Below are 72,089 nucleotides of genomic sequence, written 5' to 3'. Positions count from 1 at the left end.
GCCGTTAGCTCGCCTTCGCTCCTCCGTCCATCAATCCATCCGGTCTCTTCATAAACACCGAAGCATCAAAACAACGTCCTAATCCTTCACAGTTCCTCCCAGCTGTCTTTGAGTCCATTTCCTCCTCTCTTTCGGCTTAATCCATCGCATCACAGAGAGCCTCTGATATGATGAGAAAGACAAATAAAGTGAACTAGAGCAGGGGAGGTGACTTCTAGAGACACTTTGAAAGAGGATGGTAAGTGTTTAAGGGGGAAACCCCTCCAGATTGAAGAGCGAAGCTGGTTTCCCAGGTTATTGGGCGCGAGTGCCCCAGCAGCCTGACCCTCCAGCCATGGAAACTGCAGTGAGGTGGAACATTTCCCCGTCACGCCTCCCTCCTCATGCGCTCGCTGCTCCTCTCTCCACGGGCAAGAGCCTTCAAGACTATAAAGCATTGAGAAAAATTCAGAGGCCACGAAATGCATTTAAAAATGTCATTGCATTGCATAAAAAAATTCACACACACATGCATACACACACATACATATAAAAGAATGTCATTGCATTAGATAATTTATTTATTTTTTTAATTATTTTTTACTTTTACTGAGATAAATACAATTGAAGAAAAACATTAAAACATTTGTATGCACACACACACACAAAAGATAAAAGTCGTGTATATATAAATATATACATTTTATATATATTTACTTAGTATAGTAAAATAAATATGAATTTAATATATTATTACAGAAATTATAGAATATTCATGAAAAACTATTTTGGCCAGATTCTAATTGGGATGCAGATTTAATTGGGGCTCAGCTACATGCAATCACACAAAATAAAAATGGTACATAAATGAAAGCTGCTGTCAGTGATTTTTCTGGAAGCACATACAAACTCCCTGACAGTCATCAGTGTAACAGGTGACATCACACCTGTCGATGGCACACCTGCAGAACAAATGCTAGTGCAGCATAGCATCATCTATCCTCTGCAATTTCATTGCTTGACGACTTCAATCAAACACCTGCAAACATAACATATACATCATCTCCTGAGCGGCAAACAATGCACCACACTGATGATGAATTCTGGGATGTCAGGTATGAATATATGCCTCATCTGACTTTGAATGGAGCTCAGCATTAGTCTGTCAGATGTTAGCAGAACAGATGACATTGCTTACAGCTGCATTCAAGTCAACATGAAACTAAAACTGACCCTATTTATTGTCTTAATTCTATTTCTTGTCCTTGTTGTGCACAATTCATTAATTAAAATTTTGAATTGTCCTTTTCAGCTGACATCATGAAACCCTCTTATTTTTCACTCACTTCCCTCAAACATTATGGTATGAAATGATAAACAATATCTTTAAATATAATAAAAAATTTGCACTTACTCTCAAATCATGTTTACATGTATTAATTTATCAGATGCTTTTATACAAAACAACTTAATAACGAGGAACTTCTTGACTTAAGGAAAAATAACAAGAAAACACTAGGGGAAGTAATTGAAAAAAATTTATATTGACAATTTATGTTTATAAATGAAGGTAAAATTAATTTTGTGCTCATTTTCCAGTACAAATATCTAAAAACTCCTAAATCAAGATACATTTTTATTAAGTCTTACGGATATTACATTAATATTATGTATTTTCTTCCTGAAAAAATTATCTAAATTATGTGTATTTTTTAATTAATTAATTTATTGATTAAAATGAGAAAACTATCAGTCAATTGGGTAAGAAAAATAAACTTAATTCAAAGCAAAAACAAGATTATTTTTCAAAACACTTCCAGATTTTTTAATTTTGAAAACAAATTGCATAATATTTTTATCTAGTAAAAATATCTAAACACTGAAATCAAGATACATTTACTTGAGAAGCAAAATTAAGATATCAAGTCTTGATTTCTGAAAAATGTATCAACAGAGTTTATGATTAAAACATTAAAAAATATATCTAATAGACCTAACAGTCATTTTGCTTGATTAAGAATTTATAAACATTTGTAACAAAAAACAAGTCCGTGTTAGAAAATGATTTTTGCAGTGCAATGGTGAGCTAAAAAGTTTCTCATATGCGGTTTATTGTACACGTCCTTTGAATCAGTTCGTCAAACACACTTGCTCATGAATGCTCTCTCTCTGTCTTTCTCTGGGAGCTCGCAGGGGTTCTTGTGCTTTCCTCCTGCACATAATGAACACAATTTCACACCACAGAGGCCAATTAGAGACATGACAGCCACCTGCCGGCACGCCTCCCAGAGAGAGACGGACAGATCGGGACCAGGAGCCAATTTACAAGCAATGTCCCTCGTCTTTGATTTGATTCAGTCGTTCAAGCGGCTTTTAACCAGACCTCTTCTCTTTATCCAATCAGGAACCGAACTACTGAGCACAAACAGGGAAGACGATGCAAGTTCAGCTTTCCATTGCATGCAGCTTTGGCCAAAATAAATAGCATCTCCCTCCACACACACACACACACACACACACGCTCAAGTACCAGATTTTATGTTGTGACCTCTTGACCTGTATAGGTAATGTCATCAGTCCGGGGTCGATCTGCTTCTCGAGGGACGAGTGCGTATCACTAATGATGCAGAACAACCTCAGACTCCAGCGGTGAACTCAAGTATGGCAGAGATAAATGGTATTAAATGGGACGAACACACACACATGCATAGATGCACACAGTCGGAGTGCTGTGATGAAATCACATGTTGACAGACAGATAAAAACGAGCGTTTCTGAGATTTTGATTACTCTGAGCTGCTTTAAACCATCAATTCAGCTTCAACAACATGAAAAACGTGTTAGACTACCAGTGTTGGGGGTAAAGCATTTCAAGTAACGTAATCAGATTACCTTTTTTTTTTTTTTAAAGTAACTAGTATTCTACTTTTGTTGTGAAAGGGCCTTTACAGTTGCCAAAAATATAACTTTTGGGTTACATATAGCCCAAAAATATAACTTTTATTGTTATTAAAAATAAATAAGCAAGCCCAGCCCAGGTGACAAAAAGTAACGTAAAAGTAACGAAATGCATTACTTTCCATAAAAACTGTAAACGTATCCAAATAATACTAAAATAACAAAACAGAATGCAGACTTGAATGTAAGGTTGCAAAATTAAAATGAAGTGAAATTCATGCACCACACACTTTTATTCACCAATGACACATTAAATTGATCAAAAGTGACAGCAAAGACAATAATGTTACAAAATATTTCTATTTCAAATAAATGCTGTTCTTTTTATCCTGAAAAAAGTATTAGTTTCCACAAAAATATTAAGAATCAAAAATGATGATTTCTGAAGGATCATGTGACACTGAAAACTGGAGTAATGAGGCTGAAAATTCAGTTTTGATCACAGAAATATATTACATTTTACAATATATTTACATTAAAAACACTAATTTTACCTTGTAATATTATATCACAATTTTCTAGTTTTTACTGTATTTTTGATCAAATAAATGCAGCTTTGGTGAGCAGAAGAGACTTCTATCAAAAACACTCATTTCAGATTAAAAATAAATAAGCAAGCCCAGCCCAGGAGACAAAAAGTAACGTAAAATTAATGAAATGCATTACTTTCAATGGTTGCACTACATGAAAAGCAACTCTCACTGTGCACTTGCTGACAATACAGAAATAGCATCCGCCTATGAAAAGACTAAATCTACTGGAAAAAGGCATCCAAAGGTCCAGTAAGTGCTCTCTTGCTCTCATTACCGCTGCACAACGGAGAGCCGCTGACCAATTAGACCGTTCCACAACTTCTGCCGCTCCGGGGAGCTGGTCAGCTGCTCTTAATAGATTTGCAAGCAATTTACCTTTTCAACATGTTGGCAATCTGATGCAATTTGTGTGCAATTTGTCTGCTTTTAGACCCACGTGGAGCTGACTTCAGCACAGACCAAATGACACAGAGTTGAAAATATCAGTCCATGCTAGATACACGGCCCTCAAATGTCACAGGGAAAAAGTCAACAGACAGACAGCGAGAGAGAAAGAGAAAGCAGAAAGAAAGCCTCTGGATCTGTGCAAATGGATGCATGTATGGATATGGACCGCTGAAATTACCCAGAATACTTTTGGGACTGAATGTATGGCAATTGCTCTGACATTTTCCAGAGTTTGTAGTTTTGACGTCACTCAAAAAAGCGAAATGACCATGATCAGAAGTTCCCCTGTCCCTCAACTTTTTCTCCCTTTCTTCTGCTTTAACCCTTTAGTGGCCCAATACATGTTCAAATTGTGCATTACAATAAAAATAAGATATTAAACAGTTTACTTTAATAGTAAAATGTAATTTTTTTAAAATAGATTTTTTAAAATAGAAAAATTGAATTTTCTCATGCACTATTTACCAAGTTTTCTGATTTAAATGTAAAGTAATAGTTCACCCAAAATGAAGATTTGCTGTTAATTTACTCAACTACATCTTGGAAGGCCTGAGGGTGTGTTTGTCTCTTCACATTTTTAGTTGAAACTGTAGTCCTTAGCGATTCATAAAATGCAAGTCAAAAAAGCATATGCAGGCAACAGAAAATGAATACCCATGGCTCCGGAATATATATATTGAGATCTTATGAAGGGAAACGATTGGTCTGTTCAAGAAACTGAACATTATTTAGAGCATTATTTCCTGTAATCCAGAGTCTCAGGCAAACAGAGAAATCTGATTCTTTTCCACAAACTGATTCTTTCGGACAGTTCATTTCAATGAACTGATTCAAATAACTGATTCACCTGTTTGTTTACATAATCACACGTTTACACAATTATATTATTAACACACCCAATTATGGTGTGAAATGTGGATGTTTTACATGTCTAAAGCAAATAAAGTGAATAGTCATCAGCTCACCTTTTTAAATAAACAATGAGAAACCATAAAAACTTTTTGTCTCATTCTCAGTCTTTTAAAGTGAGTTTTGATTGAGTAACTTGAGTAAGTAAGATCTGAGCTGCTCGAGCCGTGAACTTTTTCAGATGTTTAAGTTCGATTTGATAAACTGGTTAATCCAGTTCACAATAAAGAGTCAGTTCAAAAGAATGATTCTGTGAGTAAATTAACAGCAAATTTTTGGGTGAACTATACCTTTAGTTTGTCACTGAATTTCTCTCCCTTTGCATAGGTCTCAAAACTCATCTGCATATATGCGCATATTGAAATCTAAAAAGTCAGATGTGGCACTTTAAATATGCAAATGAGATTTGAAAGCAATGGGGGCTTATAATAAGCAATGCACTTTTCACACTTACTTTGGTAATTTTAGGTTAATTTTTCCGCTCATTGTTCATATACTTAAGAATGAAACATGTCTTATCCCAGGGTTAAAAGTAGCTTTAACATGGGATTAATTTTTTTTAACCCATGCCACAATTACAGTGTGAAAAGACTGTAATTACTTGCTAATCATAACAGAGGTCATTTGCATGTAAATCGTATACATTAAGGTCAGTGATAGGGTGAAAATATAAATTACGGCTGTGTCCGACAAACCTTTGGTAGGTCATATCTGATCAGCCGGATGGAAGCGAGCGAGTGTTAATCAAGCCGGACCAGATGTTTTTGTGAGTTCAATCCACACGCTGTTAAAATAAAAAAGTGTGCCAGAGAGATTATACGGCCAATTTCACCATCTGAAAGCGCTGGAATACTTAACGCGTTATAAGGTTCCCACAGCTGTTTTTCCTGAAAACACACACACACACACACACAGTCATTCAGCATCTCTTTTACCCTCTTGACATTTTTCTGCATGTTCTTAAAATGACATGTTTTATGTGATTCTAGCAGAGTGTTTCTAATGCAATAATCACTGTGTGGAATCTGTCATGAATCTGCCAAAGTGCTTTTCTCCCGGAGAGGAACTCAAAGTGCTTCTTTTGCTGTTTATCACTACACTTCTGCTGAAAAATTTCTTCAAGTGTCAATACTTTTTCAACCTTCAACACAGTATAGAACATAAAACTCATGTGAAATATAAAACTGAAATCCTGAAAAAACTGAGATTTCCAAACATTTATTTTGCCATTAATTTTAATAATCCAGTGAGATTTTTGTCTGACAACAGACAGTGCTCCACACAGAGATCTGCTTTGATCTGATCGGATCATCATCCAGTCTGTCTGAATGACATGAAGAAACAGAACAAACAGAGACAGACTAAATCCAGAAGAACTGTGGCAACATCTCCAAGATGCTTCAAGAAAGCTAGCAGTTTAAAATGTTATGTTGCACAACAATCCCAACCAAGTCTGTGATAATCAAGTTAGGTCAAAAGTAATAAAAAATCAGATTACATCATGTGCAATTTTGTCAGATGATTTGCAATCAGTACCAGACCACAATATTCATTAATTTTAACTTGTACTAACATAACTAAAACGGAAACAAAAATGAATAACAACTACACAAGTATATTTAAAAATGATAAAATTGACTCAAACTTGAAATAAAATGTAACTAAAATTGAATTGACTGCAATAGTATCTTAGTTATACTAAAGTAACACTGGTATACAAATTAAATTAGACTTGATTATATTCAAAAAGAAGGCAAAATGCGATATTGTATTTTTGTGTTGTAAACAATAAAATTCAACTGACTATCAGTTTGGTAAGGCATCTTTCTAAAATCATCATATTTTAATATCATTATAGCAAACGGTGTAATGGTTTTAGCATGGCTGAAAGGCTTAAGTGTGATCCGTCACATCCTATCTGTTTTTTCCCCCTGTGTTTTTCTCTTCACGCTTTGATGCACACGTTCAACCGCCAAATAGCACATAATAACAGTTTAGACACCTTTCAATTTTAGCATTCCTGCTTGAAAAGTTGAGTGTTTCTCCAGGTGCCATGACAACCGCGCAGCCCAGCATCAGCACTGCGAGATTCCGCTGCCATGGCGATGGAGCAGCTGTCACTCTCACAGGGACACTTGACATGCACACAGATTCCCAACAGCACCGTAAATCACGGGTAAATACAGTGGTTCGATGCTATCTATTTTACAACACTACTAAAAATATGAGAGTGGAGCGGAGAGTACGATTGCTCTGCCAGATTGGACGGCATCGTTTCATCTTTCGCTCTGTGATGGCTGATGTCTAAATATCGCTCTTTTTCTCCTCCATCAGAGAAGCAAGCGCGGTTTTCATCTGATTTCTAATCTTTCGGAGAGTTTCTTTCCAAACAGAACACCCACAATAAGACGGAGCGACAGAGATGGAGCAGAAAGTTGATGAAATCGGGGCAGTTATCACCTTAACCATTACCTGTCAGCTTTCTCTGGCTGCGCTCTGATGGGGCAACAATTTTCTGAAGTGGAAGTCAAGGGCGCCAGTGTGGCACAGCACGAGTAAATGTTAACAAAAGCGCTGCTGTCCACTTCTTTATTTATGAAAGGCATTGGTGAGCGGAGAGAGTCTCCATCATACTCACACAATCACTGCTAGAACAACTCCTGACCCAGATTTACATTAACACTCTAATCCTCCTCAATCCAGACACTCAGTGTTTGCACTTTCTCTCTCATCGCTGTTTTTCTATCTCTCCATCAGCCTGGGAGACACACAAATGCAAACGCCTAGAAAAACAGTTCAAACACAAACAAACAAACACAATAAATCAGGGTTGGGCAAGTAAGTTTGGCATCGGGACAAAAAAGAAATTTCACCACTAGATAGTCGAAGGATAATTTAAGATATTAATTTATGAAAAATGCAACCAGAATTGCCTGTGACTGACTGTTACAATGTATTTTGTAACTGGTAGTGAGCTGTTACTCTGTGTAAAATCCTGCGACAGTCATTAACAAAAAGCCACATTTGTGTGTCAGTGTCCGATCAGAGTATGTGAGCGCCGAGCATTTAATAATCACTCCGTGCCCACTGTTATCAGAAACACCACTCCACGTCTAAAGTATTTCAGTATGTTTGAAATATCCCAGTTCTATGGAAGCCCGTTTCCGCCACTGAATAAAAAATTGAAAAAGCCTATTGCGACATTTAATCTCGCAATTCTGATTATTAATATTATTTTTTTCACAGAATTGTGAGATATAAACTCGCAATTGCGAGTTAAACTCCAGTTTTGAGGGGGAAAAGACTCGTATGTTCTCAGAAGTTTATATCTCAGAATTATGACTTTTTAGCTCGCAATTGCGAGTTTATATCATGCAATTCTGAGAAAAAATAAGTCAGCTGAAAATATTCAGAAGGAACAAATGAATTCCTTGAGAAATATAACTTCCCTCTCATGTCCACTGCAGTCATCATAGTCTTCACAATCTTTCTGATTTGAGTGATCCTTTTCTATCTAGCTAGCTAAATATGTTTAACATGTGAATTCTTGCTAAATTGGAGCGAGTGAAATCCTCTCGCTCCACTCTGCTCACATAGGCTACTCTGATTGTGAGTAACTGTTGCTGTCATGACAGATCTATTTCAGAACCAGCCGCTATCAAAATAATCTGGCACAGCGGGACAGATATTATTGCTGGCGGGCCACTTTTGGCCCACGGGCCGCCTGTTGCCGACCACTGCAATAAATTATCATTCAGTGCATGTTAACGAAACAGATTTCTAGGCGTTTGCATTTGTGTGTCTCCCAGGCTGATGGAGAGATAGAAAAACAGAGATGAGATACAGAGATGAGAGATAAAGTGTAAATAGAACGATAGTTAGATAATGATAGAATGACAGAACGATAGATAAATAGATGATAGTTAGATAATGATAGAATGACAGAACGATAGATAAATAGATGATAGATAGATAATGATTGAATGACAGAACGATAGATAAATAGATGATAGATAGATAATGATAGAATGATAGAACGACAGATAGAAAATGATAGATAAATAGATCATGATAGAATGATAGATAGAATGATAGAACAATAGACAGACAGACAGACAGGCAGACAGACAGACAGGCAGACAGGCAGGCAGGCAGGCAGGCAGACAGACAGACAGACAGGCAGACAGGCAGACAGGCAGACAGGCAGGCAGACAGGCAGACAGACAGACAGACAGACAGACAGGCAGACAGGCAGGCAGGCAGACAGACAGACAGGCAGACAGGCAGACAGGCAGGCAGGCAGGCAGACAGGCAGACAGACAGACAGACAGACAGGCAGACAGGCAGACAGGCAGACAGACAGGCAGACAGGCAGACAGGCAGGCAGGCAGACAGGCAGACAGGCAGACAGACAGACAGGCAGACAGGCAGGCAGACAGGCAGACAGACAGGCAGACAGGCAGGCAGACAGGCAGACAGGCAGACAGACAGACAGACAGACAGACAGGCAGACAGGCAGTCAGGCAGACAGGCAGGCAGACAGGCAGACAGACAGACAGACAGACAGACAGGCAGGCAGGCAGGCAGACAGACAGGCAGACAGGCAGGCAGACAGGCAGACAGGCAGACAGACAGGCAGACAGGCAGACAGGCAGGCAGGCAGGCAGACAGGCAGACAGGCAGACAGGCAGGCAGACAGGCAGACAGGCAGACAGACAGGCAGACAGGCAGACAGGCAGGCAGGCAGGCAGACAGGCAGACAGGCAGACAGACAGGCAGACAGGCAGGCAGGCAGGCAGACAGGCAGGCAGGCAGGCAGACAGGCAGACAGGCAGACAGGCAGACAGACAGATAGATAGATAGATAGATAGACGGATAGACTCATCACGTAACACATCCAGTATGCAGGGATGACCTGAATGACCTGTTTGTCTTAAATGCAAATATTGAAAACTCAAAGTTGAGTCGTTTAGTTACATAATACAAATGCACCTAGTTTGCTATCCTCAATTCAAATTCTGGAACTTAATTGTAATTTAAAATGAATTCTCAATTCAGTGCTGAATGGCGCACAACTCTGGTGACATAATACTGTTGGAAGTATTTATTGTTGCACACTGCACACAGATTCAAATTCTATTTTTAAAAATTAGGCGTGCAGAATACAGTAGAGGCCTATATTTTGCAGTATGCAGTACACTAGTATTCTATGCAGACATAGCCACTGTAAAAATAACAGTACCTTAAAATTTCCAAAAACAATAAAAGTTCAAAAGTTTAAAGTGCTTGTTGCAATTAGGAAAAAATGGGAAATAAGTGCAGAAGGATCGAAAAAGGGAAAAAACTGAATTTACATGCATCGACTAACCAACAAAATGAATTCAGAAGAAATGCACTGAGAAACAATGATGTCAACCTGTGCCAGAACATTCACCTGAGAAGCTTGTCCGTTCCTCTCACACACACTTAGAGAGGATTAACCACAAAAGCAGCTAATATCAGGGTTTCAGATGGCGCATTCTCTTCTTTAGTGTGAGAATCGCTTCTATTCATAAGCATTTCCTTTCACCGGCGTGAGTTGAATGAGGCTAACACCGAGCCCTTCACAAGCCACGCCGACAAAGAACATATGTGAAAAACCAAAGCCTTTCACAGATTAACCCATTTATGCCATTTAACCCCTTTTGATAAACACAGCCGGGTGGGATAAACACTCGCCAGTGGAAAGACGCTAAAACCCTTGTGAAACCGCCAGGCAGTGGTTGTCTTCTTCATTTGGGTCTTTAATCAGAGACCTTAACCTCTCGGGGTTCATCTCTAAACACACCGCTGGGACAAAAGCCGCTAATTGCCCCCCTCCTTCATTCTGCTGATAGATAATATTGTTTTATTACCCAGAGGTCACTGGGGCAGAGGAGGAGAGGAGAGGCTGTATTAATGGGTGAAAGGATCCCATAGGGACCATCGTCCACTTACTGTCCACTACTGTCCTAAACACCGTCCTAACCAGACCGCACATCCCTGAGGACAAATAAAGACACATAAAAGGCTCCGGCTAATTTAGACGTGGTTAAGCGACCTCGTCTGCTGACCTCAGGTGGAGTTTATTGGTTGAGGAGCGTGACAGCAGGACCCTAGACGTGTCTAGCTATGCATGAACTGCCCAGCATTGACGTTACTGTAAAATGAGGTGATTAATGTGACGGGAAGAACTGTTTCAATCAGCCTATTAATCCATCCTTCCATCGATCACACTCCATCGATCGAACGAGAATAAATAAAGTGCAAGTCTCATAAGGTGACTCTGAGACACTGAAGAAACCTTGTATCAAATCAATGAGATTCAATTCAACTCATCCTCTCAATAACTTTTAATTAAGAGTGTGAGAAAACAAAAAGGCCTCCGCCATGAATCTGAAAGTGTTTTTGAGGTGTCAATGAGATAACAGTTTATTGAGATGTAAATAACACTGACAACAGAGAAGCTGAGATCTGTTTGGCACTGAGAGCCATGATGCATTTTAATGCATCAGCATTACATACATAGATAGTAAATTCAGGCTGATCAGGGTTTTTTCCAGTCATTTCAATGTCAAAAAATGGCCCAATCCACCTGAATTCACCCCTAACTGTTCTAAGATCAGCGGAGTAAATGTGTGATTGATTCGTGTTGGGGAAAGTTACTTTTAAAAGTAATGCATTGCATTATTGCCTTGCTTACTCCCTAAAAAGTAACTAATTACATTACTTAGTTACTTTTTATGAAAAGTAATGCATTGTGTTACTTTTGTTACTTTTTAAATCTGGGCAGGTCTTGCCTGTTTGTTTTTAATACTAAAAAAAAATCTATTTTGGAAAATGTAATGGCTCTTTCACACAAAAATTGACATGAATAAGCTTCAAGTTGAAGGAATTGTGAAATCTGTACAAACAAACAAACAAACAAAGCTTTTAGCTGTGCTGCTATTCTGGATTGCATTAGAGAATAGGACGCAGGAGAAGGAAGTTCAACACTCTTCAGCAATTAAAAAAAATGAAACTCAGTCATGATGTTTAACTAAAGTTATTGCTTATTATTATGGTTGAACTGGATAACGGAAAGTCAGCAGCAAAATACACTGGTTAATAAAAAGGGATTAAAAATACATAAAGGATATTTGTGTTATTTAACATTTAATTATTGCAGGTTTGCGTCATATTTTGAATTTTGAGGAATACTGAATCTGTTTTTGTGCAGGTGAGATGAGTAAATGCATGTTGACATATAGTCTAGATCTACAGTAACATCATGTTCACACAGCGCACACCTCTGCACTTACTCCCAATTTCTCTCAACATGTAGACAAGAGCCGTCAGTCAGTCAGTAAATGGCAAAATAATGTCCCGGCGTTACTTATTACTTTTTTTTTTTACTTATCATTATTTGAAAAAGTAACTTTACCAGTTACTTCAAAACATTTAAGTAACTTGTTAATGCATTACCCCCGCACTGATTCTGACATCCTGATTAATTTATAAGTGTTCTCATTAACTTCTAAATTTTGTCCTACTTTGATGTGAATAGGTTGTTTATTCTTAATAAATAATGAACATCACTTAACTGTAGCATATAGGTTCAATTAACCATTGTAGTTGACTTAATCCACAATTGATATCTGTACCATCAGGAAATATGGAAGACAAAACTGTGATTCCTGTATCTTGTCAAAACAACAGCTTATCTGATTGAGCTTTATCTTAGTTATGTATCTCAGGTGTTTTAAGAGCTGGTAATGTTAGCGAGTCTGTCTGCGTGCTATAGGCTAAGATGCTAACGTGCGGTCACGTTGAATTTTTCGTTGTCAAAACGGTGTATTATCTAAATAGCGTAACGATGTAAGAAGCATCCCACACAGAGTCATTTGAAAACCAAGCAGCTTTCTGTTGGTCAATGTGGCAAATTTCGAGGGGAAATCTTCCGTACTCGATCGCGCGGATTACGATCATGACTGGATTTCGCCCCCGTGAAAATTCAGCGAACGACGGTAAGAAGTCAGAACAAAAGCGCAGAGGTTTCTTAAAAACCTTTAAACTTACATATTACATACGAAACATATTCCAACAGCATATTCAATCGTTAGAATTTACGAAGGTTAGATTATTAGAGAGGGCGCACAGCCAAAGAAACACCCATGAGAAGAAATCGCATTTGCAATGTATGCCGGTATAGCAACAGCACAGCGCTCAAGAGACAAAAGTACTTTTAACTCTTACCGTTATATAGGCTATTACATGTCTCAGTTAGGCTATATGGAAAATCTTATGTTTTGTTTTAAATATAGTGAAGATGTTTGTGGAACTGTAGCTATAGGCGCGAAAACGCGACGAAACTCAAAAAATGACCTGTAAACATTAAAGACATTTAATGTTAACTCAACTTTGATTCTCATTTCTAAACTTACTGTAAACTTAGTTCTGGAGCAGCTGTTAAATTATTCTTTATACAGGATAACCTACAATCTACAATAACCTACAATTGGGTGCCTAGGCCTATCCTTAATTTCTAATTATGACATAATTTGGTTTCCTTAATTATTAAAACCACAACTGACTCATTCACTTATTGCAGATTTATTGCAGACTGTTTGCCAAAGCAGCCAGCAATTTAATTATGTTTTTGCATAATCCTGTTACATAATAGGCTACTGACTACTATTTATCCAATGACACAACAAATCTGAAATTTCTTACACACAACACACACACACACACACACACACTACATGTGCGATACCACAGATGTGATGCGTGCTTAAAATATGCCTGTGATGAACGACTTAATGGTGCTCGTGTTGATCAGGGTTCACATTTATCAGAGGCTAGAGGTAGATTCACTTTCTCTGTCTCTATCTATCGCCTTTACCCCTCTCTCTTGCTCTCTACACATCTATCCATCTTTCTCTTTTGCTCGGTTCACAAAGAAAATCTGACATACTGCAATTTAATTTAACCTTGGACAGCAACTGCTTACAACATCCACAGAATAACTGCCAATAAGAGAGCTTTGATTAAACCAGAGCGACACACACACTTACAGTATGATACACTACAGCCTCAAATCACACACAAACCTATAATAATAAACTTTCACAAGCCACATACTTTAGCGTCATGGAAGGATGCAGGCAGTCATTGACTCAAAGTGGTATCAGGGCTCCTGATTTAGATGATCATGTTATGATGGGGGATGTGATTGTCGCCACTGACCCATAATTCAGCCTGTCGTCTTTACGATTCCCTGGAGATCCATCTTTCTCTCTCTTAGATTCACTCAGGATTCAACAGGCCTTACAACAGAGCACTATTTAGAGACTTAAGCGTTATACACACACACACACACAACATTGAACCCCATTGACTTTTAAAGCCATCCGTAATCATTGTGTAAGTGTACATATGCTTAAATGTACAAAAATAAACTTTTGAAATTATAGTCTAGACCTCTCCGGCACACTAATTACATTACCCAGAATTCACTCAGGAAGACACACGATGATGATGCCTGACCTCTGTGACCTCGAGGACTCCGGAATGCTTGCAAAATCCGTCTCTGTCTTTTCTGTCGATCAGCATAAATTATCACGTCTGCTGATGGACAACAAGTTGATTAAAAACAATGCAGAGTGTGTTTAGCGTACGACAAATCAACCTAATAGAGAGAGAGACGGACTCCTCTGGGAAATCTGCAGGTCTGAGCGCTAATGAAGCGTCTGTGGCTCTCTAGTGGATCTTCAGAGTCAGACACAGCAGAAAAACAGGCAACCCTTTTCATCTGATCTAATGACAGTGCCACTTACCAGGGTTATTATAGTTAACTAAAACTAGAAATATTCATTTGTTTTTTAAATAAAATAAACTTGAACTGAAATAAAACATTTAAGAACTTAAACTTCAAGCTGTTGCCAAAGCAGCGTTTCTCATTTCCATTTAGTTTAACTAAAACTGAAATAAAGTTAATAAGAACTATAGACATATTTAAGTAAAAAAGACAAACATAATTACCATAACTTTAACAAAAATGTTAAAGAAAAACTGATTTAAAATAGTGATAAAAGCTAAAGTATCTACAAATATAACACTGGACTGTAATAAAAGTCTTAATTTAGACAAAAATGAAAATTCTGTCATCATTTACTCAAGTACAAGAAAATACAAGAAAAGTTGATGCTATCAAGCTCCAAAAGCGCCATAAACATATCATAAAACTCTCCTAAAGTAATAAAATGGATTTGTGTGTGGAACAGGCTAATTTTGAGACATTATACTCTAAGAAATCTGCATGTGTCTTTTATATTTATCAAATCGAAATGAGCAGCGTAAATATTCAGTCTCCTTTTTGACACAAAGTCATTTACATTATGAATGCAATCAGTTTGATGTTACTGTAACACGTTTCTGTAATCTCACAAACTTCACACACACACACACACACACACACACACACACACACACACACACACACACACACACACACACACACACACACACACACTCTCATGATGACAGACAGTGAATAACTTCCACCAGCTCAACATGTAGTTGACACTACCTCTCAAGAGGATAATAAGAGAAGAGGAAGCTGTCAATCCTGCTCAGAGACTGCACACACACACACACACACACACACACACACACACACACACACAAATATACAAAAAACACATTTACTCAGCTTCTAAATGAAGACATACCTGCAACTGTTTTTGTGAATTATAAACACTAGATGCAAACCCTCCCCCTAAAAGACCTTATTAAAATCAAATTTAAAATTATTTAAAGGTATTTATTTCACAAAAAAAAAAAACATGTCAATCCAAGGCACTTGAAAATATTGTGAAAAAGTAAAAAGCCTTTATTCACATGGCTTTAACATTAAAAACAACACACTCAATCCAAGGTACAGTGTTGTTTTTAATGTTAAAGCCATGTGAATAAAGGCTTTTTACTTTTTCACAATATTTTCAAGTGCCTTGGATTGACATGTTTTTTTGATGACATAAAAGAATAGAGTTCACACCCCTGCAGGATTTTTTTGCATATTTTTGGAGGTATTTATTTCTCCTTTTGTCCAAATGAGGACATCATCAAACTCAAAGAGAGATTTAAGATTTGGCTCACTTCTGGAGTTACATTTGTATGGCTACAGAATTCAAAATTATGCCTGAAATGCAAAAAATTACACAGCTGTCAAACCTGTTTAACAATCCACACACACACACACACACACACACACACTTCATGTCACACACCCTGACTGACAGACAGGCCTATTCAGGCAATGTGTCATAAAAGTGGGTCCAAAATGTGTATGACCACAACAGTGTCAACAATGGGGAGGATGAAAATACTTTTACGAGCTCTTGAAACTGAGCCTATGTATGTGTGTATACAATATATAGCCTATATATAAATATATAGCCATATGTGAATTTACTATACAGAATTATTTCAATTTACTAGAATTAAATCAAGTTTATAAGAAAAATGCTGCTTGAAAATAAAATATACTGAAAGCAACATTCAGAATCTGAAGAAGAGCTTGATGAAAACGAGGCTGTGAGGGATAAATGTACAGTGTTTATAATGGCGCACAGTTTAGCTATAAATGTCCTAGATCGTGTAATCTTCAGAATTCCCAACTTTGTGGAGTTTGTGTCTAATTCATCTCCTGAGCAATTGGAATTGTTAAACTACAGTAAAGTCCAATAAACCCTGTAGGCCTATAAGGCTCTCAAAGCCTCTGTCAACAATTAGGCTACATATGGCGCTATAAAACCTGATATTTAGTATACATTTTTGTATTTAAGTGTGATTAATGAATCTTTTTGTTTTTACAAATGGAGTAGCCTACTGCTGATCACAAACCGCAATATGGACATTTTTTTCTTTGGTTTCCACTCAACATGATTGGCTTTAATTGCAGGATATTAAACGGGTTCTCTGTGCATTTCAGGAGAGACATTTTACCAACAAGCAAACAATTAAAGCCCCCCCCCCCCCCTCTCCCCCCCCCCTCTCTCTCGGTCGGTGCGTTTTGTCGGTGCTCGATGGTCCGTGTTAACGCGCTTATTATGAGAACAGGTTCTGCACATATACGTGTGGGAAAGAATGAGAGAGAGAGAGAGAGAGAGAGAGAGAGAGAGACATCTGTTCAACACACACATATGTGCAGGTCTACTGTATCGTGACCTCTGAACTCAGACTTTATTTTATTTAAAAAATGCACTCGGTTTCAAAGGCTGATAGTCTATAACTATTTCTGACGGATATTTTTTCTGTATTTTGTAGGCTATATAAGGAGAAAAGGAGAAAAAAAAGTTCCACCTGAAAAACAGGAAATATAAGCTTTATTTATGTATTTATTTTACTTGAGAAGGCTGTTTATCCAATGTTTCCAATTAATACATATGTATACAGAAAGCCTATAACTATTTCGATATTTCACTATATTTCATATTTCGGATTTCTTTATATTAAAAGATGTCGGGAAAAAATAAAGAGAAATTAAATGCGAACAATGCTCACCAAAATGAGAGAAAAATAGGCTACTTAGCAAATATAATGCGTGATTTAATTAGCTATATAAAATCAAACGAGTCCGTGATGCTTCGATCGAGTCTTGTATTCTGGTTCATTTTCTATAGCCTAATTACGATGAACGGAAAACTGCTCTGATCCCGCGCGCGTTTTTAATTAACTTTTTCCCTCTGCCCTGTAATGATCGAACATTAATATCAAACAAATAAAATGGCATGTGATTAACGCGCACCTCTTTATTAAATTTGAAAGTCAAATTAAACGCATGATATCCACGTGCACTGCATGCTGATGCGCGCTCGTGTGAAACTGCATTTTATGCATTTGATTTCCTGGCCAAAAAAAATAAAATAATTCTGCTTACACTGAATATCTGCACTTCAAAACCTAATGCAGACCTGGAAATAAATAGAAAGTTTTAGGTAGAAAAAAAAACTAATTGAACGTTTAGTAAAAGTTATAAATAAATGTTTAAACATGCAGAAACAAATATAGGCTATTATATTTGGCTATTTCTAGATCATCAAATAAGTAGGCTACATGTGTGAGCGTGCTCAAATGAACTGTAGCCTATATTGTGCGGATGGGCAGGTTTTCTTGCTTCCATTAAAGCCCAAAATGCTCTTAGTGACCTTCTCAAATCATGCAGTGAATCTCAAATTCATATCTTCTTACACTAAAATTGTAGCCTATATCTGTAATGAAGGCATTAGAAAAGAATACATAATGAAAGCATTACTGGAAATCTCGGAATTTTTGCATCCCACTGTTTAATTTGCTCAATAATTACAGAACTGATGATTTAAAATGATCCACACAAACAGGAGTAAATCAGATCAGAAACTGGAGTGCAGGACTGCCTGCGGATTGAGCACACATGAATCTCTGCTGTCTGTGAATGAGATGATAGAGGAAGAGCTCGTGGATGAAGTTCATCTCCTTTTGTTTGTGAAGCTGCTGCTCCACCGCGTGCAACACCCACCTCCACCCCCTCGAGTTTCCCACCACGCCCTCCGACCCAGAATTCACAACGAGTCCTGACCAATAAAAACACAGATCTTGAAGAATAAAAAAATTAAATCATGCACTGTTAAATATTTTATTCAAAGATGTCATATTCAGATGTTTAAAGATAGTGGTGAATTTTGCACAGCGAGAATAAAAAAAAAATAGTAATCAAGAAACACCCACACGCATCTCATTAGCATACAATATTAGTTAGGCTATCCTTACATGGGTTTCCCCAACAGTAATAATAAAAAGAAAAGGTCCTGGAAAGGTTCACTGGCCCTCCCGCTCCTCCACCAGCGAACGCAGATCTGATTGGTCGCGCGGGATCTGCCGGATCTTCAAAGCCCGAGCCGAGCGCATTTGTGCAGCTCCAAAACAGCCGAGGGACTTATAAATGCAAAGACCTTTCACAGGTGATGGCAACTTCACTTCTTGGGGTGAGTATAGATACAGCTCGTGCCCGTCCAGCGGAGATCTCGAGTAGATTTTCAGATGAAATTAGAACAATCTAAGATTGTTTAAAGTTTATTTGCTGTATATTCTCATTAGGCTACAAGCGTGTTGTGCGTAATCCTGCGTAATGCTGAAAATCAGTCGAGTTGCATTCGGATTGCAGGAGCAAATAGTAGGCTATAATCCTAAAAAATAAGTGTTCATTGAAAACAATATTCACCAAAGTATCCTGTAATTATATATATATATATATATATATATATATATATATATATATATATATATATTATAGTATAAAACTGTAACACTCATTGTGGTTCTATGTGGGAGCTTTATTTTTAGTAAAATAACTGCTAATGGCAGTACAGATTCTGAACAGTTTAATGCAAGAATATTAGTACAATGGATGGAGTTTAAACAATTGCAACTCTTTGCTTTGTAGAACTATACTTAAATTGTCGCAAAGCAAATCAATTTAATGCAAAATGTAGGCTATTAGTTTCTTAAGATTATATTTGGATTGCATTATTCCCATGGACAAATCAACTATCTCTGAAAAGTTTATTGCAGGAAAATTTGCAAAACGGGCTGCGTTTAAAGTATTGCAACTCTTTATTTAAGTCCTTGATCTCCTAACAGCTTTATAAACAATTTGTTTGGCATTGTTTATGACCAATATTGTTGACTTTTTGCTCTTCTTTTGAAAGTCGCTTTGAATAAAAGCGTCGAGTGTAAATGTGAATGTTTTTTATGGTCACAGGAGGAACCGAGGATTGGATCCACTCCATTGGCCATGTTAGCAGCGACCTGTAACAAAATCGGGGGCTCGAGTCCCTCCTCGGACAGCGGCTCGTTTGGAAAAGGAGGTTTTCACCCGTGGAAGCGCGCAGCGCCCAGTAGCTGTTCTCTCTCTCCGTTCAGCACGCAGCGGAACGACTCGTTCAGCGCCAACAGCTCGTTCTCCTTAACGGGCACCAATCCCTCCACCAGCCCGTTTGGAAACGACTATCCCATGTTTCAAACTTCAGTGGCCAACAGTTCTCAGGACGCGAGCGCGCAGTCGGTGTTCATCTCCAAAGTGGACACTCTGCAGGGGATTTACCCGAGGATGAGCGTCACGCATCCGTATGAGACGTGGTTCAAATCCGCGCACGCTGGCATCTCCCCCGGAGACGTGAGCGCCGGTGGCGGCTCCTCTTGGTGGGATGTTGGCACCGGTTGGATTGACGTTCAAAGCGCGAACGGCGCCGCGCTCCAGAGCTCTTTGCAGTCACCCTTGGGTGGATACAACTCAGAGTATCCCTCCCTCCCGCACTCCGCGTTCAGCGCCAGTCCGTCTCCGCATCTCCTCGCAGGTAGCCAGCACCTGATGGACGGATTCAAACCGGTTTTATCCGTCAGTTACCCAGAAAGCAGCCCAGTTACTAACGGCGCAGTGTTAACCGGGTCTCCGCGCTCATCCACCCGGCGGTACTCCGGCAGAGCGACCTGCGACTGTCCAAACTGTCAAGAGGCGGAGCGCCTGGGGCCCTCGGGGGCCAGTTTGCGCAGAAAGGGCCTCCACAGCTGCCACATCCCGGGCTGCGGAAAGGTATACGGAAAGACATCGCACCTCAAAGCGCATTTGCGTTGGCACACCGGCGAAAGGCCGTTCGTTTGTAACTGGCTCTTCTGCGGGAAGCGCTTCACCAGGTCCGACGAGCTCCAGCGGCATTTACGCACACACACCGGGGAAAAGAGATTCGCCTGTCCGGTGTGCAACAAGCGCTTCATGCGCAGCGACCATCTCAGTAAACACGTGAAAACGCACAGCGCCTGCGAGCCCGGCTCCAACGGGGTTAAGAAGGGCAGCGATACCGACAGCGAACAGAGTGTACCGGGCAGCCCAGCCTGCCAGTCACCCGAAATGATCCACAACACAGAACCCGTCCAGAACGGCCTCTGAGAAGAGATATAGATAACAAGGGAAGCGTTCTTAAAGATAAAGGTTCTCATTAGAGCCAAAACACAACTTTTTATTCTCAAATTCCTTCGAGAACAAGTCTGGTACTTTAAAGAACCCAAAACACTGATCTGAAAACCTATAAAACATAAGCCGTTTTAATATCCTTTCTAAAAAAAATGCTGGGTTGTTTAAAACCAACTTTGGGTCAAATATGGACTAACCCAACATTTTGGGTAAAAATATAATGTGAAAATTTAACCCAACAGCTGGGTTAGTCCATATTTGACCCAAAGTTGTGTTGAAACAACCCAGGAATTTTTTTTTAAACGCTCTTAAAATTCGCAGCGATGCGATAGAACCACTATTTTTGGTTCCTCAAAGAACCTTTCAGTGAAAAGTTCTTAAAAGCATTTTTTTTTCTTAGTGTATAGAACGTTTGAAATATCTAAATATTTTTTTTCCATTATAAACAACATTTTGCGTAACGGATGTTCAACGTTCTTTATGGAACAATTGAAGCCAATAAAGAACTTTTATTTTCAAGAGTGTAGCAACTCAAGAACTCTGAACAGAAAGTGTTTATTGGTCATCAAAGAACCATGGATGTTTATTAAAGAACCTTTGTTTTTAAGAGTGTTCACATGTGAACGCACTCATTTCTGTGCGCAGTGAAATTACGCGAAGGCCAGTGAGTTTATCAGACGCCAATTTTGATCATATTTGACTGTAAATCAACAGAAGGTCTCTCTCAGGTGTTCTTGGATATTTAAAATAGTCCTTTTTGGATGCAGTGATGAAAATAACCTCGCCATGCAGATAAAGATGAAACAAACTGCTGAACTTTAATATTTGCGCTGCATCTACAGATTCTCCATTCACTCATGTCTATTGAGGCACTTTATTAACTAAATAAGAACATCAAGGATTTTATTCCTCAACAGCTGCACAAATGTCTTATTCTGTATTTGCCAACTGAACTGTTTTATTTTGTGCTCCTTGATTTGGAAACGGAAAGTCTCTAACCCAGCGAGATGAAAAGTGAGTTTTTGTACATTAGTCGTGCAGTTGATATCTATGACCGTGAATCTGAACTCTTCTCAATGCAAAGTGAAATTGTACATAGGATTGTCTTGAAACTCTATTTATCATCGAGTTTGATTTGTGCTTTGAAGTCTATCAGAGTCGCACTTTGAATCTATATTTATAATTTCAGGATCTCTTGTTTTATTATTATTTAATTGAGCATGTGTGTTTGTATTTACTGACCGTTTACTTTAAGGTAATAAAGTCAAATATGACTTTGCTATTTGGACTGTTTTTTGGGGAAGTATGTGGTCTGTGGGTTGATAACAATAATGATGGTTTACCACAAAAATAGTCTCTATATAATGTGTTCAACGCTGTTGACATGCGCACATATTAATAAACAGCCTGCGAAACTTTATTAAAGCCTGTATGAGATAAAGACGACGTCACATGCAGTGAAGAAACAAAGCAGTGATATTGAATGTTTTAAAGTATTTAATAATAAATAGCTAGAAATGAACCCAGAGTATAAGCCTATACTTAATCTCAGTTGGTTTTGACATGTCTGTGACTGAGCTGTTAGATAATAGAGTTAAATAAAAAAAATCGAGTTTTTTAAATATAAATATCATTATACATAATATAATAATGAAAAAAATATTTTAATTTATAATCATGATCCATGATCCAAAGTTTAATTTCTTTGAAATGATCATGATCTAAAAGAGGTTGGCACGAACTGTGTATTTGGAAGTGACTTTATCTCAGAACATACTCACACTACAGGCATAACTAGTCAGTTCTAACTTAGTCAATTCCTGAAATGAGATCAAAGTTTTAGTTGCAACTCTGTGACGCAGTGACATTTCATTTATTACAGCAGGGCTCTTATGAGTATTTGGCCTCTTAGTGGTCGCTGGCGGAACTGCAGCTCTAGTTCATTTAGCCCAGGCATCCTCAAATCTGGCCCACTCCTGCAGAGTTTAGCTCTAACCCTAATCAAACACTCATGAGCATGCTAATCAGCGTCTTCAAGATCATTAGAAAATCACAGGTAGGTGAGTTTGATCAGGGTTGGAGCTAAACTGCAGCAGATTGGCCCTCCAGGGAAAGATTTGAGGAACCCTGGTTTAGCTTATTGATCCACTGCTTTACCAGAATACAAATGAAAACTGTGAGGAGTAATATTAGGAGACAGTAGGCTATTTATCGTGTTCACGTGTTTTGCAACACGGAAGCATATTCTGTTAATTGTGCTAGACTTCCGAATAAATATCTAATAACAAAGTGCAGTAAAATTGTGCTACAAACCAATAGAGTTATGATAACGATAGTAATTTAAAATAAAATGACAAGAAACACCACGCAGCATAAGGGGCTGTTTTATACTCGTAAAATAACTGGAAAGGATTGAAGAAGCCACGCACATTTAAGATAAAAGGTCGTATGAAACTAAAAGTTGTTCTGGACTCGTAATCAACCACTTTTCACATATCTTTAAAGGTGCTATACAGCACCTTTGTCAAATGGTGCTATGTAGAACCATAAGAGGTGCCATATTGCATTGTATTTCTTCAACAGAAACTGTGCTAAACAGCACCAACAGTGGTTCTTTGGCTCGTAAAGAACCTTTAAAGGGGCTTAACAGGTTCTTTTGTACAGCAGTGGTGCTATATAGCACCTTAATCACCCCAAAGAACCGCTGAAGAACCATACAGGAGCTTAACAGGTTCTGTATATGGTAGCAGTGCTATATAGCACCTCAGTCATGCCAAAGAACCGCTGAAGAACCGCTGAAGAACCAAGATTTGGTGCTAGACAGCATCAAAAGTGGTCCCCCTATGATTACGAGTCAAAGAACCACTTTTAGTGCTATATAGCACCATTTTTTTTAAGAGTGTAGCAAAACTCGAGTAGTTTTAAAGTCGATTTAAATTTGGGAACAATATTTGCAGGCCTACTTGTATGCTAGAAATTAAGTTTAAATATTAGTAGGCTATACAAACATTTATTGTACAACATTTTTCACATTCAAATCCATGCTCTCAGTTTTGCTAATCTTTCACCTTTCATGCTGATTTTTAAAAACAATAATAATAAATCTCAGTATTTTTACGCTACAACATGCCAAAATCAATCAATTGAATAGCCTACATTTAAAATAATTTGATATACTTAAATTAAACTCACAATAATGAACATGAATGATGACTGAAGAACAGTGTTATGATTTTTATTCATTTATTTTATCAGACCGGCTACAAAGCATAACCAGAATAGCTGGTGTGATGTTTGCTTTGCACAAGTACATTCACATATCAGTCAGAAATGTGTTCTTACACATGCTAACAATATTGCTCTGTACCAGATCGGTTCACACTATACAAATAAATATTGTTTAATGTCCTCCCAATGTAAACAGTGTGTTAAAACTGGATTTATTAGAGGCACAGGAATGCTATGGTGACCTCAAGTGTCCGTACCATCACGCACTGCGTTATTGGACCGCTGCCGGGGACAAACGGGCCCTCAGTAGTACACGACAACAAATATAAATACCGACCAGCAGCTAAATAATTAACACACAACTCAAAGCGCAAATCTGAACATACAGTAAACTAGTGTAGGAAGAAACTTCCTTAAAACTCCAGTTGTATCAGGGAATCATTTGAGCTGGGAAATAACTTAGGCTACAGTTCTGAGATCTCTGCTTAAATATTAACACATTCAATAAACCCCAATGCCATGTTCACTAGAAAACAAATTCAGAAAAATCCCCCTGCTAAAGTTGTTAGAAATGGTTAAGCGTGTGTTGAACACTAGGTGGCATACTAATCCAAGTGAGATGCACAAGAGGGTTTCCTAAACACTATGTTCAGAATTGAGTACTGGCATACTGCTTAAGCATACTGTCCAGGATCAGCTGAACTATCCACTTTATTTTTGACAATCAGGCGTGCCATTTGTAATTTGAATGTGCGAGACTTCCGGTATCATTCGCTTCCAGGTATTTTAGCTCTGCTTGATATTATTGCTTATCATATTATTTTGATGTATTATTATAATCAAACACTGGATTGTAGCAAAAAGTTTTACCATTTACTGCACTTTGTTATTTAACTAGTGGCTAAAGAATCTGATATTTTCGAACATTCACAGAAAATAGCTTACTTCCGTGTCGCAAAATAAAGTGGATACTGTGAACATTGCTATTAAAAAAAACTTAATATAATAATAATAATAATAATAATTTGCTCAAATTATCATTCCAGAATTTAAAGTAGCCCACTAAAATGAAAAATAAAAAATAAAGTTAAAAAAGAAATATAAAATATCATGCATAGTAAACAAAGTATTTTGTATTTAATATTTAATTTCTATTTAGCTTTAATTTATTCATATATGAACAATAAAAGCACATAAAATTGCTAAAATGTAAACTAAAATGAAAACTATATAAATCTAAAAATTATTGAATTTAATTGATTATATAATTAATTGATAATATAATTATTAAGTCCAAACATAGCATTATACTGGAAGTGTTAAGGCCATTGCATTGGTCTGTGTATTTTCTGCATGCATCCTGCAGAAATAGTATGCGCAGTATGCAAGTACGCTATTCTGAACGCAGCCAGAGTCTGTAGTGTGTTGACCATTAAAATAAAATAAGTAAAAAAATAAATAAAACAAAAAAAATCACAAACACACCATTACATCCGCTCACAGACACAAACAAACAGTAACTCAGGAGAAAACTGGCCTGTTGAGGTGAACGTGTCTAAAGCACATCAGTAAGGGTTTACCGTACCGTCTCCTTTTCTGTGTGACTTCAGGACAAGAGATTTAATGCCATTCAATATCATAAATGAGAAATGAAATCCCACACCGGATATTGCTCTGGTGAAGTAAGTGCTTAAAGAGAAAGATTGTGTTTTCATTCAGGTAGTGCTTTGGTTCTAGAGCGACCTTTGACCCTCATCATCACTGCCAGGTGTCGCTCAGGGGCTTCTTGGGCACACGTGAGTGCATCTCCACCGGGTGATTCGGCAGACGGTCCCTCCTGTATGTGATCGTCTTCTCGTTGGTCGTGGGGATGTATGAGTTCTGCATTCAGAAAGAAAGAGAAATATAGCTTTTATTTAGCAAGGAGCATTAAATTGATCAAAAGGACATTTAAGATTTATTACGAATAAATTTTGAACTATTCATCAGAGAATCCTGAAAAATAAACTATCACAGTTTCCACAAAAATATTGAGCAGCACGACTGTTTTCAACATGGATAATAATCAGAAATGTTTCTTGAGCAGTAAATCAGTATATTAGAATGATTTCTGAAGATCATGTGACACTGAAGACTGGAGTAATGATGCTGGAAATACAGCTTTGATCACAGAAATAAATTACAGTTTAACAGATATTCACAGAAAACAGTTATTTTAAATTTTAATAATATTTCACAATTTTACTGTGTTTTTAATCAAATAAATGCTGCCTTGGCGAGCAGACTTTTGTGCTCCACAGAGATTTAAAACTAAAACTAACACTAAAACTAATAAAATTAATTTTGTGAAATAAAATACAAATATTTTTTATAAATATTTAGCTGGCAGTACTAAAAGAATTAAAATTAATAAGTACAATTTAAATATATAAATTAAAGTGAAATAAATATAACAGAAAAAAAGATATAACATAAAAAACTAAACTTACAAAATGTAATTGGAAATTAGAGATATTTTGTGGGCACTACTAAATGAACAAAATTAATAAAAAAAAATAAATAAAGCTCAATAGAATAGAACAGAAATAAAAAATTTAACTTAAATTAAAACTTAATTGAAAATTAAAAATAAAAGGAATAAAATAAATACATTCACTAAAATAACATTGATTTGGAATGACATGAGGGTGAGTAAATAATAATAAATGAATATTAATATTATTAGTTTTTTGGGGCGAGTGAACATTTCTTTAAAATTGAACTCAGCTGTAGTTTTCTCATACTGAACACACATGAACCTACATTACCTTACGGCTGTGGTCAAACTGTTGCTCAGGGTTGGACTGCCACGAGCAGTTTCTGGCTCTCAGCAGCTGTTGGACGGCGGCCAGCATGCCGATTCCCAGCATGATGGTCAGAAGGAAGACGCTGAGGAATGTCTTAAAGTACCGCCGACTCCAAACACACACTGTTACAGGACAGAGACCAGACTATAACCAACACAAACAACAGCCAAAATCCTCACAAGACTGCATTTTCCTCATCTCTGATCCCACAGGAAGTCATACTGCTCAGAAGTTGCCCTTCAAAGAGATAATTGTTTCTCGTAAAATTCTTTAGTCAATAGCAGGCATACAGTAAGAATGAATACAGTAAGATAAATAAATGTGGAGTAGATCAGATTGATTGATGATAAATGCTTGAGTTGCAGAACAGAACAGAACAGAACAGAACAGAATAGAATAGAATAGAATAGAATAGAATAGAATAGAATAGAATAGAATAGAATAGAATAGAATAGAAATGGAAATGTTAGATAAACTCGAACTTATAAAGCTTCACTGAAAATGAGAAATATTTTGCTGGCAATATTAAAGTACTAAAATTAATACAACTAAATTAAAGCTGAATAGAATAGAACAGAACAGAATAGAACAGAATAGAAATGGAAATGTTAGATAAACTCGAACTTATAAAACATGAATGAAAATAAGAAATATTTTGCTGGCAATATTAAAGTACTAAAATTAATACAACTAAATTAAAGCTGAATAGAATAGAACATAACAGAATAGAATAGAATAGAAATGGAAATGTTAGATAAACTCAAACTTATAAAACTTGAATGAAAATAAGAAATATTTTGCTGGAAATACTAAAGTACTAAAATGAATCAAATTAAATTAAAGCTGAACAGAACAGAACAGAATAGAATAGAATAGAATAGAAATGCAAGATAAACGAACTTATAAAACCACTGAAAATTAGAAATATTTTGCTGGCAATAGTAAAGTACTAAAATTAATACAACTAAATTAAAGCTGAATAGAATAGAATAGAAATGTTAGATAAACTCAAACCTATAAAACCACTGAAAATTTGAAATGTTTTGCTGGCAATACTAAAATTAATAAAACTAAATTAAAGCTAAATATAATAGAAATGTTAGATTAGAAAGGTTTCACAGACAGTACTAAAGTATTAAAATTAAAGTAAAACTGAACAAATAGAAATTAAAGCTAAATAGAAATATAAAAAATAAAATGAAAATGATAAAAAGACAAAACTAAATAAAATCTTTATAACTACACAGACAAAATGGCTAAAAGATTAAAACAATTAAAATTAAAACAGAAAATGTAAAAATATACCATTATAGTTTTTGTTAATATTATGAATTAGATCATATCAATGACCTTAAAATAACACCGGTTCATATTGAGATCTCTGACGTTTAATTGCAGAATTTGTTATCGTGGCAAGTCTGACATATGCTTGAGACTTCTTTGAGACACGTGGAATATTTTTCTAAGACGAAACATTCACGTTCACACCAAAAAAGATCCACACCATCAAAGCTCATTAAAGCAGGATGGATTCTGATTGGCTCTCAGTGTTTTTAATAGTCAGCTGGGAAAAAAAATAAAATAAAAACAAATTCTGAAAAGATGCCAATGATATCATTCCTCTGTATCGTTATCGTTTATAGTTGTAGAGTGAACTTCCCTGTTCTCATCAAATTTGAATGATTTTAAATTTTTTTATAGTTATGCCTCAGGTGCTCTTCAGTCATTTTTGACTGAAAAAATGCTACTTTTTTTTTTTTTTTTTTTTTTACTTTATCAGAATGGCATGGAACTTGGTAAAAGTTTTGGCACTTGTTATGTGGAAAAACCAAAAAACTAAATCAAGGACGTTTGGAAAAGGTTAAATGGTCCTGAAAAAAACAAAAAACAATCACACTTGTAGTACTCCTGTCAAAAATGAGCATATTGGGAATGAATAGGAAGTGAATTTCATCTAGTGGAAGCATTTGGTACTGCGCCCAAACAAAATCTTACAAAGCTCATTTTTTGTGATATCAACCTCAAATTTGCAAAACAACTTGTTTAGATTCACGGGTTTGACTTTCACGCAGTTTCAGAGTAAAACATGATTTGGAGAATATATATTTCATATAACACTTGCAAATAGTAGCCAAGCGTCTTCTTTAAAAACAGACCAAACTTAAATCTGTGCATTCAAGATTTAAGTCAGAAATGTCATTTTCTATGCTCAAAAAGTGGCTAAAAGGTAATAAAATGAATTATAACTAATAAATAAAGAAATAATAATAAAGAAATATAATTCAGTACTATAAAATCCCCTAAAAATACAAAATATATAAAAAACATTACTTGTACATTATTTGTAAAATTACATTGTACTAAAATATTGTACATTCATTTCACTGAAGTAAAAATCGCTTATTTGTTTTAAATTTAGTTGACCACCACCTGAAGGTCATAATTATCATCTCTGGTGTGAACGAGGCTTAATAAAGCAGTAGTCCCTTCGTTTAATCACATTACTGTCACGGCAAAGCAACAGAGATATTACGCAGATCTCAATAGTGTTGTTTTGGTCTCCTGCACATTCTCTCTTATAAAGCCACTCATCCGAATGGCGTTTGGAACACACCCCACACCCCCTCAGCGCTGCGCCGAAACAGCACGAGCCTTTGTGTGTGTTTGTGTGTGTGTGTGTGCTGCTTCCAGATCACCATGGAAACCTGCTAAATGTCAATATGCTACTCTGTGTCCTCTGTGTTGGAGCCGGACTGGATCGGAGCCACTGAGAACAGGAACGCTGGATGTGTGTAGCTCAGCTGCTGCTGATGTCTTAACAGCACACAACAAACATCTGGCCACTGTTTAGCTTATGAATCAAGTATTGGATTCTTTTGTTCTAAACAAACCCTTTCCCTGAAACTCTTCCTCTCCGCCTGACACAATTCAACCAGCACAGGGAAGATTTTGAAAGAAATTAATTATTTTTTTCTGATTTAAGCAGATGCTTTAAAAATACATCTGCTTAATATATCAGATGTTTTTCCTAGACAGCAATGATGTCTCCTGAAAAAAACCCCCCAGAAAAGCAATCAATCAAAATAGATCTCAATATGAACTCTAACGTTTCTCATCAAACTATCTGAGCTGCTCTTTACTGTAAGCAAGCAATAAAGACTCCTTTTGGCAAGAAATCAGCACAGAGTAGAGTGAATCTCCTGAATGTTGCCACAAAATCTAAATAAATTAATTTAAAAAACCCAAACAAATAAAACGTAAATAAAAATGAATACAAATTTAAAATACAAAATAAGTCAAAATAAATTAATAAATGAATAAATAAAAGTATAAGACAAAAAAGTAAATAAACAAGCAATAAATAAAGTTATATAAAATAATACAAATAAATAGACAGCTTATATCCCACAAAAAAAAAATTAAAAAAAAATAAACATTTAATAAAATACAAATTAAATAAACTACAAATAATAAAAAAAAAAAAAAAAAAAAAAAAATAGCTTTTATTCATCATAAAAATCTAATTAATACATAAATAAAATATGAATTAAAATATAAAATAAATATAAAGCTTCCAAATTACTACAATTCCCCACAAAATTAAATAAAAATATATCAAATAAACAATATAAACAAACAAATAAATAGCTTACAATTAACTACGATTCACCACAAAATAAAACAATATAAATAAATATTAAAAACAAAGAAATAACTTACAATGAACTACAATTAAGCACAATTCCATAATAAAATTGCACTACTGTAAAGCAAAAAAAATAGCTTTTCACATTCCTGTAATGTGGAAAATAACGACTGTAAAATATTTATATAGTAACACAAAACTGTAAAGTATTTATAGTCATTGCTGAACTGCATTTAATTGAGTTTAAATGAAATTTAAATACCAAAATAAAAAACAACAACAACGTTGTATTACAGGAATAAGAATCAAATGAGAAAAAAACAACTCGAAACTAAAATATCTGGACTGGACACTTTACAGTAATCAGAATTTGTTGGGGGAAAGGTGTTACAAACAGTCTTAAAATATAGGCTTCATTCTCTGTGAGCAAAATATAATTTCTCATTTTTCAGCGCTGTCGAACAGAGGTGGGAAAAGGGAAAGTCGGAGGAGGAGCAGATAAAGAGAAGAATTCATTTCCTCACCAGGATGTTGACTGATGTGCAGCTGAGGCCGATCTGAAGCCAAGTCCACGAGGAATCGATGCTGACACTTCTCACTGCTGGGATACAGGCAGTATTTCCCCCGCACCAGCTCTGAACAACAGCACAGTTCATTCAGACGCACTGCAGCCTCCTGTGTTTGTCTCTGTGTTTGTGCTGTAGTACCTGTGATGTCTTCCACATACTGCACCGCTGGAGCGCAGCTGTGATTACAGAGCTGCAGCGCGTCTGATCCCAGCCCGTGAGACAGGTGACACTTCACACAGCTCCTGATGACAGAGAGCACAGCATTAGGATTATTAGGATGGAAACTAATAATGACGTCTGATCAACTGAGGATGTAAAACGACACAGATTGAACTCTTAGCCAAGTGCAAAAAAGTGGAGTAGATCATATCCATTTATAAAATTATTATTATTTAATATTTATAGTTAAATAACATAATTATTACAATATTTTAACAACCTTATTAAATTAATAAATAAATAATTATAATTAATTATACAAATCAGGGTGATTTATTAAAACTAAAATGAAAACCATTAAAAAAAACTAAAATAATATTCTTGTTACTTGAAATAAAATAAATGTTAACTAAAATTAAATAAAATACAAAATAAATGTTTATTTAAGCTAGCTGCCAAAACAAAATTTCTTCTTATTATTTACACACACACACACACACACACACACACACACAATGAAAAATAAATAGCTTACAAGTCAACAAAAATAAATAATAAAATATACATAAGTAAATATTAAATATTATATAAAATTATTATTATTATTAATTTAATATGCATTTTAATTTAGATAAACTTTTAAGTGCTTAGATAAGTAAAACCGAAGTAAAAATAAATGAATTGCTTACAATTCAACACAAAAAACAAATAAAATAAACAAACAAAAATATAAAATACAAAATAAATATATATATAAATAAATATACACATGCACACAAACATTGACAAAAATAAACAACAAAATTACTAAAACTAACTAAAATTACAATGAAACCGAAAAATAAAAACGGATTCAAAATATTAATAAAAACAATAATAGTATCTCAATGACACTAAAATAGCACAGATTTAAATATAATTAATAATAATTAAATAAATTAACTTTAATAACTTACATTTATTTAAAATAACAATAACTTTTAATATTATTAAATGTAAAAAGACATCCTGGAGTATGTCATCATTTCAACTTTTTCCAGAACTTTTATTTTTGGTGCTTGCCGATACCGAGTACCGATAGCCTACCTGTATTTTCATTGCACTTGTAACAGTGATGAACATTTTTTGAAACTTAAGTCACATTTTTTTTACACTGATCTATAATATATATATAGATCAGTGTTTTTTTATTATCTGAAACATACTGGAACTTTTATTTCAAAGTGACTCATATAATGCAATTAACATCAACAAGCAACGCGCGTACAGTACACATCTGTATTGATGCAGAATGAGAGCTGAGCACATTCACACAGGCTCCTGGTTTCACTTTCACTTAAATAAGTTGTGTATGCTTGATATTTAAAATAAATGTTGTTTCTAGTGAATTCCCCTATAGTTAATTTTTTTTTTTTATAATGTAGTCTTAATCCATATGATGTGTGTGCTAAGTGAGCGATCATGCACCCCTATCAATTTTACATAACTTGTTTTCATGTGACCAACACTTTAGGTTATGTTGTGAATTTATGCAATGTTCAGAATGGCATACTACTCATACTATTTCTACGACATTTGCCAATGTTTGGTATAATGCCAGAGCACACTGCATTGAAGACAGCATCCCACAATGCAATGTGTTCGATCTGACCTTCCATTTCCAGTGTGAGGAATGAGCTGGAAACGTTATCAATGACTCATTATTTCATTTCAGACCATCCAGTAGAGACATTTAACATGCATTTTAAAGAATGCTTGCATTTTTATACAGTATTACTGTGCAGTATGGAGTATGCTTGTATTCCATTCAGAAGATTATCTAAATGGGTAATCATGCTAAACTTTAAGTATGCAAAATTATTTCAGAATTGAAATTACACGTGATGTGGTTATATAGCATACTACTTCATTGTTGAATACTGCAATACTATTTTACTTACAACTCTTAAAAATAGTATTGTATATTTAAATATTGTATGCCTTAAGTATGCAAAATTATTTGAACTGAAATTATGCAATGCGATGAAGTTGTGGAGCATACTACTCTATTGTTGAATACTGCATACTATTTTACATATAGTACAGCTCTTAAAACTAGTATACAGTATATACTGTTCAGTAGTATACAGTAAGAATTATGCTTTTATTACGTATGCAAAATTATTGCTGAATACTGCATGCTGTTTCACCTCCAACACTTAAAACTAGTATACAGTATATACTGTGCTTGTGTTTTTTAATTATGCAAAGGTATTGCATACTTTAAGTATGCAAAATTGCAGGCATGCAAAATTATTTCAGAACTAGAATTACACATGCAATGTAATGTAGTTGTGCTACTTTATTGATGAATACTGCACTATTTTACATTCTAGCATACAGTATATACTGTGCAGTATGCAGTACGCTTGTATTTGTTTTTAAATGTATGCTTTAAGTTTGCAAAATAATTTTGAAACTGGAATTACACATGCGATATAATAAATAATAAAGTATATACTGTGCAGTATGCAGTATACTTGTTGTCCATTAAGAATAAAACCTAAAGTGCCAGTCCCACAAAACTTAGCATGAAAATCATGGGGATATGATGTCATATTCCAGGGTGTCTATTTTTACTAAATAATAAAATTATTATTAAATTAATATACATAAATTAAAACTGTTTAACTAATGTAAATATAATGATTTATATTTCTATAATTAATTATAATTATTTATTTTTTAATTATTAATTTGGTAACCCTTTATTTTACGGTGTCCTTGTTACAAATGTTACATATACTTACTATTATAATAACAATAAAATATGCATAATTACATGCAACTAACCCTAAACCAAACCTTCATCCAAACCCAAGCCCTATAGTAAGTACATGTAGTTAATTAATATTACTCAGTACTGATATGTATAATTACACTGTAACAAGGACAGTGACTCTTAAAATAAAGAGTAACCATTCATTTAATAAAGCATTTAAAATAGTTTAATAAATATATATTTCTGATCTACTCCATTTTTACGATGTTTACATCCTTTATTTATTAAACGCGTTTTCGCTTTATAAATTCGCAGGTCCGAGTTTAGCTCTGGTATGCAGCAGAAGACAAAACATTTTCTCTTTCATTCCCACGTTTACATACGCATGAATGAAAGTGAATAATCAAATCAAGTCAAGTCTGCTTTATTGTCAATTCTTCCACATGTACGGCACATACATACAGAGAATTGAAATTGCGTTACTCTCAGACCCTTGGTGCATACAGTAAACGTTAAACACTGACAGTAGACGTTCTAATACAGATAAATACAGTTTAAACATATGTACATACAACTATACAGATATACAAATGAGGACATTGTAGAAAAATAAAGAGAGAGATGGATAAAGTGGCATAAGGCACATGGCAGATAGAGTGCAAACCAGTTAAATAAAGCAAAACTGTGCAGATATACGTGTAGTGCAAGAAGAGCTTATCAGTCTGTTAAAGTGACAAGAGAACAATCTTTTTATCAGACTATCCGAAGAGGTAGTTTGCAGTCAATGCTGGATGAGGTAGTAATCAGTCAAGTGCTGCACAAGTGACAGGTGCTGGTCACAGTTCTTAAGTGGGTGGGTGGGTGGGGGGGGGGGGGTCGCAGTATCAGTGTTGCATGGGGTAAAAGAGGGGGGGGGGGGGGGGCAAGGACGGGAGGGAGTTCAGCTTCCTGACAGCCTGATGTATGAAACTGTCCTTCAGTCTGAGACTCCACAGTCTCCTCCCTGATGGCAGCAGACTGAAGAAGCTGTGTGTCGGGTGGGTGGGGTCACCTGCAATGCGGAGGGCTTTGCGGGTGAGACGGGTGCTGTAGATGTCTTGGAGGGAGGGGAGAGAGACACCAACGATCTTCTCAGCTGCTCTCACTATGCGTTGAAGTGACTTGTGGCAGGATGCGTTGCAAGCGCCATACCACACAGTGATGCAGCTAGTTAGGATGCTCTCGATGGTGCCTCTGTAGAAGGTGCACATGATGGGGGCCGGGGCTCTGGCTCTTCTGAGTTTGCGGAGGAAGTAGAGACGCTGCTGTGCTTTCTTGGCCAGTGCTACAGTGTTGTTAGTCCAGGAGAGGTCCTCTGTGATGTGCACACCCAGGAACTTGGTGCTGCTCACTCTCTCCACAGTCGCACCGTTGATGGTCAGAGGGGCATGCTGAGTGTGTACTCTCCTGAAGTCAACAACAATCTCCTTCGTCTTCTCCACATTCAGAGAGAGATTGTTGTCACTGCACCACCCAGCCAGGCAGCTCACCTCGCTCCTGTAGTTTGTCTCATCTCTGTTGCTAATGAGACCCACCACAGTCGTGTCATCCACAAACTTAATGAAAAGGTTGGAGTTGTGTGATGGTGTGCAGTCGTGGGTCAGCAGAGTGAAGAGGAGGGGGCTCAGCACACATCCTTGGGGGGCCCCAGTGTTCAGTGTGATGGTGCTGGATGTGTTAATGCTGACCCGTACTGCCTGAGGTCTCCCAGTCAGGAAGTCCAACAGTCAGTTGCACAGAGAGGTGTTGAGCCCCAGCTGGACCAGTTTGTGAGTGAGCTGTTGAGGGATGATTGTGTTGAATGCTGAACTGAAGTCTATGAACAGCATCCTGACATATGAGTCTTTTTTGACCAGATGTGTGAGGGCTGGGTGGAGGGCAGTGGCGATGGCATCATCGGTCGAGCGGTTGGACATATGCAAACTGGAAGGGGTCCAGGGAGGGGGGGAGGACAGACTTGATGTGGTGCATGACTAGCTGTTCGAAGCACTTCATGAGGATAGGAGTGAGTGCTATTGGACGGTAGTCATTGAAGCAGGATGGAGATTACTTCTTCGGGACTGGAATGATGGTGGTAGCTTTGAAGCATGTGGGGACAACGGCCTGATTTAACGAGATGTTGAAAATGTCTGTGAAGACATCAGTGAGTTCCCCTGCACAGTCTCTCAGTACACACCCAGGAATGTTGTCAGGACCCGGAGCTTTGCGTGCATTGATCCTGCTGAGGGATCTCCTCACGCTGTCCGGGGTCAGCGTCATCACCTGGTCGCCGGGAGGAGGTGGAGTCTTCTGTGCAGTGGTGCTGTTTTGTGCCTCAAAGCGAGCAAAGAAGGCATTCAGCTCGTTCAGCAGGGGGATGGTGCTGTCACAGGTCTGTGGTGGGGGCCGTAATGGTCTGTATCCCCTGCCACAGGCTCCGAGTGTCTCTGCTGTCGCTGAAACGATGATCTATCCTCCTTGAGTACTGTCTCTTGGCCTCTCTGATGCCGCGGGACAGGTTGTCCCTAGCTGTCTTCAGGCCCCCCTCATCTCCAGCTCTAAAGGCAGCGTTCCGAGCCTTCAGAAGTCTGTAGACCTCCCCTGTCAGCCACGTCTTCTGGTTGGCCCTGACAGTGATGGTCTTTGTGACTGTTACATCATCAATGCACTTGGTGATGTGGGCAGTGACCGTCTCTAAGTACTCTTGGAGGTCTGTAGTGTTGTTGTATGTGGCAGCCTGTTTAAACATATTCCAGTCAGTGGTCAAAACAGTCTTGAAGTGCCTCTGACGACCCTTCCGGCCACACTTGTATTGGTTTGATGACTTTAACGAGCGGTCTGTATGCAGGCATTAGCATGACAGTGATGTGGTCTGAGGCTCCGAGGTGGGAGGAGGTCACTCCTGTTGTTGTTGTTGGAGCTGGGAGGGATGTTTACAGCAACGAGCAGTATAGCTGTATATTCCCTTGGTAGATAGAACGGCCGGCACTTAATAATCATACACTCCACCAAGGGTGAGCAGTGTTTGCAGACCACAACAGCGTCGCGGCACCATGCATCATTGATGTAAACACAAAGCCCACCACCGTGGATCTTACCTCCCTCGACAAGAGCTCTGTCAGCTCGATACCATGTTAGCTGGTCGAGCTGTATGGCGCAGTCCGGTACGCTGTTGTTAAGCCATGTTTCTGTAAACACAAAAACACAACAGTCTCTTACAGTCCTCTGAGTAGAGCGAAGTAGTCGGATGTAGTCCAGTTTATTGTCCAAAGAGCGTACGTTCGCCAGTACGATGGTGGGGATAGCTGGCTTGTGTGGGTTGGCCGCTAGCCTTGCTCGGATACTTCCGCGCTTACCCCTCTTCTGCTTCCTCTCATGTCTCTTGTAGCGCCTCCGCTGTGGGCGAAATGCAGTAGTGGGGGTCGGTGATGGAGTAGGCTTTCGGAGCAGACCGAGATCCCGCAGCTCTTCGGCGTGCGCTGAGTTCAACTCTAAAAATGTGATTCTGCCGACATCGAACAGAAACTCACGACAGTATGCACGCTTAAAGACAGGTAGACGTGACGAAGATGTACAAAAACATTGCGACTTACAAGACAAAAAACACGAAAACACCGTTCTGTCGGGAGAGAGAGAAGCCGTTGCGTCTGTGCGCGCCGCCATGTTGGATTTTCTTTTATAGAAGGCAAAGTCTAGTGTGACGCCCCTTTAGAAAGGTATACAAACTTTTTAAATTGTGTGATTGACAGCTGTTCTAGCCAATCTGTGCGAGCGGTTACCAGTGTGATTGACAGGAGCTGTAGCAGATGGGGCATTTCTCACAGAAGGCTCCAGATCGCCGAGTATCGTCACAAACACACTTGCCGCATACACACTTTCCCCAGCCGCTGCAAATCAAGCCGTCGTCTGACACACAGCTCTCAGTGGAGACGGGACAGTCGCAGGACTCACCCGTCCAGCCAGGGAGACACACACATTCACCCGAAACACACCGGCCGTGTCCTAAAACGTCACATAGGAAACATAAAAACACACATTTATATGACGGTATATACCAGTACAAATGTGCCCATTCCAGAGAATTTTCTGTTGTTTAAAGCAATACACATTTTTTATACATTTATAATACATAAAATGAGATTATGAGTACCTTTATTATCCAAAAATAGGTATTAACGAATGATTATTTAATATACATTTACTATTTAAAAAATGATATTATAAAAATATTTTTATTATCTTTATTATTTTATATTTTATAAAAAAAAAAAATGATCAAATGAATATTCAATATATAAAACATTTTTAAATTCCAAATATATACACAAATATATATATATTTGTGTGTATATATTGTGTAAAATGTTTTATATATTGAATATTCATTTGATCATTTTTAAAATAAAATATATATATTTCTATATATTTGTTTGCTGTGTGGAGACGTGCTGATGTCACGTTTGGTCTCGTTCTGTCTTGCGTATCTTGTCAGTGTCGGCCATTTGTTGTGAAAAAATAAGGAAAGTGTGCTGAATTCAATTAGTATTTTGTTAGATGGGTATAAATAAAGCTTAGTTTACCGCGGCAGTTGTCGTGTGAAGGCCTCCTCGTGTGATGACCAAAGAGTGTAAAGACCATCGACTCTACCATGCGACTCCACCGGGCTAGGACACCGGCAAAGGATATAAGTATCATGAATGCTAAACTATTATTTATTATGTAAATGATAAGTTTTGTACTTCATTCACGTTCCAACGGTGACACAGCGCTGATGTTTGGTTCACTGCATTTTATTTTGATAAAGTACCAACTCAAATCAAGTTAGCAATGATCAATTGATTCAAATTCAATTGATCAATTTCCTTATACCAGCAGAATCATCTTTAAACACTTATTGTCTTATTAATAATCGCTGTATAAAGGTCTGCTTTTATTTGTGTACACTCACAATGAAAACAAAACAGATTTTATATAACGTAATAATATTTAGTATTTTCACATCTAGGTGGATTTTTTTTTAATTTGCAGTACTTTCTGTTCAAAATAAATGAAAAGAAGCTGAGCATAGTAGATTTTTTTTTTTTTTCCTGTTGTACTGAAATCGTATCAAACCGTGACCCCCAAACCGAGGTGTATATGTATATATATATATATATATATATAGTAATATATGATATAAAAAAAACGCAAATTAAAGTTATATAAAAGTTAAATAAAAGTTGTGAACATATGTGTGTGTTCTGTGTATATATAAAAGACACACACATACAGTATATATTTAGAAATTATTTACATGTAAATCTTTGTATTCATATAATTTTATTTATATAAATATATTTAATATATAAACATCATATATTTTTATTAAATATTTACATGCCTGTGTGTGTGTGTGTATTTATATATATACACACGTGGCCTAATGGGGGAAGTCGTGGCCTAATGGTTAGAGAGTTGGACTCGTAATCGAAAGGTTGCGAGTTCGAGCCCCCGGCCGGCAGGAATTGTAGGTGGGGGGAGTGAATGTCCAGTGCTCTCTCCACCCTCAATACCACGACTGAGGTGCCCTTGAGTAAGGCACCGAACCCCCAACTGCTCCCCGGGCGCTGCAGCATGGCTGCCCACTGCTCCGGGTGTGTGTTCACGGTGTGTGTGTGTGTGTGTGTGTGTGCATTTGTTCACTACTCACTGCTGTGTGTGTGCACTTGGATGGGTTAAACGCATACTTGACAATACGTCACGACGATATATATATATACATACACACAGTACACACACACATATTTACATTTAGTCATTTAGCAGACGCTTTTATTGCATTTTATGCGACTTACAGATGAGGACAATGGAAGCAATCAAAATCAACAAAAGAGCATATTTAAAAATATATATATTATGAAGCTTTTTTATTATATTTATCATTTTATATTGTAAATTAATAGTATATTTAAAAAAGTTTTATATTATAATTGTATTATTGTATTGTATTATATTTACAATTTTACATTTGAACCTCAATTTAGTTCCAAATATTAATATTTGAAGTATTAATATATAAAAAAAAAATTATATAGAACTTTTAAAAATGGGATTAAATTCCAAACTTTGTCATTTAATTTAATATACATTATACATATTATACTGTCAGTCAGGCAGGTCTAGTCCAGACCTTACACACATCTCGGCGCTCACCTGCACACACCAGGCCCTTCACATACAGACAGGAGAAGTCGTCCATCTCACAGAACTTGCCATAGATGTTTCCCAGTCTGCTGGAGTCACACACACACGTCCCGCATTTACAGACCCCTCTCCCGCTGCAGACAGCTGCGCTCCGGTCTGCTCTACAGCTGCTGGTCTCCACGGGACAGTCCGGAGGATCGGGGTCATCATGACAGCAGCCCGTCTGAATGCAGCTGCAGACACACATCTGATGGATTCGGACGCTCACGGACTCGTTAAAGCCCACGGGCCTGACAGACATCACAACGTCCCGATCGCCGCCGTCCGCCGGACACCAGCTCATTCCTACAGTCACCCTGAAGAAAACCTTCAGACGAGACAAACACAGAGATAACCCCACTGACGATCTCATTCTGACCGACACTCAAAGAATAGGTTCTTCACAGCGATGCCATAGAAAAAACATTTTTGGTTCCACAAAGAACCATTCAGTCAAAGGTTCTTTAAAGAACTCTCTCTTTCTTACCTTTTTATAATCTAAAAGAACCTTCTTTCACCGCAAAGAACCTTTTGTGAAACAGAAAGGTTCTTCAGATGTTAAAAGTTCTTTACGGAACCATTTAGACAAAAAGGTTCTTCTATGGCATCGTGAAGCACCTTTATTATTTTGAAGAGTGTACTGTTCAGAAGTTTGGGGATGATAACATTTTTAATGTTTTTTTTAAAGAAATCTCTCTTGTTCACAAAGGCTGCATTTATTTGATAATAAAAATTATGAAATATTATTACTATTCAAAAAAGCTATTTATATGTGAATAGTAAAATATTTATTTCTGTGTTGCAAAGCTGAACTTTTAGCAACATTACTCAATATACTTTATGTGTGGGGTATTTATTAATATTTTAAATTATTTAAAGACTTTATTAAGATTTATTCATATTTAAAATTAGCATTTAGTTTTATATTTTCAGTTTTTAAGTAATTATGTTTTTGTAATTTTTATTAGTTTTATGTAATATTTTTATTTAGCTTTAATACGTTTTATTTTAAATAATTTTACTATTTTGATTCCCTTTACTTCTAATTTTCAATTTAGTTTCATAAGTTTAAGTAGTTTACCTAATATTTAATTTGTTCTATTATATTTAGCTTTATTTTTTATTTCAGTTTTAATTTGTTACATTAGTACTGCCAACAAAACATTTCTATTTTTCAATTACATTTTGTACATATTTGTTTTTTTTGGTAATATTTGCATACATATTTGTAATATTTTTCTATTCTATTTATTTAGCTTTAATATAGTTGTTTTAGTTTTATTAATTTTAGTTCTTTAGTACTGCCAGCTAATAATGTTTTCATGTCTAAATTTCATAATTTTCAAGATTTCATCTAATATTTGTATTTTATTTCACCTTTATTTCAGTAAACAAAATTCATTTTAATAGTTTAAGCATTAGTTTTAGTTTACAGTAACAACACTGATCTGTATGTTTTTTTCTTCTGTGAACACAAAAGGAGGATTTTTTAACTCTTTGAAAGAATGTTTGCTGATTAAAAGTATTAATTTCTTTAATAAAAGCCTTAACTTTTGAATGGTACTGTATATAAACCAAGATTTTCTAATATTTCTTGAAGAAAATGTGATGTGTTTTTCCGTGCAAAACCCACCACCAAGATGCAAGGGTGGTTTTTTTTCAGATGTCAAAATCTAGCTGTGGTGCAACAGCATTATATTTGGGTTTGCGGTCTCTCTGCTATGCTCTTAATGTGCTGGATATTTCAACACCGGTCACATGATCATATTAAACGGCTTATAAAGTTTATAAGCATTATAAACAGTGCAGCACAGAGTAATTACTTCCGTTAGCTTGTACTATTTTCTCATAGGACAAAAGAAAGCAAAGATACTGAAACTAAAAATCTCCATGTATTAGGCATGCATTACCATCATTCGCTCACCCTTATATCATCAATTATATCATCATCCACCAGAAATATGTTTCCTATGAAACACAGAAGGAGATGCTTCAAAGAAGGTTGTTTTTCTCCATGCAACAAATGTAAATAGGCTGTCAAGCTTTTATAATTTAAAATAGTTTTTTTATGTGAATATATTGTAAAATGCAATTTATTGCTCTGATCAAATCTGTATTTTCAGCATCATTCCTCCAGTCTTCAGTGTCACATGATCCTTCAGAAATCATTCTAATATACTGATTTACTCAAGAAACATTTCTGATTATTATCTCTGTTGAAAACGGTTGTGCTGCTTCATTTTTTTTTTTTTTGTGGAAACCGTGATACATTTTATTTTTCAGGATTCTTTGATGAATAAAAAGTTCAAAAGAACAGCATTTATTTGAAACAGAAACCTTCTGTAACATTATAAATGTCTTTACTGTCACTTTTGATCAATTTAATGCATCCTTGCTGAATAAAAGTATTATTTAGTAATAAAATAAAATAGAAATATAGGAGTGCAATTTTTTGGCTTTGATAGCCACTGTTCACTGTGGAGTTTTATAAAATAAAATAAAATAAATAGTAGTGCAAGTAATACTTTTTTGGCTTTGACTGTTTACCGTGGAGTAGAGTAAAATAAAATAAAATTCAAATTAAAGTACTACTTTTATGTTACAGCCACTGGTCACCATGAACTTTCATTGCATGAAAATATCTCCTTTTAAAATGAGAGAAAATTAAAATCATACGGTGTTGAGCAACATGCAGATGAGCAAACATTATTTTTGGCCGAGCTAGTCTTATAATTTGAGCACTTTTCATATCAAAGCCAGCATCTCTGTGAACCGCGCTGAACACAGACGTACTGATTGTTTGGGCTGAACGCCGGAGCATTTCGTGTTTCCAGAGACAGTGGATCCGTCGGGGCAGAGGGCCGTGACGTTCACCTGGAAGCGCTGAGCCTGGCCGTCCTCCAGCCCGATCTGCACCTCCACATCCGACAGCAGCTTCTGCAAGAGAAGTTAGGAGAGCAGCTAGAAAGAGCCCATTGTCTCTGTTATTAGCAGGTTTACTGGGAAAAGGCTGGGATAAAAACAGCAGCTCTGATTGGAGCTCGCAGTATTTTTGGCCCAGTACACAGTGGCTGTTTATAATGCAGTCTTCTGTCCGCTTGGATCACTGGATTTTGAGGAGGACAATGCATTGTTGTGCTTGCCACGAGATTATTCCTCTCCTTAAATGCATTCCGGAACAGATTCAGGCATTACAGTGCTTTTCCCGTTAAACCGAAAGCAAGCGCTCTGAAACGTTTGGGACCTTCCGCACTTCTAAACATATTGTCCTTGAGTGGACAGAGAGAGTGGAGTGAAAGAGAAAGTAAAGCTGTTTACCTTGTAGGCATGCACTACTAAATCTTTTAGATTAGATGCTTTGGGATAGAGTCGGCCCACGTAACTTCCAGGAATCAAGTCCAGAAGATCCTGTTCAGGGGAAAAGATGAAGGCATTTAAAAAAATACAACTTGAGAAAATAATAATACTGAGTCAGGCCTCGGTTTGTCAAAACAAATGTGTTTACAGTAATCGAGTGCATTACTGCAGCCCACTTATTCAGTGCAGTTGGTGGAAGTATTTTTCTATTAATTTTTTACCAGATGGATTTAAAAAAGGCTTTGTTAAAGCGTTATGAGTCATGAACCGAACCAACCAGCTCTGAGGTGAATCTCAGCATTATCTTCCTCTGGAGAAAATGAATGGATTTTTTACCTCCAGAACTCAACTGTTACATTCTATACACTTAGAATGGAAGTGAACGGAGGCTTTAACAGCAGAAATGTGAAGCTACTGTATTTTTTACTGTAAGTCAATTTGAGCTGTCAAGCCATCATTCATCCGTCGGGGCAGAGGGCCGTGACGTTCACCTGGAAGCGCTGAGCCTGGCCAGCGTCTGCATCTGTATTTGCGAATGACATCAGTGACCACTGTGTCATCGCAACAGTTAGAAATACAAAAATTCCAAAATTCAAACCACGCGTTATAACAAAACGTGATATGAAACATTTCTCAGAACAAGGGTTTCTACATGATTTGAATAACTTGGAGTGGGAACAAATTAATTTAATTCCTGACCTTGAAATAGCTTGGGAATTCTTTTATAATATTTTTTCTGGTTTAGTTGATAAACATGCCCCCCTTAAAAGCTACAGGGTGAAGGGCAGGGACAATGCATGGTTTTCTCCTCTTTTATCAAATATGCTTCATGAGCGCAACTTGGCATGGGCGAAAGCTAGAAAAACTGATTTACATTCAGATTGGCTAGATTTTAGACGACTACGTAACGCATGCACGGTTGCAGTCAGAAAAGCTAAAGCTGAGCATTTCCTTATACAAACTTCTAACAATCTAAATAATTCATCAAAATTTTGGAAAACTGTTAAATCATTAACTGAAAATAATAAAGGTATAGAACTTCCTTCATGTATTATGAAAGGCTCCCATGCAGTCATTGATAAAGAAAAAATGCTTAATTGTTTCAATGAACATTTTATAACCTCTAGCTTTTTGTTTGATTCAATTTATGGCGCTCATACAAACTCTTTAATTGTTCAGTCAGAGAATTGTATGTCTAGTCAGTCATTCAATTTTTCACCAGTTGCAATTTCTGAGGTATGCAAAGCTCTTAAATCTTTAGATGTTTCAAAATCAGCAGGTCCTGATAAATTGGAACCTTATTTTTTAAAGTTAGCCGCTGATTTCATTGCCCCTCCTTTGACTCATATTTTTAATCTTTCTCTTGTTTTAAATGAAATTCCACTTATATGGAAATCAGCTTTTGTTCTTCCCCTGTTTAAAGGTGGAGATCCTACACAGCTAAATAATTATCGGCCCATTTCAAAGTTGTCTGTCCTTGCCAAAATCCTTGAATCATTTGTTAACAATCAACTAAAGGACTTTCTTTCTGTTAATAATATCCTGTCTGATTTTCAATCTGGTTTTAGAAACCAACATAGCACTACTACAGCAGCCTTAAAAGTACTAAATGATTTTATTGAATCAGTTGACAACAAGAAACACTGTGCAGCTTTATTCATTGATCTGTCCAAAGCATTTGATACTGTTGATCATACTTTGTTGATACAACGTCTTGTCAGTATTGGATTATCTGAATATGCTATTGGTTGGTTTAATAATTATCTCTCTAATAGAACTCAGTGTATACAGGCAGATGGTTTTATTTCTAGTTCACTTAATGTAAAAAAGGTGTGCCACAGGGGTCGGTCCTAGGGCCGCTCCTATTTACTATATATATTAATAATATTGATCAAAATGTTAATAATACACATTTTCATTATTACGCTGATGACACAGTAATATATAGTTCAGCGTCCACACCTAATCTGGCTCTTTCACAGTTACAGCTTGCTTTTAATATTGTTCAGCGTAATTTATTCGATCTAAAACTAGTTTTAAATGCAGATAAAACAAAATTTATGTTGTTTTCTAAATCAAAATCAATTCCTCATAATCCTCCTTCTATTACAACTTCTCAAGGTTCAGAGATTGAATTTGTGTCTCAGTATAAGTATCTTGGGATTTTAATTGACGATGCTCTCTCCTTTGGCCCCCATGTCCAGCAACTGGTGAGAAAATTGAAAGTGACCTTGGGCTTCTATTTCAGAATTAAATCCTGCCTTTCCTTTGAGGCAAAAAAGAAGCTTGTTGCTGCCACTTTTATGTCTGTATTGGACTATGGTGATGTTATATATATGCACGCATCTTCTCAGATTTTACATGCTATAGACACTGTTTATCATGGTGCACTGAGGTTTATAACAAATCTTAAGACCTTTACTTATCATTGTGATTTGTATGCCCGGGTTGGATGGTCTGCTTTGTCCATCCGTAGGTTAAAACACTGGCACGTTTTTATTTACAAATCTATCCTGGGTTTACTTCCGTCATATCTTAATACTTATATCTGTAAAAAATCTGTTCGCAGTTATAGCCTTCGGTCCCAGGAATTTTCTTATTATCTGTTCCAGTGGTACATACTGAACTGGGGAAAAAGTCATTTAAATTTGCTGCTCCCTTTGCTTGGAATAATTTGCAAATTAAATTACAGCTTAAGGAGCTGGTGTCACTAGATATTTTTAAAGGGTTTTTAAATAACTTGGAGACAGAAACATTGGGCTGTAGATGTTTTGACTAGTTGTGTATTAATATGCTTGTTTGTGTGCATTATGTGTGTAATTTATGGATGTTACTTGATGTTATGATGTTATATGTTAAACCCACGTGAGCTGTGTTACTGTTAATCTTGGCCAGGATGCTCTTGTAAAAGAGATTTTTAATCTCAATGTGTTTTCCTGGTAAAATAAAGGTTATAATAATAATAATAATTCTGAGGTGAAACTATTTATGCATGATCTTCTGGTAATTTTTGGGGTGGAATTTAGCATTTTTTGTGTGTGCACATTTATTTGCATTTTTACTTTTAACCACAGAAGTTGCATTTAATCCAGAATATTTCATTAATTCGAGCTTCGTTCATGATTGAACAAGTCGCTGTGTGTGTTCCCATAAATCACTGCCAGCATTCTTGAAATCACTGTTGCAAAACGGACTGATTTCTGTAGGAAACACCCAAACTCACAGTGTGGAGAGAAATTACCTCATACCACCGATATTGCACCTGGTCCACTGCAAAGATGGAGTAAACGCTGTTCTCCAGAAGCTTCTCGGCCAGTTGAGCGATTGTTGGGTGCTCCTAAACAACAACAACAACAACGTTGTCAGTTTTATACAGTCATGTACAAAAGAATATGATTATGTTTTGGGACATGCTGGCATGGTACTAGCAGTTGCATCATGTTTCATCATGTTTACGTGCATACTATGGTATATGACAATAATAACAATACAGCTGCTGAATTAACAAATTAAAACTACAAACAAATTCTCATTAATTGAAATAAAGCTAAAATAAAATAAATATTGATATTTGATTAAAAACTTCAATCTCAATAAATTAGGGTTAGGTATTTATATATAAGGAAGATATTTTGAAGAAAGTTTGTAACGAGGCTGTTTTGGGGCACCATTGACTTCTATAGTAGGAAAAACAAATAGCATGGAAATCAATGGTGCCCCAGAACTGCTCTGTTTCTCACATTTTTCTGAATATCTTCCTTTGTGTTCAGCAGAACAAACACATTCATGCAGGTTTGGAACTACTTGAAGGTGAGTAAATGATGACAGATTTTTCAATTTTGGGTGAACTATCCCTTTAACATCTCAAAGAATGTGTTTTAGGGCTTCATGACCCTTTAAGTACCAAAATGACTAAAACTGAAATAAAATGAATTAAATCTAAATAGAAACATATTAAAACTGAAAATAAATAAGTGACAAAAGCATATAACAAAATTATTATATTATTCATATTTATATTAAACATAAGATGAAAAACTTAAACACTGCTTTGACAACTAAGTGAAATAAGTTTGAGTTGAATGACAAATGATTAAAACTGAAATTAAAATATTAAAATAATTAAAGTTAAATAGAAATAAAAAAGTAATACACTTATAAAAGCACATGAAATGACTAAAACTTAAACTAAAATTAAAACTGAAAATATGAAAGTTAATCCCAAATATTAATAAATACTATAAGTGTGTAAAACTATGACTATATTATTAATATTAAATATTAAATTAAAAATTAAAGACTAATTGAAATTATTTTAAGTTGAATTAATAAAACGACTTCAACTGAAATAAAAAAAGTAGAAATATCAAAAAAGTAATAAATGACAAAAGCACATAACAAAATGACTAAAACTTAAAGTGAAAATTTAAAATATAAAAATAAAAGTAATTCAAAATATTAATTATTATTATAATAATCCATATTAATTAAATATTAATTCTATACAAAAACATAATACTACATTATTAATGTTAATGTTAAATATTAGATGAAAAAATTTAATAAAAAAAGCAGCTAACTAAAATAAGTTTAAGTAATAAAATAAAAAAAGGTTATACGATTGTACTTTGTGATTTGCCCCCGATTGTACTTTTGTACTTTGCTAAGCACCCCCAAGCCCCCCCTTGATGCCTACTTGATGCCTACTACAGCCTGTTGCCTGCGATGTGTCCCGAACCAATTCCATCTCTCTTTTCCTCAAAAACCCCTTGCCTTTTTTATGGTCTCTTTTCATAAAAGGGGCAAATGCTGTACGCATGAGCTGGAAGAATTAGTTCTTCCATTACAAAAAAAGGTTATACGATTGTTAGGGTTAATGGAAGAACTAATTCTTCCAGCTCATGCGTATGTTTTATACAGCATTTGCCCCTTTTATGAAAAGAGACCATAATAAAGGCAAGGGGTTTTTGAGGAAAAGAGAGATGGAATTGGTTCGGGACACATCGCAGGCAACAGGCCCGGCATCAAGGGGGGGCTTGGGGGGGCTTAGCCCCCCCTATGACTTTCTGAAGGCCGCCCTGCAATGATCCATGCAAACGCGACTGTACTGTCAGGAGCTGGGTTACACAAAAACTACCCAAACACTAAAATATGTTTAAATAAATGTTGAAATAAAATAACCATTATTTTTTTTTACCTAAAATGTGAACACTATAAAAGCAACTGGTGCAAGCTGGTAATCACTTAAATTGGTCCACGTCTACCAATTGCGTGAATACTCCGTTACCTCTCCCTCCTCTGATCATTTGATCAGTCACCCCACTTTGTTCCAGGACCTCACAATTTACAAATTAAGCACGGTCTCCAAGAAGCCGAACTGCGTTGATTTGAACCATTTGATGCGGACGATCACCGGTGCATTTAGAACATTCACAAAATTCAAACGTGCTTTCGTGTTTTATCTGGCGCTGAGCCACAAATAGATGCATTCAGTGCTTTTAGCCTTATCTCAATGATTCAGTGTTTTCAACCACATACAATTTGGTTTCAGACATTTAAATTAATTACTAACAAAAAATACTTTTGTTAAATAGTACACAATGTTTGTAAGTTTGTTAAATGTGGCGTGTAAGGAAAGCTGCAATAATAATCCATTCAATTATAATCTCACGGCATGTTTAATATAGAATACCCCCCCCCCCCCCCCACCGCTGGCAGGCAAAACTACGTCTGGTGTTTTGTGTGTTTAGTGCTTTGGTTTGGTTAATTGTACCATAGTAGTGGTTTGGGAGTAGATGTTATCCTCTAGATGGCAGCGGCCGTCGTGAGGAACCACAATACCGGACAGTTTACTGTCCAGAGCCAGATGAGACGGCTGATCTGTCATAACCAGCAGCAGACGCTTCGCTTCGGGTCGCCATCTGATGTCTTTCTGCAGAGATGAATCAAGCTTTACAAATCTGCATGTTTGGCATAAAGTTTACTCAGCAGTCAGAGGATTTCTACATAGCATACATCTGTCTTGTGTTATTAACACAAGACAAACTGCACTGCTCCAGAGTTCAGATGCCAGGATGAGCAATGCTTGGATTGATCATTCCTTAAATCATGTCTTGAGAAAAAGAGCTGTTACTTTGCTGATTTACAATTTTCATCGACAGATGACAAAGCATGCAAACATATAAAATAAAAACAATAAATAAATAAAATACAAAAAATAAAAAGGAACATCATAAATAAATATTGAAAAAAACAAACAAAAAAAACACACTGTTAATGAAACAAAGAAACAACAACAACAAAAAAATACATAAAAAACCAACAACTCAAACTGAAAATAAATAAGCCATAATATTATAATAGGCTCTATGTTTGAAAGATGATAAAACCTGTAATAAATAAAAAAAAAGTAATACAATAAATAAATACAAAAACAATAAATGCACCAATAAATAAAACAATAAAGAAACAAATCAATTAAAAAATAAATATAAATAAGCAATAAAATAAATAAAAAATAAAAAATTAAATACCAAAAATAAAATGCAATAAAAAAAACAATATAAAAGAACCAAAAGTAAAAAAAAAAAAAAAAAACTAAACAAATAACACAAAAATAAAACATGAAAATAACATAAACGTAAATAAATAATACATATTAAATACAAAACAATAAATACATGAAATAACTAAACAAATAAAACAAAATATTTGATAGTAGAAATAATAACTAAAATAAAAATAAATAAAAAGACATTAAATACTAAAAATATAAATAAACAAACAAACAAGCAAACAAACAAACTACAATAATCTGTGTTACTAAAACAAGACAAGAGGGGGTTTTTTTTGCCAGGACGAGTAACGTTTGAATTAATCATTCCTTAAATAATTTCTTAAGGAAAAAAGTGATGAATAACTTTGCTTGACAGATTATAAAACATAAATAAATGAATAAATAACTAAATAAATACTAACAATTGTTAAAAAAATTCTAAACATAAAATATAAATAAAATGTCATAATTTAACTTGATTTGTGGGTGGAGCCTGAGCCTGTGTTACTAATTGAACAAACCGCATGAGTCGAGTGTTTTTAGTTGCCAGGAGTAATGAGTAATGGCTGACTAAAAAACCCCGACGAGATGCCAACAGGAACTACCTTTTAAAGCTACACCCGCTAAGAACAGCGAGGCGTCTGCGTAACTCATGCATGATGACGGGAAACTAACGCTATTCCACCTGAGAGCCGAACGTTTGGAGGCCAGAGCAAATGCTTTGTTTTGCTTTTCCAGCTTGCGGAGGCACATTACGAAGACTGAAACTCAGTCAAGGTCACAAAACCTTTCAGTCCCACAGCTCAGAAAGCATTCGCTTATCATTCACGGGAAAAATCCCAGCAGCCGGATCCCATAAAGAGGCTTTGTTGATGCTGCTGGGCTGCTCTGAGCAGTGACGGGATGGAGATGTGGCTGATGCAGCTCTTTGTGCTTGATAAGCACGCTGTGACTCTTCAGTAATCGCTCATTAAATTACCACAAATACTAAAAATAAAAAATTATCAAATAAATAAAGATATCAAAAAATAAAGTCATAATACTAAAATAAAAATAATAAAACTAATAAATAAATACCAAAAAGTAAATAAAGTCATAATAGTAATAGTAAATGATGAATAAAAAATAAATACTAATATAAAAATAAATAAAACTGTAATATTACTGAAATTAATTTTTAACTTGAGCCAGTAAGGAACGATCCAGCAATCACCATTAACAAAAAATAGAAATATCATTACAAAACAAACACTAATATATAAATAAATAAACTATGAATTAAAATCATAATAATAAATAAATGCATAATAAAAACAAAATGAAAAAACTATTTTTTTTTACTAAAAATGGTTAAAAATACTATAAATAAATAAATAAAGATATAAAAAAATAAACAGTCATAATACTAAAATAAAAATAATAATAAAACTAATAAATAAATACCAAAAAGTAAATAAAGTCATAATAGTAAAAGTAAATGAGGAATAAAAAATAAATACTAATATAAAAATAAATACAACTATAATATTACTAAAATGAATACTAGCGTTTTTGCCTCGAGCCAGTAAGGAACGATCCACCACTAACAAAAAAAGTGGAAACACTAATAACTAAAATACATAAACAAGTAAATAAATAAACTATAATATTTTGAATAATCACTCATCATAGTGACCTCTTTTGACTTGAGCATTGACCTAGCAACCACCCAGAACTTCATAGCAACCACAGAAAACATCCAATCAGCTTACTAAAAACATGCTCAAAACCACCCAGTACACTTTAACCAACCAAACTGCAACATGCAACTACAAAACACCCCCCAAACCTGCCTAGCTAATACACAGAAATGAAGCATCACTGATCAGTGTGGTGTTGATTCTCTGAGTGCAGTGTGTTGCTCAGGTGTGTTTACCTGGCAGACGGTGGCCTGCAGCATGGCGTCGAAGCCCCCCTCCGGCGTGTCCATGTTCCCGGAGATCCTCTGCTCCTGGATGACCCGCGTGAACTCAGTCATGTTGTGTGTGACGGGGAGGACGTGGATGAAGCCGTGAGCCGGCCTGCAGTTCACCTCATAATCACTGAGACACACAGAAAACTCACATCAAATCACACTTCAGACCGCTTCAGTCTCTCATCTGTGTTCTCACATCAATCTGCTCTAGAGTTTCAGTCAGCTCTGTTATTGTGAACTAAAACTGAAATAAAATGAAGATTAGATGAAAAACGCAAACTTAAAGCGTATATAAAAATTGGAAATCTTGCTTTGGGAACTAACTTGAAGTAAGTGGAAGTACTGAAATTACTAGAGCTATAAAACTGCATTAAAATAGAGCGAAAAAGAAAAATGTCAAAAAGAGAAATATAAAAAAAATGAGAAACAAAAAGAGAAAAAAAAGAAAAAAGCAAAAAAAACCCTCAAACAAATTATTGTTTAAAATAATAATAATAACAATAACTAAAATTTGTAGAAAACTGAAATAAAAATATAAAAACATGAAAAAAATGAAAAAAAGCACACCAAAAAACTAAAACAAAATGTAAAAGACTATTAATAACAATAACAACAACTAAAATTATTAAACTGAATTAAACTAAATAAAAGCTGTATAGAAATGCTAAAAATAAAACGAATAAAAACGAACAAAATTGAAAAGTACTAAAATTACTAAATCAAATGACTAAATATAAATAAATAACAATATAAATAAATACTTAATAATATTTATAGTGCTAATATTTCTTATTTACTTATTTTTAGTATTTATTTGGTATAATTATGTAATTATAATTACATGTTATTATTATGTAAATACAATTATGTAATTGTTGTTTTAGTAATTTTGTACTTATCATCATTATTATTATTATTATTATAGTAAGTACTAAAATGACTAAAACTGAAATGAATTCAAAATTTTTAAAAACAAACTAAGAAAGCATAAAAACACAAATTACTAAAACAAAAATAACAAACGTAGTAAACATGTAAACTTATATTAAAATTAATACAGAAACTGTAACAATAAAAGACAATTAATAATAATTAATAAAAATGATAAGAGCATAAAAATAATACTGAAATAACACTGTGATAAATTGAGTGCAATCATTTCTCATTAATTTCTTAACAGCTGACAAATTTATCTGTTTATTTATTTTCTAAAGAATTTTAGAAGAAACATTTGCGACAAAGTAAATACTCAATCTTGTCATAGCATGCATATTTTGTTTATAGAAGAAAATAAATATTAAATATATTGTTTAAATATTTTAGATCTTTCCGTTTTGCAGTGTCACTTTATCGCTTCCAGGGAACAACGATATAAAAAATGATGTCCTTCATTAAAATGCAACAAAAGGTTTCACAAGAGAGACAATCTGGACAAAATAATCTTGTTCTCCTCAAAAAAAAAACAACTGAGCTGTATGATTCTGTGCCAATCTCAGTTCAGAAGCATGAAGTGCACAGCGATACACAGCAATAATATTTACAAAAGAACTCAAGTATCAAGTCACATGTTTCTCCTAAAATCCCTTTTCAAAAATAAAAATGAGATTAATTAAATTAGATGAAATTAGAGAATATTGTAACTGTTTAGATCATTTGCAGTTGTCAGGAGAAATGACTGAATTATGTTTTATTATTTAAATATAATTGTAATAATTCATTATTAAAATGTAAAAATGCTTAAAATATTCATGTAATCAATGTATTATTATTTAATAACTTATTTAATCATTTAATAATAATAATTATTATTATAATCATTGTTTAATTATTTGATTTATGTTTGAAAATATCATTATGAGAATAGATACCTAAAATATTAAGTTATTAAATAATAATAAATGAAGAAGGAGGAAGAAGAATTAGAATTATTTTACTATTAATTAATTTTTTTTTTTATTATTTTCTCATTAGGTTAGATCATTTTTAAATAAATACTTGACCTAAATGCGTATTTAAATCCCACTCTTGTCAGGTGAAATTACTGAATTATTTTTAATTATATAAATATAATTGTAATGATTAATAGCAGTTTTAAAAATACTTAAAATATGAATGTAATTCAATTAATAATTTATCAATGTATTATTATTGAATAACATATTTCATTTGTTCTTCTTTGGTTGGTTGTGCTGCAGTTTTTGGTCGGGTGTGTTCACCTGCAGGGGTTCAGGAGTTTGGAGGGATGGACGTCAATGTAAGGAGACAGCGGTTTATCCACGAATGAGCCGAAGCCCACTCTGAAGTCACTGGAGTGTTCCTTCATCAGATGAGACAGAGCCAGACCTGCCGTCTTCAGCCGGTCCAGATTATCCTGCATGGAGGCCGAGACGTCCACTAGATAGTACAGATCCACAGGATAGCGCTCCAACTGCTGCACCTCCACCACGAACGACGCCTCGCCGCCTGACACAGGAAGTGACATCATCAAAACGCTACGTTTACAATTTTACATTTTAGGAGAAAGTTATTGCTGGTTGCTATGGTGTTCTGAATTTATGTTGACATTGTTATGTGGTTTCTAAGGTGTTTTGGATTGCTAAAGCATTGCAAGGGTGTTCTTGGTGGTTGCCATGGAATTTCTATGAGGTTGCTAAGGTGTTCTGCATTTATGTTAGCACTTTGTTATGTGGTTTCTAAAGTGTTGGGTTGTTGGTTCTAAGGTGTTTTGGGTTACTAAGGCATTGCTAGGGTGTTATGGGTGGTTACCAAGGTGTTGCTGAGGTGTTCTGCATTTATGTCGGCATGTTGTTATGTGGTTTCTAAAGTGCTGGGTTGTAGTTTCTAAGGTGTTTTAGATTGCTAAGGTGTTCCTAGGGTGCACCTGGTGGTTGCTAGGGTGTTTCTGTATCAGTTCAGTGGTTTAGGCAGTCGTGGCCTAATGGATAGAGAGTTGGATTTGTAGGTCGTGGGTTCGAGTCTCAGGTCCGGCAGGGATTGTAGGTGGGGGAGTGAATAACCAACACTCTCTCCAGCCTCAATACTACGACTGAGGTGAGACCCTTGAGCAAGGCACCGAACCCCCAACTGCTCCCCGGGAGCCGCAGCATTGGCTGCCCACTGCTCCGGGTGTGTGTTCACTACTGAGTGTACACTTGGATGTGTTAAATGCAGAGCACAAATTCTGAGTATGGGTCACCATACTTGGCCACACACCACTCCCCCTTCCCTTTCCCTTTAGAGGTCAGACGTTACCTGGTCGTAGGTAGATGTTAATCTCTCTCGGTGACACCTGTGAGCTGCCGATAGTAGCATTTACTTCCACTTTCACATTTGGGCTTTGGATAAAAGCCTCTTCACAGCCCCGGACTCGCAGGTCAGACACAGATCCACATCGCTGACTTACATGAGCCCCGTCCAGAAACCTCTGTCAGCGTAAACAAATCATCAGACGGGTCAAGGGTCACCGCTAATGCCAGTTTCTTCAAGAAACAAGGCGACTGTTGTGTAGGGTGGCATTTTTGAAAGCTCTTTAGCTCAGAGATTGTAGCTGAGATGTTGGTCAGGGATTAGTCTGAGCGGTGCCGAGTTCCGCAGCCACTTAATGAACTTAACCACAATCCCGGGAATATGCATGACTCTCTATACAAAGAAAGCATTTAAATCAATTGTTCGTCCCAAGAAAATAAACACGTCAGTGATGGAGAAAGTTAAAACTCTATAAACTGACTGACTAAGGCCTGACCAAACCACAACCGGACTTTAATGGACATGTGTTTACGTATTTGGTTCACTCCTTTTTGGAAGGACTTTTGATTAATAATGTGAAAAATTATTATTATTATAGTATTTATTAATATTTAGAATTGGCATTTAATTGGATCTTTTCAGTTTACATTTTAATTTGAAGTTTCATTAATTATGTTAAATATATATTTTTAGCTTTCATGTATTTTATTTAATATATATTATATAATTTTAGTACTTCTTGACTAAACCACAACTGTACTTTAATGAACAAGCATTACAGTATTTGATTTACTAATCTTTGGAAGGCCTGCCTTTTCATTTATAATGTGAAAAAAAGTCAAACTCAAAGGAATATGTTTAATATAATCACTAAAATATTTCTTAAATACTTTTCCTGGTTAAACCAGTGTCATTTTAGTATTATTTAAATACTATTATTTTATTTATTAATATTTCTTTTTTTTTTTTACACTTCTAATTACCTTTAATATATTTTTATTTTGGTAATGTTTTTAATATTTCTATTTCTATTTTGCTTTGATTTGTTTTAGATACATTTTTGTTGTATCATCTATACACTATAGCATATAGTATATTTGTATTTTATTTTTATTTTACAATAACAACAATGGGTTAAACCAAGTTGTAACTGCTCAGAATGTGCTCTTCGTTTATTAAAGAAACAACTTGTCTCAGATGTTTGCGAAATTAGTCAGTAATAGCTGAACCTCATTGGTATAAACAACTGAGATATTACAGAGACTTCATGTGCAATTTGTCTTCACTACGCTCTCAGAAAAAAGGTACAAAACTGTCACTTTCAAAAGGTACTTACATGCACACTTTAGTGACTAATATGTGCTTTCAGAGTAGCAGTATTAGGGGTAAATAGGGCACAAAGATGTTTCCGCATTTCTGTTTTATGGGTTCCCACGATCACCGGTGCATTCTGGGGATTAGGGCTCCGGTGCTTTATCACTAACAGACCAAACATGAGCACTTCACACACTCAAACCCTGAGCAGTGTGCTGAGATACAACAATAGCAGCTCACACACACACACACATTACCTCCTGAGAGCACCACGCGCATTCAGGGCCACGTCTCAAACAGTCTTCACATGTGTAGATGAGGGACGACAAGCATCGGTTATCCGCTGAACACAGAGACAGAGACATTTACACATGAATGAGCGAGCGCTCAGATCCTCAGCGGGCCTTTGTGTCTAACACAGACCTTGTCAGGACAGAACAGCACACTGTTTGGAAAGAAACTGTCTCAGAAAGATGAACAAATCTGAATGTCAATGTCAATCAGAATATTAATTGCGAGAAGCGAAAATAAACATCTAGATAAAATAGTAGATAATAATGTGCTAAACCAACCAAGCTAGTTTTCCAGCTTGGTCTGGTTCCAGCTGGTTTTTACCACTTCTTTAGCTGGTCAGGCTGACAAACCAACTAAAATCTGTCAAACACCAGCTTAGGCTGGTTTTAGATGTTTTTTTGTTTTGTTTGTTTTTGCCACAATACAGTATGGGGCACGTTGTCACAGTGGGAACCTGCCAGTTATCATCCACAACATATATGCATTTAAAATTTATTTTAGCCTATTCAATGCCATTGTTTTGATTAAGAGAAACTGATAAATAAACTTAACATTTCTGAAAAAAATTGCAGTTTTTTTGGCTGGTTTCAGCTGGTCTGGTTCCAGTTGGTTTAGGAATCTGGCTTTAGAGGGGATTTGACAACTTCTTTAGCTGGTCAGTCTGGTCTTGGTTGGGAACCCATCTAATCAACCAGTATACAGTATGGGGCAAGCTGTCACAATAGGAACCTGTGGGTTACTGACACTGACAATACAAATCCTGTGTTTTGAATTCTTCTAAATACTATCTAACACAAAAAAATGGCATCAACATGTGACCCTGCAGCACAAAAGCAGTCATAAGTAGCTCGGGTATATTTGTAGCAATAGCCAAAAATACATGGTATGGGTCACAATTATAGATTTTTCTTTTATGTCAAAAATCATTAGGATATTAAGATCATGTTCCAAGTAGATTTTTTTGTAAATTTCCTACCGTAACTATAACAAAAGTTTTTGTTTATTAATATGCATTGCTAAGAACTTAATTTTGGACAACTTTTTTCTCAATATTTAGATTTTTTTTTTCCGCAACCTCAAATTCCAGACTTTTGAAATAGTTGTATATCAGCCAAATATCCATACATCAATGGGAAGCTTATTTATTCAGCTTTCAGATGATGTAAAAATCTAAATTTAAAAAACTTTACCCTAATGATTGGTTTTGTGGTCCAGGGTCACATATATGTATGTATTATAGGCTATTAATACTGGGAAACAGCCTAAATGGAAACGTGACACCAATATCAAAGCCATGAAAGGAAACTGATAAACAAACTAAACATTTAGGGGGGAAAAAAAATTACTGTTTTTATGGACGATAAACCATAACTTCTAACTCCTTCTCTAATGTATAGCCTGCTATTGCGGTTTGAAGTGTTCATTTGTCACCAAACAAGCGATCCAGTATGATGCTGGAATATGTGGAAACCGACATAACAGAGGTTCGACTCAGAACCTTGCTGTAAACCGCGTGACAACTTGCCCCGTGTGTAAACACTGACTGACATTTCCATTCATTCCCATGAGTTCGCGATCTCAAGATGCGTCCGGCTACAGCATCACAAGATACAAACAATGAAACGCACAGCGAAAGGGTTACAATCGACAGCCAAACTCACCCGAACCGGACCTCACAAACACGAGCAGCACCGAGAAGAACAGCAGCAGCATGCGAAGGGCAATCAGATCACAGTACAGACGCATGCAGGAAGTCATAGCAACATTAAGTGTGAGTGTGTTTAGGTGTGAGTGTGTCCAGCGTTTGAAAAGCGACTGAAGATCCCCCGGGAACACGTCAGACCCTCATCCGCGCGAACAAAGGAGGGCGATTTGCTTCACCCAACAACCTCATAATCCTAATTTCCAGATTCAGATGAAGCGCGGCGGGACTGCAGTGTGCGCGTTTAGTTGTCATTGCGCGCTTTTACGCATCGGACACGCAGGTGACGCGCCGCGTTTGTTATCCGCGGTCTTATACCGTCGCGCAAAGTTCACCGTCCGCGCGTCTTCCCTTAAAGGTGCTCGGCGACGCAAGAAACTGCATTCATTGATGTTCATTGCAATGATTTTGAAAGTGGAGCTGATGAACGCCACCTCTATGTAAACTGAGTCAGGCTGCGCTATGGCAACTACTGTACAGAGGAGGGGCACGCATTTTACTGTTCCCCCCGCTTTTCCGCTTTGAGAATGAGAGGTTGTTGAGGAAAACTCTGGCAGGGTTTGTATTGAACGTCTCTCTGCGTCAGTGTGGAATTTAAACAATGACTAGGACACTTTCTGACTTTTCCCCCTAGTGTTTCTTAGTTTACATCTCACAATCTTTTTTTCGCAGTTACGAAAATTACGACGTGTAAACTTGCAATTATGAGAAAAAAGTCAGAATTGTCAGATTAAAAACTCGCAGTTAATTCACCACAGTCAAGGTGCGTCATATTAATTTTTTAAAAACTAATAGGCCTATTCATTTATTTTGTAACGATTTGTTTTTGACTTTATTTAGATAGAAAAGTGTAACGATAGGAAGTGCAAGAGGGAACAGGATTGCTGGGATTCGAACTCGGGATGCCAGAAGCAACAGCACTATAAGTAAGTGGCTTCCCACAAAGAACTTTTCTTAGTTTATATCTCACAATTACGAGAATTACGACATATAAACTTGCAATTATGAGAAAAAAGTAAGAATTGTCTGATTAAAACTCGCAGTTAATTCACCTCAGTCAAGGTAGCACCATTTAAAAAAAAAAAAAAAACTAATATTTATATTATTTTTTAAAGATTTGTTTGACTTTATTTAGATACAAAAGTGTAACACAGGAATTTTAAAAAGGAACTGGAATAGGAAAGGTTAGCACTAGGCCTATATGTAAGTGCGCTGCCCACAAAGCTATCAGTGCTTCCTCTCAGTGGCCCTCTTTAACAAAACCTGACATTTAGGGCAGTTTTATCGTAGATAGAATGCAAAATATTTCAATGCAAGCATTTCAGTCAAATTTAATTTATGCAATATTTCAAACAATTAACCTACAGGGAAAAATCAACCCGTGGGAGCATTTTTAAGTAGCCCAGTTTTGTTGAAAAAACGTGGACTTGGCAACCCTGCATCCAACACAACCTGCAGGAGTCAGATTTGACTGATCACGGGTGGAGAGAGATCACTGACAGATCATGCTGGAGGATTTGCTGCTCAACAGATCCTGAGCTCATTGACAAATTTATTAACTCGTAAAATGCGCTCCCTTTACTCAGAGTGCGCAAGATCGTAAAATAGAAAGTCAAAGTGAACAGCGAGTGCAGATTCAAAAACACCCCACATATGCGTGGAAATTATATACTACAATATTATAATGTTTGCCAGAGGGGGATGAAGAAACAGTCCCACGCAGGGTTCTACAGTGGGGGACTGAAGTACTGCGTGTTTGTACTGTAGTTTTACAACACGCTGACTGTTCAGCTGACAAAAGTAAAGAAAACCCCCATACAAAATTACCAAATTACATAAATTACCAAAGACTATAGATATCCAAAGACGGTTCACTCCTTTCACTTATGAGTGGGAGAAACTGCAATGCACAATATGGCGTAATAGTCCCGTCTTCTGAATAAAACAGCCCATCACTGATTGGTAAATTCATTGCGTCACTGCATCTGCCGTTAGAGTTATGTGAGCATAAGGAACAGCATTTATGGGGCAGTAAATTTCAGATATGGTTGCTGATTTGAAATATGTAATTTAATTGTGAGTTCAGTGAGCAGTTTTTGAGATTACAGAATTCCCGCGCTTCCATACTAGAATGGCTCACTCAGAAATTAACATTCTGTCATTTCCTCACCCTCATGATATTCCAAACCCGTTTTACATTTTTTTTTTCTACCAAATGCAATATGTTTAGTCTAAAGTTTATGTTTAAGTGAATGGGGACTGGAGCTGCTGAGCTTGAAAAAAAAAAAAAACACAGCATGTTTCTGAACTAAGTCTCTTCTGCTCACCAAGTCTGTATTTATTTGATCAAAAATGTAGTAAAACAGCAATATTATGAAATATTATTACAATTTAAAATAACTGTTTTCTATATGAATATATTTTAAAATGTAATTTATTTCTGTGATCAAAGCTGTATTTTCAGCATCATTACTCCAGTCTTCAGTGTCACATGATCTTCAGAAATCATTCTAATATACTGATTTGCTGCTCAAGAAACATTTCTGATTATTATCAATGTTGTGCTGCTTCATATTTTTGTGGAAACTGTGATACATTTGTTTTTCAGGATTCTTTTGATGAATGTACAACTGCACAAGTTGTATGGATCACTTTTGTGGTGTATTTTGTCCCTATTGGAGTTTAATGTCACCTGTCCTCATTCACTTTCATTTGTATTTCCATGGAAGAAAGAATTTTGTCAGTTTGGAGTGACATACAGGTAAATGATGAGAGAATTTTTCATCAGTGTATTATAGAATTAAAGCTGCAGTCCGTAACTTTTTTTGGTAAAAAATGATCCGAAATCAATATTTGAGCAAGTACAAAACCAGCCAGAGTTCAAAACTATCGCCTTACTTTAGCCGATTCACAAAGGTTATTTTATAATAATGTTTTCTAATTTGAGTGATACAGGTAGGTTTTTGCGGGAAATTCGAGCATGGCATTGCATCATTACGTCACGTCTGTAAAGATAAAGAAGTTGTTCCGACTACTAGACTATATCGCATGTGAGGATCCTGCAGGTAGCAGATTGTTTACAGACTTTTCTCATAGCAGATGGAATAATTAAATGTATCATTTTGATGGCGGATTGTAATCCAGAAAGGATTATGAGTTTATGGAACACATGTAAATGAAATTACATTATATTCCAGTTTTAAATGTGCTTCTGATTAGCCTACAGATAGCCTGGGATTACACAAGATTTGTATTTTAAAGACAACCAGTTCGATGGGAGCATAGTTTGTTCTTAATATGAAATTCGAATGGTATGACAATTAGAGATTAGACTGTACAGAAATTGAAATCTATTCAATCATATAGTCAAAGACGTAGGCTAGAATCTGTGATTGTGAACTACAGTAAACCTCCACACTGGTGCGGTGACTGACAGCAACACATTCACCTCAAAACATTAGATTCATCCGCGCTGGAGCCGTGCCGGAGTACATCCCACGCAAGCAAGATAATTCCGCAAGTAACTGCAATTCCAGGTTTTCAAACAGAGATGGCGACAAAGAAGCAAAACTTACGGACTGCTGCTTTAAGAAAAAGGCTTTTACTGAAGTCTCTCCAGAAGCACACAGTATTGCATTAGATGCAATACATTTCCAATTAGATGTGTGAGTAAGAATGCAGTTAAAGGTATTCATGTATTCATTTAACAAACAGATCAGACTTCATTTTGAGACATTTATTGAGCCCAGGCACAACTGTTTATTTCACTTCTACACAACAGACTGTGAAAAACCGGGTCAACAAATAACAGCCCATCTCACCAGGCCAAAATGAGTGGTTCACCATGGGTGGAGGAAGACAATGGTGTCTCCTATTCTCCGGATAAGATCTCAGTGGAAGCAGATTACTGGAGCGGGTCCAGCATGTAGGACGTGTCCTGGCGGAGGGACATCGCTGCTGTCACAGAGACGAATTGTGATGAACAGAGGAGCAACAGAGTAAATGAAAGGATGGTAAATCACTGTGATCTGACTTCCCTGTCATTATGCTGTAATGTAGGTCATGAGACTGATGATAAGAAAAGAGTTTTTTTTTTTTTTTTCATTTTTAGCTGACGCTTTTATCCAAAGCGACTTACAATTGCTGTATATGTCAGAGGTCGCACGCCTCTGGAGCAACTAGGGGTTAAGTGTCTTGCTCAGGGACACATTGGTGTCTCACAGTGGATTCGAACCCGGGTCTCTCACACCAAAGGCATGTGTCTTATCCACTGCGCCACTTTAAGAGTTGTTGTTGCTTCTGTGACTTACTCAGAATAAGTGACACTTTGTGCTAAACTTTTCCCCAACGCATGGCAGATATAAGGTAACAGCCATGTATGTTTTTAATAATTGTTATATCACTGAAAAATAAAAATCTGGTCATTATTTACTTGCCCACATGTTGTTCCAAAATCTGAAAAAATGTAATGTAATTATTGTTGAGATTATATATATATATATATATACATAATGTTGAATATGTATTATATTCAACTTCTGCTCACCAAGGCTGCATTTATTTAATCATAAATACAGTAAAAACAATATTGTGAAATATTATCGAGTCTTCAGTGTCACATGATCCTTCAGAAATCATTCTAATATGCTGATATGCTGCTTAAGAAACATTTCTGATTATTATCAATGTTGAAAACTGATATATTTTATTTTTTGGGATCCTTTGATTTGAAAAAGAACAGCATTTATTTGAAATACAAATATTTTGTAACTTTATATTAGTGCTGTTAATGATTAATAATTATATTTTATATTATATATAAATATATTTAATACATAAACATATTTTTCTTAAATATATACATGCTTGTGTTTGAATTTATATAGGCACAATAAATATACACAGTACACACTCATATATTATGTAAACAAAAACATCACTAATCGTGATTAATCGTTTGACAGCACTATTTTATATGTGTCTTTACTGTCACTTGCTGTATTCAATTATACATTTCCATCAAAATGAAATCTTATATGGCTTAAAATCAACATAAAGGCAAATAAATAACTGAATATTCATTATTGGATGAACTACTCTTTTAAAAGACTCTTTTTTTTTATATAAAGCTACCTCAGTGCTTGACAATTAGTGTTATACTTCCAGTACTTGTTCTTTTTTAGTTTTCATGTCTTTTATTACTCAAAAATGTGGTCAGTACTAATAATGAAAACCGGTAGGCCGTGTATTCAGTGACTGTAAGATTTCTGCGTGTTTCTCATCCTCCCCCATGCATTGTATGTTCTTCTCAGGCCGTTGTTTTTCTTGCTGGTCGGTTGGGCTTGAGGCCACGCTGGTCTGGTTTAATCTTCCTGCCACAATATATCACATTCCCCTGCTTGGACCGTGGGTCTCTCCGCTCGGGCTGCCCGCTGACCCAACGGGGCTTTTTGTCAAACTCCCAAACAAACACTTCTCTCTGGATAGCATCGCGGTTATTTTCTCTGCCGTGACATGTTTTGGTTAAAGCCTTAAAAGGCCAGTGACAACTTCAATATTTCACTTGCTTTGCATGCTGTAAAACACTCTTTGGCATGATGATATCAGTAAATCAGCGCGCACACGCTCCGTTCCAAAACCCAGTGAGCTGCCTACCTAGATGCCATTTTAAGGCATCATAGCAACCATCAAGATTTTGGAATTCTAAAGTATTTTAGAATGCTTTTGATTTTTAGAACGCAAAAGCATTTAGAATTTAAATTTAGAATTTAGAACTCTCAATTTAACTTCAACTGACTCTCAATTTTAAAATGCAAAAGCATTTAGAATTCTAAATGAAAAATTTTAACTCTCAATTTGACCTCAATTAACTCTAAAGTTTAAAACGCAAACGCTTTTAGAATTTAGAATGCTCAATTTTAAATTTATTTCTTCATTTATATGGGAAACTATCACTAAAATAGTTCAATCTAATTAAAAATAGACTATTTTATTTAATATTTGTGTATTCTTATGCTTATTTGAGCATTGCCAACATGCTAATGTCACACTCACACTAAGTCTTGGAACAGACAAACTAAAGAATGTTCTACATAAAGGTCAAGGGTCAGTCTAACTCGGGCTGCCATACCTCACATGGTGGATGCATCAGAGGTCACGGCTCTAATTCGCTAACCGGCTCCTGGACTCATCAATCAGGGTTCACAGGTCAAAGGGAAACTGCTGCAGGTTAACAGCATAAACACTTGCTAAAAAGCACCAGCAGTCACTACAGGCTTCTCGCAATTTTGCACATCATTTAAGAGCTTTCTAAGCAAAAAAAGCCCTGATTCCACTGGTTTTTACTGTGTTGCTGAATATTTTGTAGGATGTTTTAGTTCTAAATTCTAGTCCTATTAAGTTAATCTAAAGTAAATATTAAGATATGAATTTATTTCATATAAATTGTCATATTTAAACAGTGATAAATGTCTGTTGAAGTGTTATTTTAGTATAACTGAGATACTATTATAGTTTTTAATATTTGTTTTTCCATTTTAAGTTTTAATTTTGTTGTGTTTTTGTCATTTTTAGCATTTATTTAAATATGATTATATCGTTTTTATTAATTTTTATTTAATTTTAGTTCTTTTAGTACATCAAGTTAAGCTAAAATTTAAATGAGAAATGTTGCTTTTTATATATATTGTATTTCAGTTAACATTTATTTAAAGTAACAATTTAAAAAATTTTTACGGTTTCAATTTGAGTTATTTTAGTACATCAAGTGAAATTAAAATGAGAAATGTTGGCTTGGCAACTATAGCTGAAATAAAAAGCCTTTTATATTTTACTTTATTTCATTTCATTTCATTTCAAGTAACACATCTTTTTAAGGTTTTAATTTTAGTTTTAATTGACTACTATAACCCTGGCCTGCTGCGATGTTTAATATCAACATAAAAGTAATTTGATTGCATTAGATGTGGGGTTTTTTCTGATCAAATACATGTCTAATATAACAAAATCACATTTATTTTCATAAACTGAGTAATAAATGTGATAAATGTCTGTTGTGATGTTTAACATATAACGAATTCCCCAATTGTAAGTCGCTTTGGATAAAAGCGTCTGCTAAATTAATAAATGTAAAATTAATATTTTTTATCAATATAACTAAATTATGTTTATTGTCATATTAAACACCACACCAGACATTTATTACTCAGTTTAGCAATTCTAAATATAGCAATTTTGATTAATTACCAATAACATAATAATTATATAAATGCACTTGGTTGCATTAGATGCACATGTAGCAGCACAACTAGCCATTCATCAGTAAATCTAGAGGAATCTTTGTGACCGTTTGCTTTCCTTCGTGGGGCCTTAAGATCAAGTTTGCATCGTCATTTTAAATGTTATAACAACCTTTGCACTTTACCTTTAGAAAGGGGAAGATTCCCCTAAAATGCTTCTGTGTTTACCATGCTGTGAAACCAACTAAACCTCAACGTATTTATAGATCTGAAAATGGAAACACCCGCACACCGATTCTTCATTAGTGATTGATTAAAGCATCGTCACATGGTTTAAATGAGTATGCATATAGATTGCAACAAATGTCACATTTCACCTCAGAAACAAATGAAATTATATTCTACATTGAGAAAATAAAGCCTATATATAATAAAGAAAATAAAGCATATAATATTTTATTATAACATTATTTTCATGCCAGTTAAGCACTTTTCCATGCATGTTCTTATAAATGCTCTTCAAGAAGTCGGTAAAAATGAAGTTATTTTCTGTATTGATTTTTGAATTACGCATTGCATTGTGTTTTCAAATGTAATATCCTGAAGATTTTACTTTATCTCAATGCAGACTTTTTCAATTATATTATGCTGTATTGCTGTAAAAATACTTTAGTACAACGGTTTCCTTTAAATTTAAATACTATATAATCAATATATCATTGCTGTTTTTTGCAATACAGCATTGAGAATGATATTTGTCAAATTATGTATTATTAAGAAGAATTACTGAGAAAATCATGTCACAATGCAAAAAATAAATACATACAACAAAATTAGGCTTTCAATCTAAAAATTAAGAAATAAAATCTATATAATTTTAGATTAATATTAATATAAATTCTTATTTGATTTTGGGGTGAAATAAGACCTGCACAATGCAAATAGAATAAAATATTTTTTTCATTTTTGTTTTTGTTTAAAATCTCCACTGTAATGTAGTACAATATTTATTTAATATTTTTTTTTTACATTTGCATACTATACAAACAATATTGTGACAATGCAAAAAAAATAAAAAAAATAAATAGGCTTTAAAAATTCATAAATATAATATAATATTAATATAAATTATTTGATTTTGGGGTGAAAGAAGACCCAGACATGACAAATAGAATATGAAAAAACATATTTATTTATTTTTATAACTCAAAACCATCACAACACACAAAATATGTTAAGATAATATTTAAAGATATTGTTAAAATATATCTGTAGGTTGTTTTGTTATATTTTCAGTGCCTATGTTACGCTATAATCTAACGTCACAGAAAAGTCCCACTGTATCCACTGCAGAAGTGATTTGTGGCAAAGATTTATTATGTTTTACCGTCCCTGCCTAAAGTGGTTTAACCACAAGCTGGACTTGACCACGTCTGTGAGAATGACACAAATCATGTCCTTCCGCTCCCACTGGGGGTTCATGTTTATGGTCTTCACAACTGCATCAGCAGCGTGGGCTGAGTGGTTGACCACACTACACAATGTGGAATCGCTGCGATTTCATCATCATACGGCCATAACCGATGAACACGCTCGCCACAAATAATGGGTTCAGCTTCAGAGACGGCAGGTTTTCTGCTCATGTGACCTTGTATGGCATATAATCTCGTGGACCACAGAGAAGTGTGACGTTGCTGAGGAGCAGGTTGAGTCCTCAGGGCCTCAGACTGACCACACGACGGAAGAACAACAAGTGAACGAGAAGATGAACTGAGTCAGACGCGTAGGCTTTCACTGAAAGAAATTCCCTCAGCTAATTAAACAGATGTCTGAGGCAAATAATGGTGATCCAGAATGAATAATCAGTGACATTTATGTTTGTTTTTTCTTACCAGAATGGCTGAGAGTACAAAACACGTGCTAAGACAGACTTCAAGCTCAATACACATGATATTTTCTGTCATTCATGATTGTTTATTATCAATAAGAGCCGTGTATGGCCAGTCTGTGTGACTTTCAATGGTTTGTATTCTGAAAAATAAAATATATCACTGTTTCCATAAAAATATTGTGTTTTCAGCATTGATAATCAGAAATGTTTCTTGACCAGCAACTCGGCATATTATACCCCAAACTTTTAGGAATTCTTTCTCATCCCAAAGACGAAGAAAAGATCAAAAGAGTATCACAGAATATATAATTTCCTGATGGCAGTAAGTTCTAACCGGATGAGCTCCTCTCACATTTTCTTCAGAAGTTGAGGTAATTTTGCTATTCCAGTTGCTGTGCCCACTAATGGTGCATAAAGTACACACTGCACCCTTAAATAGTTGATGAGTTCATACCAAGCCTCTGTGAGATGAGTTTTGTTTACTTACTTTACTTTTAGTCATTTAGCAGACGCTTTTATCCAAAGCGATACAGTATGAGACCAAACGCCATTTTTGTTTACAGTAAAAGCAAAAGCTATCTGGAATCATATACAGGATGATAAATATACTGATAATGGTTGCAAATCATATATTATGTAACATTGTATTATCAGTAGTGAATTTTCTAAATATTCCCATTGACCGCTGAAACAAAACCTAAAACTAGGTGTGTGGGCCTATAGCTGGGACTGCTGTAATGTACCTTTTTCTTAGGAAACCAGTGGCTCTGAATCATAAACTGGGAATTCACAGTCACCACAGTGAGGCGGACGATATTCTGCTGGTCTGTGGTCACAGGACAGATATAAATATTGATTTCTGTGAAGAACACACCCAAGGTAAAAGCATTACTATTCCAGAGTCCAAAGCCTTTGAAATAAGCCTGAGAACTTCCTGCTGGATATGGCTGTGTGTCGTCTACATTCTAAAATAACTTTCAATAACGTTAAAATGTCCATTCTACATGTACACAGTATTCTACTTACTTTGTTTTCACCAAAAGAATGTTTATTTTTGTTTTCTTGTGATTAGAGCATTATTTAAAAGCTCCTAAAACGTTTAAGTTCTACTAACTTTATTTTCACCATTATTTAAACATTTATTTTATGTTAAAATGTCCGGTACAAAAATGTTTCTTAAACGTACTTCTGACTTTGTTTTCACCAAAATAAAATGTTTTTTGAGCATTTTTTTTTTAATTCTAAGAACATTAAAATGTGTAATTTTCTTGTTGCAATTAGAACATTATTTAAACGTTTTTTTTTACAACATTCTACTAACTTTATTTTAACCAAAATATTTGGATGTAAAATATTTTGTAAAATATTAGAATTTTACTTCCTGTAAAATTTTACTTTTCACTTAGACTTTTACTTCTTTTTTTTATGTTAAGTTTTGAAATTTTGTTGTAGGCATTTGTCATTTTTATTTATTTTATTTATTTTTAAAATGTGTATATGTAGTATTTATAAAGTTTTAGCTTTTAGTTTTGGATCTGTTTTTAGTTGTTTTAATACTACAATTGATTGCTTCTGCTAAATGACTAAATACAAATATATAATATGCATTATTTGGATGTTTATGTTTAATATTCTAAGAGCGTTAAAATGCCTACTTTTGTCATGATTTGAACAATATTTAAAGGTTCCTAAAACATTTCTTACAACGTTCTACAAACATTGTAATAAATCTGGTCCATGACCTTCCGCCTGACAGCCACCCGAGGTCACTTTCACACCACACAGACTGTTACATATTACCCTGGACTACATTTCCCAGCAGCCATTGCACTAATTACCAGCTCACACCTGAGAACTATCACACAATCATACACACTATATAAGCCTTAGACTTCCTCTTCCAGATCGCCGAGTATTGTCTGCGTTTCTCGCTCTCCTAGTGATAGCACTCGGAGCCTTTTCCCTGTTGTAGTTTCTAGTCTCAGTTTCTAGTTCTAGTCTTAAACCCTATTCGGACGGGACTAGTTGTACAGTGGGTCATTAGAGAAATTTGTGTTTCACAGAAGTACTTGGTGATTTAAATCACCAATACATTTTTAGGTTTCTGGATTTTTTTCTTCTAAACTTTAAGGATAATTCTCAACTATATTATAAAATATATAACAAAATTATTTGATATACCATTTTGTTTTTTGTTTATGTGTAAAAATTTCCATAAACTGGTTTCCCACACAGTCTATCTATACTGTATCTAATTTGCATATTAATGTGTTGCTGTTGGGACAGCATGTTGAAAAAAGAATTGTCATAATGGGAGTAATAATTGGCCAGATTTTCATAATATCTAATATTTCATAACAAAATAGACATATCATTTTTTTTTCCTATTCAATTGTTGTCTCCCAAAATGCATAATAAACATGCTTTTAGTCCTGGTGTCCTCTACAGTGGACCTGTATGAAATGATGCCCTGTTTCATAACAGGAAGTCATATTTGAATTTGAAAACCCATAACATTTTCCTGAGATGTTGCTTTATGACAAACTACTTCAGAGCCTCTTTGATCTTCCTGAAGTTCTGAGGAAGAAACACATGTTTTGGTTTTTCATTACTGTGTAAGCTCTCTAATCTCCATGTATTTGATTGTGGGGTTTTCTGTGATTATTGTGCCAGCAGGCACACGGAGGAGTCTGAGGGACTTTCCTCTGGATAAGAGGAAGAAAGGCACCGTAGGAGTCGATCCCAGACAGCACCTTTAATGATTCCTGATTTACACACATTTTCAAAACTTGGCCTCTTTTTTCCAAACTTTACACACAAATCCAAGAATTGCACACAAAATGCAAAATGCCTCACATCTCTTACAAAAGGAAGCACTGCGTTCAAAATATCACAAACACCTCTCAAAAGGACAAATGTGCAAACACCTTTTCCGTAATATTAATTCCTGTTAGATTTTGTGTGATACACAACAGTTTTGTGTTGTGTTTTGCAAAAAGTGTTTTATGAAATTGAAAACTCAAAGTCAAAGGCCGAGAATTACTGTATGGTTTTGCAGATTTGGTGTGTGCTTCTGCTGTTTGAGTGTCAGCTTTCAGAAACTGCGTGACAAGGAAAGGTTTTGTGTAAGCAGCTGAAAAAAATAATATATATACAGCTGGACATTATTTCTGAAAAATGCATCATCGATTAAGAGTGTTGTGAGCGCCATCATGTGGTGAATTGTTTTTATTTTTTATTTTTATTTTTTATTATACATTTCATAGTGTTTTTATGCATTTTTATATTTATTCCAAAATAATAAAGGCAGTAACAATTTGAACAATATTCAGGAAACAATAAGGTTTCATTAGTTAACTACTTTAGTTAACATGAACTAAGAATAAACAATAGCCTACTTCTACAGCATTTATTAATCTTAGTTAATATGAATTTCCACATTTACTAATGCACTATGAAAATCAAAAGTTGTGTTTGTTGATATTAGTTTATGCACTGTGAACTAACATGAGCTGTATTTGTATTAACTAATGTAAACAAAGATGAATAGGCTAAATACTGTAATAAATGTCCATTGTTTGTTCATGTTAGATTAAATGACACCTTATTGTAAAATGTTGCCAATATTTTTTATTTGTGAACTGATGTTCAGCTGTTCTTTTTAATAGTCAACTTATTTTCGGGTCATCATCATAAAAGCAACGTAAACACTGCCACACACAAAGATATTTCTTTAATTTAATCACACTGAATGCTCACTCAAAACTGACGCAGTCATCACGTTTTCAGACCATTTCAAGTTTTATTTTGACGTGACACAAAGCAGTGGTATCTAAGCAGGAGAGTTGTTTGTTTACTTTATAATTAGTCAATAACGCCATCATTTTCTTCATTTAGGCCGAGAGCTCGCACGAAAACAAGAGCCCGTATTTATTGCAGGAACCAATCACATCCAATCATAACCAATCATATCCAATTATAGCGTGATGGAGGCATTGTCTCCTCTCACGTGACTTTCCCCCATTCATCTCAATGAGCCTCCAGAAAAGTCACTGCACACTTTAGGGTCTCTGTTTTAAGTCTATGGACCGAAGGGAGGCAAGCCTCCGCTGTAACTTTACCTGCGGGTGTCGCTGTTTGACAGCATTACTTTATAAAAAACGAGTGACTTTTACTTTTAATGCCATAATTAGTAATATATGCAATTTATGTTTGTAATATCGATTATTTTCTCATCCAATTTATTTTGAGGA

At 35.6% G+C, this 72,089-nt stretch overlaps 2 protein-coding genes across 2 annotated transcripts; one reads left to right on the top strand and one right to left on the bottom strand.

Moving 5' to 3' along the window:
- Nucleotides 1-18,829: 18,829 nt before the first annotated feature.
- LOC306846898 (transcription factor Sp8-like) lies at nt 18,830-20,811 on the top strand (the record flags this gene model as incomplete). The annotated part of the gene is made up of 2 exons (XM_079380588.1): nt 18,830-18,850; nt 19,627-20,811. The coding sequence occupies 2 exons, from the start codon at nt 18,830-18,832 to the stop codon at nt 20,809-20,811; spliced, it is 1,206 nt and encodes a 401-aa protein (XP_079236714.1).
- A 5,010-nt stretch (nt 20,812-25,821) lies between these two features.
- Nucleotides 25,822-58,763, bottom strand: LOC306847177 (integrin beta-8-like; the record flags this gene model as incomplete). Its single annotated transcript, XM_079380985.1, has 15 exons — nt 25,822-25,944; nt 26,871-27,031; nt 31,080-31,190; nt 31,263-31,366; nt 37,842-38,064; nt 40,255-40,612; nt 43,078-43,221; nt 43,603-43,692; nt 46,883-46,978; nt 49,415-49,573; nt 52,113-52,278; nt 54,368-54,614; nt 55,404-55,575; nt 56,969-57,054; nt 58,667-58,763. 15 exons carry the CDS (start codon nt 58,761-58,763, stop codon nt 25,822-25,824), a joined length of 2,337 nt encoding a protein of 778 aa, XP_079237111.1.
- Between the last annotated feature and the right edge of the window lie 13,326 nt (nt 58,764-72,089).

This window comes from Barbus barbus (genome assembly GCF_936440315.1).
Source record: "Barbus barbus genome assembly, chromosome: 27".
NCBI lineage: Eukaryota > Metazoa > Chordata > Actinopteri > Cypriniformes > Cyprinidae > Barbus > Barbus barbus.
Note: the sequence above shows the minus strand (reverse complement) of the source record. Positions and strands in the feature narration are given on the sequence as shown.